Below are 72,089 nucleotides of genomic sequence, written 5' to 3' on the forward strand. Positions count from 1 at the left end.
TGATGTCTTCTTGATCAAGGTATGTCCAAAAAAGACAATGTGTTAATTAACAAAATGGTGAATAAAATACAGGGATGAAAAAATGAACACATAAGAAAAAGAAAAATAATCAACAGTCTTCAATGTTTTGTTTTTCAATAAGGTTCATCTCTCACTTATTTCAATGTCTTTTCTTATATACTTTTCTCTTCCATGCATTTTCTTTCCATATCATAGTACATGTATAAAAACATCAAAAGCAAGAATCTTATATTTCTACGTTGACACTTTCATAATTCAAAATTTTGCCAATTGTCATCATGTATTTCCTGGCATAGGTGAAAATAACAATGTGTAATGTTCTTCCAATTTCTTACATGAGGTTACAACTGAGGAAAAAGCTGCATTCAGAAAACAATAGAATATGTGGCTTACGATTTTTAAATTGACTAATAAATACGCTACACAGTAAACAGTGAGTGATAGCAAATACAAAATCAATGTGAATTTCCATTTGTATAAATGGAGTATGTTCCCCCAACCATTTTTGTATAGACTTTATTTTTCAGAGCAGTGTTAGGTTCATAACAAAATTGAGCAGAAAATATGGAGAATTCACATATGCTTTCTACCCCCACAAATGCACAGCCTCCCCCACTATTAACATCACACACCAGAGTGGTACATTTCTTTCAATTTACTTTTCTATTTGTTAGTGAAAAGGGACAACTCTCAGGTGTGGAATCCGTTGACACACTGTGTAAAAAACATCCCATTTTTAGCTCAGTTTCCAGCCTCGCTGAGTTCCATTATTCCAGAAGATAAATGATACTCTGAGTGCTGCTAAATTCATGAAGCTAAATGAGTTACTGAGGCCACATTGTGTTCAAGGCATGGCACAGAAGGGATGCTAAAAGTAACAACTCAGAAAAGGTGTCAATAGAAGCCCTGTTTGGTTTGTAGATGTAAATTGGCAAATTCCTCACTAGAGATTACACTGGGGATGTTGTGCAGCCATCACTGAGACTTCTCATTTTTCTGCTATTGGCAGTTGCTTCTACCTGTGGGTGGACAAAATTCCAGATGTAATTATTCAACACTCAAGCCCTGCTTCCTCAACCCACTTCCTAGCGGGACTATGAAAATTGAAGCTCTACAGAGAAATTAAAAAAGAAGTTGTCATATCATCTTAAGAAGAAATAAACTCGTTTTTAAACAAAACAAATCCCAGTATACAAGAACAAAAAAATAAAGAGCGGAGACTTAGGAGCAGACAGTCATCTGAACCTGATGGTAATTAGAAATAATACATTCTTGGATAGCCTGAGTTTTTTCAGGCTGTTATAAGATTCTAAACATGCTTTGTCTGTGAAGTCAAATGGTGGAGCTTTCTAATGGCAAGTACAGTATGAATACCTACTCTGAACATTAAATATAGGCTGTAGTTGCTTGCAAAGCCCATGAGTCAGTAGGATGTCTATCCTGTTTGGTCACCCAGGTCTTGAATATTAAATAGAAAAGCCTTAAAAACCTGGGTTCCATAAGCTTTTATTATATTGGAGACAGATGTATTTTTTAATGAATCAGGACTGTGAGTATTGATTCTTTCATGGAGTTCTGGGAACATTAACAGAAAAGAGATTCTCATGATATCATGTCAGTCAACATAATGTGTGCATATAATCCACATGGGCCATGTATATTTTATAAAATTATCGACAAGAAAAAGGATCCCTTAAGCCTTTAGTCTTTAAATGATATTTCTCCACCATCCTCTTAGCTAGTTGTTTTGAGGCTTTGCTAAGTGGTTGCTAGTTCATGTATCCACTTAGTTTTTACAGCAGCATCTTCTCGCTTGAAGAACTGTCCTAAAGCTGCAGTTGGTCCTTAATGAGATTTCCCGATACTTTGCCTCTGCACCCCTTTTCACCATACCTTAGTCCCACAAACCTTTTACTAAAAAACATTATTTTAGAATCACTTAAGCATTCACAGGACTCCTGCTTTGCAGAAAAATAGGCAATGAAGTAGAAAAGCTGATGCCATCAACAACTGATTAAAACACATGAATGGAGCTTTCAATTTTAAGGTGAACAATATAGAGTCAAAAATAAGCTGTTATTTCTATTTTATGTCCTGATACTACTTTATCATCACTCAGTATTTATTGTCAGTGGTATTTAATTCATTTTTAGCACTAACTTATTTCTATCATTTTTATCTTAATCATTTTTAACTTTTGGATAAATAATGTCACATATATCAACCCTAACACACAAAAATATACTCAAAATATTTATTATATAACTAAATGAGGAAAAGATTTCCACTTCGAATCTGGAATTTTCTTTGTACAAATAAAGTTTTAAATAAAATAAGTGTGGAAAAGCATAACCAAATCCATATGTATACATACCATAAAGTACTTGGGTGCTACTATTTCTTTACATATTAGATTTATTTTCTCCAGTGTTTACAAGACAGTAACAAGACTTATATTGACATAATGTTGCCACACACACACACACACACACACACACACACAAACCTGTGGATGAAAATGGGAGCTTTTTCTTCCATTGCTGTGCTCTGACAGAGAAAGGAATTGGCGGTTTCGATCTCTGTGCTACACACTTGAAGGCAGACGGTTACTTAGTGCTCATTACATGTGGTTTGAATGGCTAAGACTAGATATGTTCAAAGCATAGATATCAGTGTCTTAAAAGCCACTCATGGAATAGACAACAGCTTCTTTTCTAAGCCACTTAATTTTTTGTCTCGAAATTAATATTTCATGATCCCTTGGAGCACTTGACATGGCCTTTATGGTTTGGAGATGTATAGCAACCACCATACGAACTAATATTAAACCATAGAGAGCAGGTGGTACAACTAAATACTTTAGCACATAGCTGAAGTAATTAACTGTAGTAGACAGATTTAATGCTATGATGGTTTATTTTAACCAAGGACAAAGGTAGAGAGAGGCAAGGCAGGAGAAGAAATGGATGCAGTGGGAAAGTAAAAAAATTAAATAATGTCAGTGTGGTCTATGTCAGGAACCATGGCTCCCTGTTTCTTTCTGAACTATCATGTTCAAAGCTGTTGATTTAGGCTCCTGCTGGTAAACATCCTTTTTTATGACCTCAACTCATCCATATTTCACATAAGAGACTTCATAAGAGACAGATTTATAATTTTCTGTCACTGAATTCAAGATTACCAATTATTTCTTTATTGAAATTTTTGCATCCTTTAGTAGAATAGGTATTCATAGCCTTATAGACTTTTTTTTCCCCTCAGTCACTCAATTTAGATTTAAGGAGCCTAATAGTTTTCCCCTGCAGCAACTCAAAAACATACTTCAAATTCACAGTGCCTCAATCAAATATAATTATTTCCAGAAACAAGACAAAAGTTTGAGTCTTTATATGCTTTAATAAGTCTATATTCTTGGATTATGTAATAACTTTTACATGAATAGAAAATAAAAATTTTCAAGGACAGATTATATGAAAATATTTAAGATCCCTTCATAGATTAATTGAACATTTGGATTTAAATTTTTTTCTCTGTATACAAGCCAAGATTTAAAATTTTCTGAACCATATCAACAACTCATTTTCAGAAGACTAATTATGTTGAAGGTAGTAAAGATAGCTGAAACTTTCAACTCAAGTATTATATAATGGAACTAAACCAATGAGGGCAGAAAATTTTTAGATGTGTGTAATCTTTTGAGCTTAAGGTCAGTGCCTACAAAAAGATGAATGACATAGATCTTCTACAGGTACGATGCTGTCTTGTTGATAAAGTTCTATCTCCAGTACAATTCAAAGGTGTGTGGAATTTGTGGGGGTGTTATAAAAATATGATCAGTAAAATTTTCTAAATTATTGTCTGATAAATGGTTAAGATCTTGAGAAAAACTATCTAAAATGTGTCTTAGATTCTGGCATTTCTTAGAAGGCTAAGAGTGATCCGATTCCACCTGAAAGGATGAGAGTGGTGATACCAAAGAAGAGACTGAGGGTCATCCCACACTCAGGCTTTTGGAAACTGGAAAAAGGATCCCCCAGTAAAAGCAAACACAGCACCTTTCTTGCCAGAGCGGATGGCCTGAGGAGCAGAGCGGAGGCTGGATTTTATCCCACTGTCATTCAGGTGCCATCAACACCCCTTGCACTCCTACATAATTAGGTCCTTGATTAGGTCCTAAGCAGTTCAACAGTGAGGGCTAATACAGACAGTGAGACCCAGATACCTCATTTTTCCAGAAATTTCACCTAAAACATTGCCTGTGAATACCTCAACCATACTTTCATCACTCTGTATTGGGTCCCTGTTCAATAAGGGCTTGCAGAATAAGTAAATAAAATAAAAGTAAGTATCTATTATATAAAAGCTGAAGAGCCCTGGGTTATTTAGGTCAAATACTATGTGTCTAGTTAAATATTGCTGATATAAACTATATATGCAGGTTTATAGTTTATATAAACTTCATTACTTAAAACAACCCTTTGAGATATATTCCAATATTTTTATCCAAATTTTCACTTTAAGAAACAACAGTTCAGAGAAATTAAGTGGCTTGCATAAAATTACACATCAAGTTAGGCAACAATACAAGTAGAACTCACTTTCTGAACACCAAAAAAGGAGAGGGAGAGAAAGTACTATTGAGATTCACATGAGACAATCAGAAAATTGTTTCATGGGATATTAAGCAGATTTTATGGAATAACTGTTTTTAGCTTTTGCTAAATATTGATGGAAGTAGAGTCCATGGCAAATATGGAGAGGTCATTTACAGTTGTGTTAATACTCTTTTTCTAGTTTCCTTTACCTTTCGGACATTTTTCAAAACATACTGCAACTCATTAATTTTATCATGTTTCTCAGTTTGCTTTGTTTGTGAAAGTGTGTGTTTGTGGGGCTGTATGTATAATTTAATATTAGATACAGGAATAACTAAACTCATTGAAGGAGTTCAAAATAGGATATAAGAAAAAAAATTAAAAGAGATCTTTTTAGTGAAAATTGCTAATAAAAGTTATTGTAGGAAAGTTTATAAATATCATGTTTTCTGATCATTCTCATAGATATATGTTTTTATAGGCTACTCCTAAAAAAATGAAAAATAAAAAATAATGGAGTCACATGTAAATAACTTCTCTTTAAGTCATCTTTGTTCTCTTGTTTTTGTCCAGAAGTTTAAAAATTAAAACAAAAATCTCAGATTAGGTTAGGTGGCCATTAAAACTACATATTTTCTTAAGATGCAATGAAAAATATGTTAATTATTTTTGGGATTTTAGGGGTAATAAAAAATAATGTAAATATTCTTTTTTATCAGTGATCTAAATGCACTATGTGTAATGTTGAACAAGTCACATTGCAAATGAGTTGATATTGTGCTATTCTGAGTTTTTGTTTATCCTCAAGGGCATATTGCTTTTATATTTTAAAAACATAAATGTAACAAACTACTCTATCAGAGACGGTTTTTATAGAGTCAAATTTAGTGATGTAAACTCCAAGTTTCTATAATGTCAAAAACACAGTATAACTTGAAGATAACAAAACAGAAAAACAAGGCAAGTGGGAAAAAAGTGCACTTATGTAAAATACTTTGGCTTATGTTATCCTAAAGAGGGCAAAAAAACAATTGGCAGATTGTAACATTCACGCATTGTTTATAAAAATACTAACAGCAAATTCTGGGAGGGTTCACAAAACCTGTCCTTGTCCATTTATTTTTCATCAGTACTTCTGTCTTCTATCCTCTAAACAATAATATGAAAAGAAGAGATATAGAATCAGTGAAGTTTTCAAGACTCAATTTGATAAAAATAAAATCAAGTAAACTTTCTTATATTTTCCAATAGTGAACCACACCAAATTGTAGCCCATTTAAAGCATTTATTTTATCCCTTGATAGTGTAGGATACCTTTAATGAAACAATTTGCAATTACTTTTAAAGTGAAAAAATTTTCCATCTCAATTTGCACCTGTTTTCATGACTTACTAATATGCAGCAATTTTTAAGTAGTGCTGAAGTGAGACACATAATAATGTAAAATGAACAATGAAAAGAGAAATCATGATAGTGAGAGTTCCAGATATCAATAGATTAAGAACTCCTTGGTTTCTATCACTATATTTTCAGTTTCCTTTTCAAAAAGAAATCTTTTACTTTCCTTCTTTCTTTTCTTCGTAAGATTTAAGAAATCCTCCCAAGATTTCACAAGCTCCTTTAGGTGGTTTTCCATAATTATGGCTGCTGGCTATTACTTTAGGTGACTGTGAAGTCTTCTTCAGAGAAGTCATTGAAACTATGCTCATAGTTATCATACTGCATTTACACTGAAGAGGGAGCATATATATTATATATATATGATTAATTTTTACATTCAATTAAATATTTGCAATTTAGTCAAATAATTTACATGAGGATGATCTTGTGAAGAACATTATACACATTTATACAGCATGCATTACTTTACCAGGGATAAAATACTACCATTTGCCTGATATGCACATGTGAAAGCGGAACCTAGGAATGAAGCATTGACAGTAAACATCCATATGTTTTAGTAAACACACACACTTTCCATATTAAGAAAATGTGTGAATTCTTTAAATGATACTGAAGAATTAAAATAGTGACTCTTTTTGTATTTCTAAAAGGAAAAAAACAGTAGGTATCATGCTTTGAGATTGTAGCAAAATAATGACAAAAATAGAACCAACAAATACCTATTTGGATTTTATTTATATGTATCCCTTTCACACTAAGCCAACGTTTTAGGCCTTATTTTTCTCATATTTTACAGAAGGCTGGCCTTAGATGGACAGACAAGTTAGTAATTTTCAGGTGAAAACTGACCTAGTAGGACTTAAGATCTAGTCTTAAATAACTAGTCAACACAATAAAGCTAATGTTTACCTAATATTTACCAATTTGAGGCACTAGGCACTTTTCTTACTGCTGTTGATCTATTGATTAATATAATCTACCTTATTTGGTTGATTTCATTATGGTCTTTATTTTACAGATAAAGAGACTGAGACATAGAGCAATTAAATAACTTGCCAAATGTCACACAGCTAGTAAAGGCAGCAGAAACTTAAACATAGCCATTCTAACTATAAAAGTGTGTCAAAACAACACGTTGGCTTAGATGCAATTTTGTTAGCTTAAATGGTGGGTAATTTATCTGATTTCGAAAATTCTCAAACCATTAGAAATATTTGGCAGTGTGACAGGCTTCTTTATGCTCCGCCTCCCTCGCTGTAGTGGCACACCGGGATTCCCGGTGGCAATCAGAGTGGTAGCTTCCTTCCCCTCTTTCAATTCGGGACCTCATTGTCATGAGACCCTTCTCATTATCAGCACTTCGTGATATCGTGATTTTGGGGAAATGAAATACTTGGCCCTTCATTAACTTTTTTCTTTTAGGGTAGTTGTCCTCAGGTAAGGTAAATACTTTTAGGCTATCTGTTAGGTTGTCTCTTCAATAGAGAAAAAATAGGTAACAAGTGGCATATGAAACATTACTATAAAAAGCAACAAAGGTACCTGATATGAAAATGTCATAAGCAATGAGCTGTGGTTAAAGTAAGAAAAAAGGAACTATGTAAATTTAGCTGCTTCCAGTGTTCTTCTAGACCTGTTGTATTCCTAGGGTAGGCATTAGGGTGGGGTCAGGACTCAGGCAAAGTTTCAGGAACATAGAAGCCAGGGCTCAAGAGGTGCCCTTGCTGACCAACTATGAGCTGCATTAGAATACAGACCATTTTCTAAACCTTCACCAGATAAGACAGTCTCAAGGAACATTATGAAACCAACCAATTTAGGTATTGCTGAAACTCATTTTTCCTAAGTGTGACTACCTTTATCACAGCTGTAGGAACTCAGTCTCCTAAGACTCTTGTATGTTTTCTTCACTGAAGCAAAGGCCGGAAAAAAGAAAATGGCGTTTTCTATACAAGTGGCTAAGCGTCTTAAAACATTCCATCAAAGCTCAGACTCTGTGTCGCTGGGTTGATTTCATCTACAACTTCCAGTTCATGATTCTTGGATGCATTTTACAACTAGCCTCCCAACAACTAGCATTGGTTCCAGATACAATCACTTTTGAAAACCCAAAAACTTCATTTTCCACTGAAATTCTATAATACCTAGAGCACTTTTAAGACTCCTTAAAATAGGATAACTTTTTATTAGCTGTCCAGTTTCACCACCAAAGAGAATTGTTTTACCAATGAATAAATAAGCCCCCATATAAGAACTGCTTTATATGGCATGTTGACAACTCTTGATATAGGCTCTTCACTCATGCATAAATATTAATACTGTATATTATTGAAAACTTTGTTCACATTTTCAGGCTTTTTAGTTAATGAGACCAGTGTTCAGGCATACCATTGGCATTTTCTATTACTATCACATTATTATTCATACTGACCTCAGTAAGCCATTTGGGGGGAGAGGAGGTGTGAGGGGTATGTGACTGTCAAGGGCACAGAATAAGAGAAATAGGAGAAAGCCATGGTCCAATTTTCTTTTGAGAGTATTTAGCAGTACTGTGGGAATTGGAGAAATCTTGAGCCTGGCATTAGTAAGAGTTAAGACACCGAAATGCCACTGGGTTTCTTCCCTTACCTCTTCCCTCCTAGTTCCACTTTAAAATTCATTGTTATGTTGTATGTACCTAGGAAATATGAAAGTATTGTGCAAATGACAATAGTAATCAGTCTTACACACAAGGACCTAGGGGGAAAAAAACCTCTGTTCTCATTGTCATTTTTTTTCTTCCATATGCTTTACCAGTTCACCCTATCTTTCTTGGGATATTTTATTTTCAATTTAGCCCTAAATTTCTTCAGACATTTATTCATTGTTCTTTTATTCTTGGAGTAAAATTTGGTTCCCAGATTATCATCACAGTTCCTTTAGTGCTTGGAATTAGGCTTTTTTTTTTTTTCAGACAAGATTTCTGACAATCAAAATTTCTTGCTATTGGATAGTTGTGGGGTTTTTTGGTTTGATTGTTGTTGTTTTCTTGTTTTTTGTTTTACAGAGACAGAGAGAGAGTTAGAGAGAGGGACAGATAGAGACAGACAGGCAGGAATAAAGAGAGATGAGAAGCATCAATCATCAGTTTTTTGTTGTGACACCTTAGTTGTTCATGGAGTGCTTTCTCATATGTGCCTTGACCGTGAGGCTACAGCAGACCGAGTAACCCCTTGCTCGAGCCAGCGACCTTGGGTCCAAGCTGGTGAGCTTTGCTCAAAACAGATGAGCCTGCGCTCAAACTGGCGACCTCAGAGTCTCGAACCTGGGTCCTCCGCATCCCAGTTCAACGCTGTATCCACTGCGCCATTGCCCGGTCAGCTATTGGATAGTTTTTAACAAAATAAGTTAGTAGACATCAGATAATTGCCAGATCTGTCAAAATTGATTTGTCTTATGCTTAAAAAAAGGAAAAATAACCATTTGGGTCAGTCTGAAGAGAATATACCGGCAAATTCATATAGCCTTAATCATTTATATCGCCAGAAGGGTGTAGATTTTACTCCTTTAAATAGATACATTCTTTTTTTAAAAAAATAGATACATTCTTGATGCAAAGCCTCAACTCTAGCTACAAATACATTTATTCATAGTAAAGGAGTTTCTGCATTTAGTTTTATATAATGGAAAGTTACTCTAAGAAATTTTTTCTTCATCAGATAAATTCTTCATTCATTCTTTGCATCCCAAAGTGATGCTTTTAACCACAAAATACAATCTTTTAAACTCACTAAATTATTCTGTTAGCATTTGACCAGAATAATTTTAACATTACTTATTTTTCCAATAATTGTGCTATAAATATTGACTAATATTATCATCTTCAAATTGATGTGTTTGCAAAGCACTTTAAATAGTGCCTGACTTTTAATGAAGTCCATATATTCCATCATTAATATTATCTCACCAAATCACCACAATAGTTGAAAATATGACTTCCATTTACAGACAAAAAGATTGAAGCTATGAAGTTAGACAACTTGTCAATAATCAAACAACTAGTAATTAGCACAGACAGAACTTAGTTGCAGAACTTCTGACTCTAAATAAAGCATATTGAAGATTCCCAAATGTTGAATATCTTTTTTGTTTACTTGTATTTGTTTATCTGGTAACTTGCAGAAGAAAAATATGTGAAACTCATCACTAAAGTGTTTTATGATAAAAAGACACAAACATTTGTGTGTCTACAGTTAAACCGTTAAACTATTTGATCATAGCAAAGACTGCATAATCTGCATACCTTACCTGGTCATTTCTTCTAGAGGCAAATTGTTCAGTGATCACAATAAAGTGTCACTACCTAAGCAAATTGAAGGATGAAGGAGGGGAATTATGTAGACAGATGTTTTAGCAATGGGGGGTAAAGATAATTCATATTCAAATCATAGTACATTGGGATTCAATGCTTTTGGGATATTATAACCTAAAAATACTGTTAGATCAAATATATACTCTGCAAGCTTAGTAAAACATCCCATAAGAAACTAAAATTAAAATTAAAACTAAACTAAAAATTAATTTATAATTAAAAGCAAGGATAGCAGCAATTAACATCCTAGCCAATGCAAGACAACATTTCTGGTTCATCTATAACAAACTGTTCTTCCCTAAAACTGAAGAGATATTTTCAAGCCTTGTCAATACTTTTAAATATAAAACTGAATTAGTCTTTAATAAGCTCCAGCAAATTAATATTTTTGGTATACAAATACCAGATGTTATTATCATACATTCTTAGTAAAACAGAACAGAACAGAAAACTCCCAGTTACAAAAAATAATGAGAGGTCTATGAAATAAGCCTGATCTTTTCTTAAGAATGAAAAAGACCACCTGTGTACATTTCTATCAGTTTGAAGCTCTTCAGAAGGTCTCTCTTTTAAAGCCACCAATGTGCCAGAGAAAATCCTTCAAGAATCACTGTGGTAGAAAATATTTATGCTTATCTTGAAGAAAGTGAAATTATACTTTTTTAAAAACAATAGAAATTGTTTTATTCCTCAGAACTGTTGTGCACTGTATGATGAACACGAGGAGATAATATAGCTTTCTAACTTTGAAAAACTGTATCTTGTACCCTAACTTCTCTCTCCCAATTTTGCATTCCTTATTTGTTAAAATATCCTCATTCATATGACTATTAATATATCCAACTGCTTTTTTTCTTCTACTTGAGCGAACACTCTTATCTGCAAATGTATCTCAGAATTTTTCAATATCAAGTTAGCTCAAGTCCTGCTGTCCCCAGGTCCCTGTGATAGCTGCATGATTGGACCTTCCATTTCTATTTGTGTTTCCCTACTCTCTCTGTCTACAGAGCTCTCTTTCCAAAATGAAAATCAAGACTTTGCTTTGATGTTGTCACTACCTCTCACACCTTCCCAAGACATAGAAACCCAACTTCCTTCACATCAGCCTCATCTCCTAACCCTCCTCTCCTCTCTCCCTCAGGGTAGGTAGTCATACAGCCTACTTGCTGTTCCTAGAAGCCAGAAATGTTCCTACCTCAGTACCTTTGCATGTAGAATTTTCTCTGCCTACAATCCTTTCCCCAGCAATATTTACATGGCTTGTATCTTTGCTGCATTTGTGTCTTATTGTTATGTCACTTCCTCAGAGATCTCTTTCATAAAAAGCCTATCAAAAATGTATACTTTCTTTCTCCCTTTACCCTGCTTCATGTATTTCTGCCTAGCCTTTATCAACACAAAAGGTTATATTATATATTTAACTGTTTAAATATCAATTGACTATCTCTCCCACTATAATGTAAGTTATATGAGGCAGGGACATTTTATTTTATTTGTCTCTGCAACTCCAGTTTCTGAAATAGTTCCTCATACACAGAGCATGTGTATTTCAGAACAAATGTCTATAGTTATGTCTATACTTAGATCATTGTTGGAATCAATTTAAGAAAGTGTCCTACTGCCACATTGAGGCAGCAAATTACTGGTAAGTTTCTCTAGAATTTGTATTCATTTGTGGTATGCTTGAGGTTTTCATAAGTTCCCAGAGACTCAGTAACCATATTTCAAATGAAGATGAAAGCAGAGTAGATTTCAGTTTCTCCCATTCACAGCTAGCTGGACATTTAACATTCTAGATTTAGTCTTTTGTTTGGAAAAAAAAAAGAGAGAAATGTTTAAGCTCTTCAAACTTTAACAACCCTCTGCATTTTTTTTCATATGACACTTTGACTTGCTAGCTAGAAGAATTTCAAATTGGAAATGAATTATATTTTAAATGAGCTAAATATATTTCAATAGGAAAAAATAGTAAAAGACATATCCTGGGAATATCATGCAAATTTAGTCCAATAAGAACTTCTTCAACTTTTCAAATTAGAAAAGGTTGGATTTTTTAAAAGATCTATAACTACAATTTAATTATACTGAAAAGAGCCAAATAGGATGTAATTGGAAGCATGATGCATAAAAAATATTTTATATTTTTATATCAGTAATGAAAATAATATTAATTACAAAACAATTTGACTGGTAATGATACAAGCACTTTATAATGACTCTATTAAAATCTGAGGCAGGCAGCATTGTCTATTGCATAGCTTCCTACCTGGTCTATCTGCTACCACCCTTGATTCTTAAAAATCTTTCAGTAAAGCTGACCAATGATGCTTTGAAGACTAAGTCATGCCATATCACTTTACTGTTCAAAATTCTCTGATGGCTTCCCACCTATGTTAGAATGAAGCACTTACCATGTCCTACAAGGTCCTACAAAAGGGCATTAAGACTTGACTCTCATGTTGCTCCTTAAACCATTTACACAGGTTCCTTCTTCTGGGGTTGTTCACTGGATATCCCCTCTCCTGGGATACACCCCCAGATTTTTGCGTGACTGCTCACTTTTCCTCCTTCAGGTCTTTGCTCAAATGTCATCTTTTTAGTGACAACTTTTCTACCATACAACTTAAAATTGTAGTCCTCCATCCAACAGTCTATTTTCCTCAAGTTTCTTCCATAATGATACTTATCACCAAAAAACATTTTATACCCAATTACCCACTAACTTGTTTCCAGCCTTTACTCACTAAAATAGAATATAAACTCTACTGGGCCCTTTTCCTTCTTTCTTTTCTTAAATTTTTTGGTTTAGTTTATTCACACCTGTAATCCTAGTCATTAGAACAATACCTAGTATATAAAATCCAATAAATATTTGATTTAAAAATAAATACATCCGCCCTGGCCGGTTGGCTCAGCGGTAGAGCGTCAGCCTGGCGTGCGGGGGACCCGGGTTCGATTCCCGGCCAGGGCACATAGGAGAAGCGCCCATTTGCTTCTCCACCCCCCCCCCTCCTTCCTCTCTGTCTCTCTCTTCCCCTCCCGCAGCCAAGGCTCCATTGGAGCAAAGATGGCCCGGGCGCTGGGGATGGCTCCTTGGCCTCTGCCACAGGCGCTAGAGTGGCTCTGGTCGTGGCAAAGCGACTCCCCGGAGGGGCAGAGTATCGCCCCCTGGTGGGCAGAGTGTCGCCCCTGGTGGGCGTGCCGGGTGGATCCCGGTCGGGCGCATGCGGGAGTCTGTCTGACTGTCTCTCCCCGTTTCCAGCTTCAGAAAAATACAAAAAAAACAACAACAACAACAACAAAAATTAAATAAATACATCCAATAGTAATGAAATACCATTACTACTACTTTGGATAGATAAAATCCAAAACATTGACATGATAACACCAAATGTTGATATAAATGTGAAACAACAATTGTCATTTATTGTTTGTGAGAATGCAAATGACATATCTACTTTGGAAGACAGTTTGGCACTTTCTTATAAAGCTAACCACAACCATACCATATGATCCATCAGTTCTGCTTTTACTCAATGAGTTGAAAACACGTCCACACAAAACCTACACATGAATGGACTTAGCAGCTTTTGTCATATCCCTAAAATCTAGAAGCAACCAAGATATTCTTCAATAGGTGAATGAAGAAACCAGCTGCAGTATATCCATACAATGGGATATCATTCAGTGATTAAAAGAAGTGAGTTATCAGGTCACAAAAAGTCATGTGGCAACCTTAAATATATGTTGCTAGTCAAAGAAACAAGTCTGAAAAGGCTGCATGCTATTTTATTCCAGCTATTTGACATTCTGGAGAAGGAAAAACTATGGATCAGTGGCTTTGGGATAGGGAAGGCAGGATGAATAAGTGAAGCACAGGGAATTTTTAAGACAGTGAAACTATCCTGTGTGATACTTATCGGTAAATACATGATATCATGCATTTGTCAGAACTCATAGAACTGTGTAACGCAAAAAGTGAATTCTTGTGTAGACTATGAATTTTAGTTACCAATAATGTTTAAAATAACAAACATACCACCCTAATGCAAGATACTATAATAAGAGACACTGGGTTAATAGGTAAGTATATTAAACTTTCCAATCCTCACAAAATCATTCTCACGTCGTTGTTGTTCTTATCTCCATTTTGAAGATGGAAAACTGACTTACCCAAGATATGTGACTATTGTCCAAGCTCATACAACTAATTGTTAGGAGCTGTAGGCGTGGAACCCAGAATGGATCATCCTCACAAAAAGCGCACTCTCAACTTTGTTCTCACCAAAGATGTTAAATATACAAAGGAAACACAGTGAGGGAAGCATAGCTATAATATGGCATGCAAGCCTAAGTAGTTTCTATCACGGATGCAGAGGTGCCCCTTGCCTTGTGGTCAGAGAAGAGAGGCATCTGTATGTTGTAGTGTGCTGAGAAAGTAATTACTGTTCAAGAAGAACATCTGATAGTTTGAGGGTTCTGTTTGTTGTCATTGGTTATTATATTTGCTATTGCCTTTGAAAACAATTTGATCACTGACATACATAGACTTTTTGTGATAAACATGAATATATCCTGCAATATTGCATAGGTCTCAATATGGTTAGATTCAGAGACACATCATTTTCTATTTCACTTTATAATCTTTTTTTTTTTTCTGTATTTTTCTGAAGTTGGAAACAGGGAGGCAGTCAGACAGACTCCTGCATGCACCCGACCAGGATCCGCCCAACCGGGGTCCACCTGGCATGCCCACCAGGGGGCGATGCTCTGCCCATCTGGGGCATTGCTCTGTTGCAACCAGGGCCATTCTAGTGCCTGAGGCAGAGACCATAGAGCCATCCTCAGCGCCCGGGCAAACTTTGCTCCAATGGAGCCTTGGCTGTGGGAGGGGAAGAGAGAGACAGAGAGGAAGGAGAGGGGGAGGGATGGAGAAGCAGATGGGTGCTTCTCCTGTGTGCCCTGGCTGGGAATCAAACCCAGGACTCCTGCACGCCAGGCCAACGCTCTACCACTGAGCCAACTGGCCAGGGAAATTTATAATCTATTTTTGAGGCTACCATGTGTGTGCTATAGAGGAAAGAATGGATTGTCTAATTGTTGTAAAAGATTTTTAAATATACCTGCAATGGCATTTACATAAAACTAGAGATATGGCAAGACAACTCACTGAGTGTGAAATAGCTAATTCTAGCAACTGATGAGCACCCCCAGGCACATCCACAAGACTTTATGGTTTTCTTTTCTAAAGAAGTTTCTAGATATTCTTTTATAATGACAGTCGTTCTCAAGGTCTGGATCTTCAGAATGACTTTTCTCCACAGTGTCCAAACTAGATAGCTCACTCCATTTCTGCCTTTGGGAGTAATAAAACAACCTTAATATTCACCTTCTTTCCAGATTATACAGTCTACAGTAGAATATCATCAAACTTTCCTTTTTTATAGCTGCATAGTATCCCATTGTGTATATGTACCACTGCCTTTTAATCCACTTGTCCACTGACAGACACATGGGCTGTTTACAGATCTTGACTATTATAAACAATGCTGCCATAAACATGGGAGTGCATTTCTTCTTTTGAATCAATGATTTGGTATTCTTGGGATATATTCCTAAAAGTGGGATGGCTGGGTCAAAAGGCAGATCCATTTTTAATTTTTTTAGGAATCTCCATACTGTTTTCCACAGTGGCTGCACCAGCAGTGCAGGAGGGTTCCCTCTTCTCAACATCCTCGCCAGCACTTATTATATGTTGTTTTGTTAATGAATGCCATTCTGACTGGTGTGAGTTGGTATCTCATTGTGGTTTTAATTTGCATTTTTGTAATGATTAGTGATGTTGAACATTTTTTCATCTGCCTATTGGCCATCTGTATGTCCTCTTTGGAGAAGTGTCTATTCATTTCTTTTGCCCATTTTAGATTGGATTGTTTATCTTCCTGGTGTTGAGTTTTACAAGTTCTTTATAAATATTGGTTATTGACCCCATATCAGATGTATTGTCAAATATATTCTCCCATTGTGTGGTTTGTCTTTTTATTTTGTTCATATTGTTTTTAGCTGTGCAAAAGCTTTTTAGTTTGATATAGTCCCATTTGTTCATCCTGTCCTTTATTTCACTTGCCCATGGAGATAAATCAGCAAATATATTGCTGTGGGAGAAGCTGGAGAGCTTACTGCCTATGTTTTCTTCTAAGATGATTATGATTTCATGATTTAAATCTTACTTTTTGTGACAACATGGATGGACCTGGAAACTATTATGCTAAGTGAAATAAGCCAGGCAGAGAAAGAAAAATATCATATGACCTCATTCATTTGAGGAATCCAAGGAACAATGTGAACTGAGGAATGGAATAGAGACAGAGGCAGGATCAAAGGATCCAGAGGGAAAGCGAACAGGGTAAAGGGGATGAGAGGATGGGAGCAGAGAAGGGATAGAAACTGATGAAATTATATATATATATAACACAGTGTTGTAGAGAACAGGAAAGCGAATCCTGGAGGGAAGGAGGGAGGGCATTGGAGAGGGGGGGCAAGGACGATGTTGAGGGGAACACGGGGGTGAGGGGGATGTATTCAGTGGGACATTTGAATCTATGTAAACACAATAAATTAAAATTAATTAAGAAAAATAAATATAAGGTCTACCGGAAAGTTCTGTTCGTTTCTATTACAACAAATTTCAACACGTAAGCACATGTTTATTTGGCGCATGTGTGCCTCTCTATTTTTATCACTTAATGTATACATACTGACATAGCAAATTAACTAAAACAAAGTTGATTCACGTTAGTCTTATGTGTGAAGCGATAAGATAGTGTACCCATGGCTACTGATAAAGTTCATTTATGCCACTGTAATTTTTACAAATTTCAACAAGGAAGAAATGCTACAGAAGCATGTCTGTCACATCCCCCATATTCCTGGACTTAGCACCCTCCGACTATCACTTGTTTTTGTCCTTACAAAATTTTTTGAAGGGTAAAAAATTCAAAAATGGAGAAGATATCAAACAAGCACTAGTTCAATTTTTCACATCAAAAGATAAAACATTTTTCAAAAACGGGATATACAAATTGCCCTCACGCTGGCAAGAAATCATTAATAATAATGGCAATTATATTATTTAATAAAGTTTATTGATGGTAAGAAAAAGTTGTATTTTGTTTTATTCCAAAATCGGACAGAACTTTCTGGTAGACCTTATATTTTAACATACACTAAAAAAATGAATATCATCAAAACTTTTTTCCAAAGTAAAATATCCATCCAAATAACCTTGAATGTGTTTTAAGAAAACTCACAGTAGATAAGATAATTATGTATTGTCAAAAAGTATGACTCACCAGGTACAACAGAACTCCGTAAAATAATTCTATAAAAATATTAACACTTATCATGTTGCACTAATGAAACATAATGTAAGAGATATAAAAATAAATAAGTGGGAAAATAGTCATTACATGCAAAATATACAACCAAATGAACTAAAAGGGTAAAATATATATTAAACACAATAAATACATGCATTTTCTGTATTTAACATAGGAATATATCTCACCGTATAAAAATTATTCTTGCCAAATACTTGTTCAAGACATAACAGATAAAACAAAAGTATTTTTTTGTCCTTTTGTAGTGTCACAATGTTATCCTAGGAACAGGTTTCTACTGTATCCCCTTTATAAAAGCCAAAGCCTTTAAGGTACAGACCTTAGTAAGAAATAGCAGGAAAAACCTTTCACTCATATAGAAATGGAGAAAATTGCTAAAGAAAGGGAAAAAAAGTCTCCTTGACAGATAAGCAATAGCTATGCTTACACAGTAATTTATGGTAATATCAGAAAGCTTTTGATAAAATTTTACGTATATTGCAAGATAGAACAGTGGAGAAGATAAAGGACACAAGGAGATAAGGGGAAATTAAACCATTTATAAGAAAGGAAAGTGTTTTGTAAAAAGAAATAGCAATTGGTCTTGATAGTCATAACAATTTATCCAATTTGTGTGTTTGTTAGGCACTTGCTGTCTATAAAAGTGGCAACCTAACATCTCCCCAATTGCTATAAAAAGTCGTTTCTGAGAACAATAATAATGGGAAATTTACAAAACCATTGTAACACAACATTCGGTAACGTTTGTGAGCTAAATGTCTGTCATTTGAATAGTTTAGACGTTTTAAACTCTTATCTTTATTTTATTTGATAGCAAATCAATTTTCCAATAAAATAATTTTGCCTTTGAGGTATTATAATGAAAAAGCAATTTAAAGTATATTTCTAATAAACACCAAAAAGTATTTTCACGCTAGACATGCAGTAAACAAATGAAGAACTAGTCACATGAGTTGTTACTTTTTTCCTTTTTATCTGAAAATAATGAGCCTTAATTTACATTTTTCTGCATCAACCCCTGAAGCCCTTATTAAGGTCAAAGTTTGAATATAATATATTTGCTTTTCTACAGAGTTTTATATTTTGAATAAAAAGTACTATTTGTTGCTCTCATTTTACTTTCTATATTAAAATATATAAGGTGGCATCAAGGAAGAGGTATTTAATATTCTTCAATGGCCATTTTTAATAAAGTGACTCTGCCTTCCTCTGAACTTTACTGTATCTTTTGCTCCTCCTTGTTCATTTGATTTCTCAACTCCGTTTCTGACCACAACCATTATGGATATCTTCCTTTTAGGAAACATAAAAATTTCTGTCATTCAGTAAAAGCACATTATGAGGAAGAACTCTGTTTTTAAAGAACACTAACAGGAAACTGTGGAAGAAGAAATACCAGTCTAGTCTCTGTTCTCCCTAACAAATTTCTCCTGAGGCAAAGCTTTAATGAGGACTTCTGGAAACTTCTTAAACAATATATGTCATTGACCGGAATGGCTGGCCCTTTCAAGCTGACTGATGCTACTCAATAAAGATACTATCAGAATATGAAGTAACTGGTTTAAGTTTCTAAAGTATTTTGAGGAAATATTTTGTGAGAGTGGGAAGCATATTTTAATGCCATTCATATGTATTCCTGAGAATGAAAGCTGATCTTCAAGGGCATTGAAAACATTACAGACTGATTTCACTGCAGTTTCGGTGGCTACGAGGGAGACTGGGAGAACCAGGAGTTTGGTGGGGGTTCAAGAACACTGAGGTGAACAATGTTGACCCACTGGAAAATCACTAAGTGCTGGAACCAACTCTAAAAGGCTCATGTTTTTAACCTCTACAGTCATTGCAGCTCTCTTGAAAATTTACACTGTCATTTTATTTAGAGCAGATGTTTCTTAAGGCAAACATTTTTACTTCATAGTATACAAATCTTACGTAAAATTGCAAGCATAATGTGGAGTTTTGGTCATGCTGTAGAAATCTACATTATTTTCTATAATGGATTATGAGCAAGAGGAAAATTCTGATATTGATCTAAGGCTGAAGGATAAAGGGTAATCGAAACAAGGCTTCTGCAGATGCTTTTATGAAACTTGTTTTAAAGGAAAAGGCAAAGATTGAAACTGTGGATTAAACCAACTAAATTAAATCATCTTGTATTCAACATACATTCCACACATCAGAATGAAATGACCAGAAGCTAGTGTGAGCCTTAAAAAGGGTATTGAGTTGCTGGGACAATTCCACTGTCTGGGTAATACCAAAAAATAATAATAATAAAATAAAATAAAGTTTTACTTTTTTCCGAAATAAAACTTGTATTAGTTTCTTGTGTACACCCAATGAAAAAAATATATAAAACTGCATTTCATTTTTCTAGTTAGTTCTTCTTATAGTTTTCTTGTAAATCAATTCTGAGAATAGTTACTTAAATATATGTCACTGCTTGGCAATTGCTAAAGGACTTGAGAAAGAAGTGTCTGAAATTCACCAGTTAGTATAAAAATATAATGTACAATTAAAGGAGAAAGTAAATTGTCTCCAGAAAGTCACACCAAAAAAATATAAATAGAAAGAAAACAGAGGTATTACAATTTCATAAAAGTGAATGTCAGCATCTTTAATTCTCTATGTAATAGTTAATCCAATTACAAATATTTACTTCTCTATTTGTTTTTCTAATTAGCAGAATTTAATAAATAGAGTATTGTATAAATCTTTGGAAGTTGAAATGCATTTAAGTAAAAGCTATAGTTCTGAGAATTCACTGTTCATTATGCATGGTTTGTAACAATGCACATTTCAAAAAGGAAGTCATTAAAGTAATGTGGCTGTTATGTTTTCACAGGCCTTTGTGAGAGTTTAACCAATACAACAGCATAATCTCTCTGGACTTTAAAAACACAAGACCATGACAAGGACATGAGATTGATGGAATTTGTAATCATATACTTTTTACTTATGTAATAAATTCATCATTTCAAGGACATTAGTCAAAATGACCCTGCTGTGTGAATTCATTTGCTATTTTGTATTGATGTCTGCAGAAAAATTTTATATCCTTAATAATCTGCTGTCGGTGCTTCAGTGCATTATTTACTATTATAATTCTGGTCACAAATGAGGGTTAAAAAATCTCTAATCTTTACAAATGTATCATGTGACACCACTGATATAGCTCTTATTGCAGAAAAAATTTATGACAAATTTTCTTTTTTTTTCTTTTTTAGTGAATTTATTGGGGTGACGCTGGTTAACAAAATTATACACGTTTCAGGTGCACAATTCTCCAATACATATCTGTACACCGTATTGTGTGTGTTCACCACACCAAGTCAGGTCTCCATCCATCACCACTTATCCATCCTATACATTCCTCCACCTCCCCCACCCCTTTTCGCAATCACAGCATTGTTGTCTGTGTCCATAAATTTTTTCTCTTTTTTTCCTTTTTTGCTCAATCCCTCTACCATCCTCACCCACCCCTACCCAACAGCTGTCAGCCTGCTTTCTATGAGTCTATATAACAAATATTCTGTATGACAGAAGACCATGATTTCATATTAAATTTTGATGTAGAGACATATTTTTCTGTTTCTACTTCTGAATATTTTGGATATAGTAACAATGGGTATTGCTTCTTCTTTCATTACAGCAATAAAATCTCAAAATCAATTTTATATTTATGGGCCCAGAACATTCATAAATATTTCTTAAGCAGAACTAAAAAACGCAGCAAAAAATGTTCAGAATTCAGCTCACTTCTCCTCACCTTGCTAATCAAAACAGACAAAACAGTCAACTTGTTAGACATAATGAGATTCAGAAAGAGGAAGCCACAAAAGAGCCTAGACATTGAGCGTTGCCATGAAGGTACATAAAAGCTCAAGCAAAAGTTTCTCAAGCGTAAGTGTCAGGATAATGGTAGGTCCCTTTGACAGTCATTTAAAAGAAACAATAAAGCCTATTATAGTAACTTTATGGAGTTATAAAAGCGCTTCAGTTTTCAGGGAACCACAGACTTGTAAAATGTTTCTGACATTCCATCAAAAACTGGTATTATGACATTGTCATAATACATAATCATATAGTCAAGGAATGATTGGAAGTAAATCCATAATAGCAGATTTAAAAAAAATAAATTTCACATTGCATTCCAGACATGTTCTATCTCCCTTTTTCCCTTAGTTATATGATCAAGAGAAAGATAGATACAGAAGTACATTGTTTGTCCTGATCTCTTTTGCAGACTATCTCATTGAAAAGATGAGAATTCTGTTTGGTCCATATATTTTTTTAGGTTTCAGATTGTTTCACAAATTACCCTGTATAAGGATCTAAACTATCTAATATTATATTGAACACCTCTCCAAATTTACTACCCAAGAGAATATGTCCCTTTAAATTGCTGAATTCCTCACAGGATATCAAGGACTGCATGGAGTCTTTAAGATTCTTGAGGATCTACGGGACTTAAGTCTTCATCCATTGCCTTCTCTGCATGTCACTGGAGACTATTTAGGGAATAGGCCTTTAATCATAAGATTACCTGAAACCAGACACAAGCTTAGCATATGGAGTAGCCACCCGTCACATAAATATGCCTCTTTATCACCACCCCCAAGAAAAGAAACACGTGGCTTTATTTTTATTTAACTTATTTATTCTTTTAATTAATAATTTTAAAATCCTTGCCCATTGCTTAAGCCTTTGGGTACATGTGAATAAAAAAAAAAACATTTCTGAGAATAAATAATGTATTTTAATTTGTGTCTATTAGGATTTTCAAAAAAAGTCCATCAAAATGACTTACTTTATCCTCAAAAATCTCAATTGAAAATCTATTAGCAAAATAATTCTATTAAATCGTATGATATTTCTAACATCAATTAATTACATTTATATCCATCTCTATAGTGTAATGACTTTGTAATATTAATTTGGATTTTAATTTAGGAAGAGAATGTGTAAGTTTGCCTCCAGTTTTAGGGTTTAATGGTTTTTCCAATTTAGATTGTGTCCACATATTGAGACAACCTCCATTTTTCTAGTTAAAACACTGGTCTTTTCACATCTTATCTTATGTGATTTTTTTTTCTGAGTTCAACTTAATTTGCTTTGGGGAAGTAAAATTAACTCAGTTATAATAGGCAATTGGGCTAGAAATTACAACAGAATAATGTTTTATTTTGGCCAGGTACTATTCAATTTTGGCATATGACCTGTACATTATTTTCACAAATATTAGAAATTGAAGTTTCCTATAGCTGAAGATAGAGAAATACAATAACCTAATTTTTAAATAGAGTATATCTTACTTGACATTAATTAACAAAACCATCTAAGATGTCTATACTGAGTCAGCACTATGTTGATTTGTTTCCAAGTCAACTGGCTTTACATAAGTTCACTTCAACCAAGAAAGTAAACTGGTTCCAAAATTACCAGAGTCTGAATCTCATCTGCTTTCCAGAGAAGTCACATATCTTTCTGTGATTCTTATTTCTTCGTTTAAAAGACAAAGATTGATGATACATTCAAGTAATAGATGTAAAGTGCTTAGAACAAGAGTCTCACACAAGTAATCAATAAATGTTTGCTGCAATTCTAATTATTATCTTTCAACCTAATATTGTTATTCAAGCTTTTCACTTTTAACATATTATAATCTTTTCCTGAAATGATCTCTTCTTTCTGTCTTATCTTTGTAAATTTAATACTTCCATCAATGGCTAAGCTGAGCATCAGGTGATCTTTCTCTTCTTGGGACACATATTAACTCTATCTCAAATCACAGTGGAAAATGTGTTATCTAAACATTTCTTATATCCACAGCAAAAAAGGTAAATACATTTTGCTTTAAGAAGGCAACACTTTCTTTATTTCTTATGCCTATATTTGACATGTAATACATACTCTACAAACATATCACAATTACTGTACACAGATTCCAAAGAATTAACAAGTGCCTGTTTGTTGCATTTTGATTTTTTTCTGTTCGAGTTGGACAACCATATTATTTCAACAGAGGTATTGTTCTTTTTGTTTAGTTTTTGTTTTGTTTTGTTTGTTTAGCTTATAAAATAACTCCTGTTTCATTAATGGTGATTCCATATGTACCTTTAGGTTATAAAAGACATTCTTACATACTAAAACACTTTAGATTGAGTCCAACAAAGTCCAGGATTATATAGAGTTTTCAAAACAGGCTATATGTCTTGATGTTGTATTTCAGAATATAATACAGATTCTTGGATATATCTGTCAGGCTCATTCCATTTTTCTGAAAAGAAAAGAGATATGTCCACTATGACTGACACAGGTAAGGGTTACAACCATTGGTCATAGTGTTTATATACATGCAAATCTCATTTACAACAACAGGAGTTTCAAGTATTTAAGATTGATATGTAAATTTAATTTGATTTCATTAAATGAAATCAAACTTGGTTGAAGAGAAGGTAGTTAAATGATTAGATGCTTATAAGGTGGCTTATAAAATAATTTTGATTGTCTCATATTAGTAAAAATATCTGCTTATATATTTAAATAAAACTCCCTAAAATCTGATTGTATTGCTTATTTTGTTTTGTTACTTTGCTCAAAACATAGCTCTTGTCTAGTTATCATTCCTTCCTTCTCAAGATAAACCAGAGTTCTTTCGTTCTTTCACTATGTCATATAAGATTCAATAAATTCTGATTTGCATTTTATATTCAGCTCTTTTTTAGAAGGACATCACATTCAAAAACAATTATAGTATTAATCTTTTTAGCACTGACAGTGGAAAGCCAAGTTCAAGTTCATTCTGACTGAAGCTTAACAATGGAAGGTCATCTAATATTCCTCTTTGTCAGTAATAATGATTTTGTGGGGGGTGAATTCTTCAGTTCACTTTTATTAATCGACTTGTGCTCATTTAAGCATTTGCTTTTGTTAGATATTTCATACTATTTATCTTTTTTTCTCCTTTCATTAAGAAATGATTATCTTGTTATTTTTGCCACAGAAAGAAGGTGATTTTGGGTGTTATTGACCACAGTTATATTTTTGTTGTTATTTTATTACTGTAAAAATATTACATGAGAAAATTATTTTCATAGAATTTTGGGAATGTATTCTTTCACTTTGTTTTTGTTGTTTAAGCAATTAAAATGACTAAAAATGTTAAGTACTTATATACAAGTATATATGTGTCAGTCCATGTGTGTATATAAATGACATATAAATATTTTTACATATAATGTCATGGGTAAAGATAAATCAAGCTCTTAAATAAGTGTTCTGTGAATTAATCATTGTTATATAGTTTATCCTCTATATTCTCTACAATTTTTACTCTACTTTCAAAGATTGTCACAATTACAGTAAATTATATTGTATATTGCTGAAATTATACAGTTACAAAAATTACATTTTCATAATTAATAAAGTTTTCTGACTATGAAATAAACAAATTTACAAAAATGTCATAAAAATTTAGTGTAAATTAATAAAGTGACTATACCATATTGCACATAATATGGTCAAGAAATAGAAAGTAAAGATACATTTTTTAGAGAAAGTAATATAAATGTTCAAACTATTAAATTTTGCTTTATGTAAGCAAAATAATTTATGTGTAGAGTAGATATTTTAATGAATTGTGTGATTTTTAGGTCATCAAACCTTTTAAATCTTATTTTATTTAAATCACAAATTTAAGATATTTGAGATATCTAGACAAGAGCTATTAGCCAATAATTATTTTTAAATTTTAAATTTTCAACAAATTTGATTTACATCAAAAATTTATCTCAAAAAGCATAAAGGTAACACTGAATTTAGAAGTACAACCATATCACAAAAACAAAAAGGATAAATATCATTTCTGTATTTTTAAATTAATAGATCTTTGACTACGTGAACCTTCTAGTTAACTCAGACAGCTATTATGTACACATCTTGTTTCAAGGATAAAATGGTTACTCAACAAAGTTGTTAAACTAAATTAAAGGAGGGAAATTCCCTCCTTTAATAAATAAGTCATTTATTATGATCATGAAATTCCATTATTCCATCAGAATGACCTGGTTAAATGAAACCAAATAATTGTTTGATTTGACAGTCTTTTTTATTCTGTATACTATAGTATGTGTGCTTGTAGACACATATTCAGGAATTTATAGAAATAGTATCTTAAAGAAATAAAATGGAAATAAAATTCACAATGTAATGGAGAAATTTCCAGGTAAATTTAGTGTAAAATGTCTGCTAAAGTTAAGAACTGTAACTTACTTAGAAAGTTAAGAAGGAAAGAAGAAAATTTAAAAATTGATTAAACAAATAAATAAATATTTATTTTTTTAAAAAGTGTGTCAATACCAATGATGTTATAAATATAACTTTTCTTGATAAAGAATTCCAATTTTCACACCAATATAAGATAAGATAAATTCTTCTTTTATCCTTCCCCCTTTGGTCTAAATCCTTTATTCTATACATTTTATAAGAGAAATAATAAAATTTTCAGTTACTATTTTGATATATTTCTGCATAATAAAATGAAATTTTTATTTGCTAAAACTGAATTCTAAGAATTATCTGCATTACTATATATACATTTTTATATTGATAATGTGCTAAAAATGAACCTCTGTGATAAAATGAAACTAATATTTTTTATTTCTTAGAATCAATTTGATAGTAGGAAAATATCAGCAATTAACTCACAGTGCATAAATTACATTTTAATGTTAATAGTACCCACAAAGTGTCTACTGAAACCAAAATAACTACATGAAAATACATATATGTATAATTATCTAACAATAGCCATTCATCCAAATATTAAGAAACATTTTGATATCTTTTGACTAAAAAATATTCAAATGTTCGTTGTCTGCTCAACCAAACAACTGAATAACTTGACTAAATTTTCCAGCAGGATGTTTGGTCATTGTAGACACAATCAATGAATTACTGTATTTGTAGAACACCTGGATAAGTTCTAGGATGTTATATACATGCATAAAGATAATGAAGTTCTATAATATTTTGTTAATATATGTGACTTGAAGAAATTTAAGTCTGGGGGATATTAATTTTTTTCTAATTTCCAGAAGAAAAAGTATAAGTACATTTTTGTGTAAATTGTCTTTTTTCCTTCCATGTATATAGCCACTGAAAGAGACCAGAAAATGTCTTCTAGTGGAAAAATAGACCAATAGGAGGATACACTGGCAAGCAATAGAAGATAAAGTTGACAGGTCATAAACAGAAAAGACCTCAGTGGCAAAACATGTGTAAGAGCAGCTAGTCATGGAGTATATGGGGATTTTACAAACTTGGAGAATATGAACGGTATTGAAACCAGACCGCATCTAGCACCCAGATCTAAAATCCACACATGTATTTTTCCTGGTGTCTTGGAATTTCAATATTCTAGACATAACTTTTGCAATGCTGCTTTGAAAAAGTGCACAGGTAAAGCAGAGTATGAGTTTCATTCACTAAATCAATCAGAAAGCTTTTTGCTTAGTAACTACTATTATGAGTTTAAGAATACATCATTTCAGATGCATATTCTTAGGTAGATAAAAAATAAAGAGGCCCTAGCCTGTTGGCTCAGTGGTAGAGCGTTGGCCTGGCGTGCAGAAGTCCCGGGTTCGATTCCCGGCCAGGGCACATAGGAGAAGTGCCCATCAGCTTCTCAATCCCGCCCCCTCTCCTTCCTCTCTGTCTCCCTCTTCCCCTCCCGCAGCCAAGGCTCCATTGAAGCAAAGTTGGCCCAGGTGCTGGGGATGGCTCTGTGGCCTCTGCCTCAGGCTCTAGAATGGCTCTGGTTGCAACAGAGAAACACCCCAGATGGGCAGAGCATCGCCCCCTGGTCAGGTGCATGCGGGAGTCTGTTTGACTGCCTCCTGGTTTCCAGCTTCAGAAAAATACAAAAATAAATAAATAAATAAATAAATAAATAAATAAATAAATAAATAAATGTTTGATTAAGATCATAGAATCAAAAACTATCTTAATGCAACTCTAGCTATGGCTAATCACTTTATAATGTTTATTCACATGACGGTTTACACAGAAAAATAGCCAAAGAAAAACTCATCAGTTATGTCTTCAAGAGGATTTAAGAAAGTAGACTCATTATAAAGAGGGGAGAGAGAGAGAGAGAAGGGGGGAGGAGCAGGAAGCATCAACTCCCATATGTGCCTTGACCAGGCAAGCCCAAGGTTTTGAACCGGCAACCTCAGCGTTTCCAGGTTGACACTTTATCCACTGCGCCACCACAGGTCAGGCTTTAAGAAAGTAGACTCAGAAATAAATTTGTATAGACAGACTAGGCTTGTAATTCTTTTTTTTCCAAGGAAGAGTGTTGGGATTAAATAGGTCACTACCCATGTCATTTCTTTCACTCTGTGGAAAGAGCTGAACAATAAAAGCCATCTTTCAAAAACCAGTTTCTACAAATCTTTCCACCGTCAACTAACCACCAAGCATTCTTCCAAAAGTACTGCCATTTATTTGTACTTAACCAAAGTCTGTTATAAATTTATCTCATAAGCAAGACCTTTAATTATAGGTAAATATAGGTAAATATAAAGAAACACAATGAAAATATAAAATAAAATATGATACAACAAAGTTCTACTAGGTTATCCATAACTCTCAGCAACTTTCTTTTAAAAAAAATTAGGATTTTCCCTTACTGACTTAAATTCATATTTTTGTATTTAAGACACCTAGGGAAATTAGTAGGACAACTGAATACTTTAAATAACCCACCAAGCAGAAAATATATGGGGCCCTATTTCATAAAGGTGCCAGAAAAAAAATTTTGAGAAGTGTGGTTTATAACAGTGCTCAATAGTATTAAAATAAATAAATTAGTTATAAAAATAATAATACTGGACATATTGAACTGATTTTAGTTTTAAATGTTTTCAGTCAGAGACTTCTCTAACATTCAACTAAATTTCATAGACTTTGCTTTTTGTTTCATTTGCCTTTCATACCCCAAGGCCAATGCTTAAAATAACTCCAGACTCAGGTTCCCTATATCATCCTCATTTGTGTTCCCCCAGACATTTCTTCTATCCTTTATTTTACCTACATCCCTCATCCATCAAAAGAACTATCCATCCCGTTTTCATTTGCAGTACATTCTCACTATGCTACCCTTGAAATCTATTCTATGAGACCATGTTCAATGTGAAAGTGTTATAATTAAATCCTTCTGGTTCATTTAGTAATAAACCCATCTGGATTTGATCCAACATGTACTAGTTTTATACCAAATCTGACCTATTCTGGCTAGAATTACACTAAGTGTCTATTCTATATTCTTTCTTATTTAAATTGAGAGCAGTCATCCAAGTATTTTAAGCAACAAACTCTGAAAACTAAGCTTACATAAAGATAATTTAATTCAAGAACACATTATTAGGAGTGACTTTGCTAGAGGAAAGCCAGGGACAAAGACAAATAACTTAGATTTGGGTCTCCTGTTTATTAGAATAGTAGCTCTCAAATTATTTTAACTTGCACCCATTTCAACATGGAAAAAGTCCCTGAAATTCACTTACCTTGCCTGTTCTTAATTTCCATTTCTTCATGATAGCAAGGAAATGTCACTCATTGTACAACAAATTTTATGGAGGAGATTAGGGTTAGGTAATATGAATGATTCATAGATACTTTACAATACCTATCTAAGAGTCAAGTCTTTATAAGATTAGAGAACATAAAATTAGTGGTAAAATTATGCTTTTCTACCCACTGTAGAGTTAAATAAAGAATACACAACACAGTGAATCATAATGAGGCCACACTGGAAGTCATTTGTAAATAAAACAGCTTTAGTTGGATAGTTGATTGGAATGCTGTCCCAAAACACAAAGGTTGCAGGTTCGATTCCCAGTCAGGGAAATTGCAGAAACAGATCAATCTTTCTTTCTCTCTCTCTCCTTCCTTAAAAAAAATCAATAAAAATTTTTTTAAAAAAGAAACAAAACTAGTGTATCCTGAACAGGTAGTGGTACAATGGATAGAGCTTCAGTCTGGGACGTGAAGGACCCAGGTTTGAAACCCCAAGGTCACTGGCTTGAGTGCGGGCTCATTTGACTTGAACATGGGCTCACCAGCCTGAGTGCAGAGTTGTTGGCTTGAGTATGGGATCATAGACATGACCCCAAGGTCACTGGCTTGAGCCCAAGGTCGCTGGCTTGAGCCCAAGGTTGCTGGCTTGTGCAAGGGGTCACTTGCTCTGCTATAGCTCCTGGTCAAGACACATATGAGAAAGCAATCAATGAACAACCAAGAAGCTGCCACAAAGAATTAATGCTTCTCATCTCTCTTTCTTTTTGTCTGTCCCTATCTGTCCCTCTTTGTGACTCTCTGTCTCAAAAACACAAAACAAAACAAAACAAACTTATTTACTAAAAAAAGGCAAAATATTGAAAATCATCACCAACAAAAGAAAGGCTTCACAGTGTTCAATCCAGCAGCCTTCTTGAAGATGGTGAAATGCCATTCATTACTAGAGGTTTGACATAATCACCAAGCCCTGTGTGGCAGCCAAAGCATTTAGCAGGGAAAAAAAGAAATTCAGCAAATCTAGAATTACACAAATTTTGACTAATAAACACTAAATCGTTGTAACCCTCAGTAAAGTACATAGTATTTTAGTGTTAACTAGACTTTAATTGTAATGTACTTGTCCTTGTTTCAAAAGAACAAAAAAAGAAATGAACATCATCACTGCTGCAGTTCATAGCCCATCAATGGGCCAAAGAACTTAATTTTTTTGTTTTGTTTTGTTTTTGTTTTTTGGGGTTTTTTTTTTTTTTTGTATTTTTCTGAAGCTAGAAATGGGGAGAGACAGTCAGACAGACTCCCGCATGCGCCCGACCGGGATCCACCCGGCACGCCCACCAGGGGGTGACGCTCTGCCCACCAGGGGTCGATGCTCTGCCCCTCCCGGGCGTCGCTCTGTTGCGACCAGAGCCACTCTAGCGCCTGGGGCAGAGGCCAAGGAGCCATCCCCAGTGCCCGGGCCATCTTTGCTCCAATGGAGCCTCAGCTGCGGGAGGGGAAGAGAGAGAGAGAGAGGAAGGAGAGGGGGAGGGGTGGAGAAGCAGATGGGCGCTTCTCCTGTGTGCCCTGGCCAGGAATCGAACCCAAGACTTCTGCACGCCAGGCCGACGCTTTACCACTGAGCCAACCGGCCAGGGCCAGAACTTAATTTTTTTTTAAATCTGCTCAAGTCTTGAGCTCCTAAAACATTAAGTGTATGTTTGATATGCTAACCTAAAGATTCATCAATAATAATATTATAGATCATTTGCATGACAACTCTATAACCAAATAACCAGATTTTAGCTGCCAAATACACATTTGTGCTTAGGATGTCACTGTTTCAAGCTGCACCCCTTTAATTGACTAACGCTAGTAAGAAGGTTACATCATAGATACATAGAAGGTACCTGTTCAGTAAAAGCCAACCAATGTCATTTGAATCCTGATAAAGATTTTCCTATTGTTTGAGTATACAAAACAGTGACAGAATTATTTTGTAACAAATGACAAGAGAGCACTGGCATTCCAAACTCAAAAGAGCCTGATTGTCACTTAGGTTGTGAGCAGCAATTTAATTTCTACAAAAACTACTTCTTCTGTCCATTAAATTAATGATCTTAATTTAAATTTTATTAGTTTTACAGTGTATAGTGACTTGAACTTGTAAAATAGTTTTTCTTATACATAGTTATACATAGAGCTGAAAAGCTACTTATTTTTATATTTAAACTTGTTTAAGTAATACTATAAGAAGCATAATTAAGTCAAAGCTTAGGGCCATTAAGAAGTATTGGTCTTGAACAGGGCCTATACAATAGGGCCCTAGTTTTTGGTGCAGAGAAGCAGTTATTTCATCCAGCCACAGTTTGTCGCAGCTTATCCTCAAAAGAACAAACCCATAAAATGAATGGAGCAGGCTGAACCTAGTGAGAAAATGGGCATGGAGATTAGGAAACATTTCTCTACTCAGCTGTGAGGGGTTATTGTAGGGAACTGCTGAACAAAAAACTTCACTATTCCCTTTGAAGATTTCCAGAATATTATCTCCGAGGAAACCCAGGCAACTGGCACCTCCTAATTCTTCTAAAACGTTGTGTAAAAGCCCTAAAACATCTTTCTCAAACTTCCAGAAAGATTGCATGTTGCCGGTTCTCACTTGTCCTCACTTCAAATCAAATACCAAGCCCAGTTTACGTGTACACACTTGCATCAGAACTCGCCTCATCACTTCCATTGTTTAACCATTGCCAAAAACTATGAGGTCTCCTTTAGGAACCTGAAGGTAATTCCTACAACATTTCTTCCATGTGAACTCTTCTTCCATTTCAATGCATTTTATACACTGTTCAATACTCCCACTAAAAAGTTTAGATTAGTTTAGTCCCCTACTCCAAAATCTATGAATGTTTCACATTGCTATTAAATTCAGCATGCACTGGAATAGGCCCAAAATTCAAAGACTTTTATAATTTGGCTTCAATCTCTCTCCTAAGTATATTTGTCAATAATCCTCAATAAGCATAGGTTTAAACTAAATGGGTCCACTTACACGAGGACTTTTCTTTTTTTTCCAATAAATACGGTCGGCCCTTTGTATTTAGGGGCTTGGAAGCTGAAAAATCAACCAACCTCAGAGTCAAAACAATATTTTTGCATTCCCAAAAGCACTTTCACAACTGCAGATTCCCAACTGCGAATCTGAAAATACTATTTTCTATCACAGCTAGTTGAATCCTGGGATGTGACTAGTTGACTGTACTTAAGTCTTTGGAGAGTCAGAAGTTATATGTGAATTTTCTACTGCAAAGGAGTCTGCGCATTAACCCCGTGTTGTTCAAGAGTCCACTGTGCTTCCTAAACTTCAACAGTAAGTTAATAAGTGTTCATCAAAGGTGGATTTAACAGCGGGTGCACCTGGTGTGCACCCCGGCCCCAACTTCTGAAGGGCCTTGCAAAACCCCAACTTTACATTTTTTTCTAATGACACCAAGTTTAGTTTCATATGTGCAATTTTAACATTAATAGTACATAATATTTTTTATTTATTTAAAAATATGGTTAACATGTATTTTTATTTTCCATGTCTCTTTTTTTTTAAGGGGCCCAATATTTTCTTCTGTGCCTGGGGCCTCAACTGACCTTAATCCGCTGCTGGTGTTCATACCTATGACTTTCCCTCCTCTGTGAATTCGTACAAGCCGTTCAGTTAAAACGAAATATTCTCTTCTCCGACTCTGAGACTTTGAAATGAATCCACAGGTGTTTAATTGGAGTGGGCTCTCTGCAATGGTACCTGTAAAAGAGCAAGAAACAAGGCTTTTGAGGTAGAGGTTAATGTTGAACTTGGATAAAATGGTGAAGTTAGCTAATTCTACTGAGAACTCAGAAGCTTAGAAAGCCTTCCAGAGATTTCTACAGTCTAGGTAGAGAAGCCAGGAAAGCCTTTGGAGCTCTCTATTGACCAGTCATTAAATGCAGGCTGCCCTAGAAAGGGGACATAACTTTTGCAGCTTTCTTCAACAGGTGGGGGGGGGGGGAGGAGGAATATAGCTAGCTGTGAACAATAAGAAACCCAAATCACACATATCCTAAAAGCAGACCTTTACAGCACAACATATTCATTTCAGCTGACTTCTTGTGCCACTGAGACATACTTACTTCATATAACAGGTCACCCTACCTAGAAAAATATTCCAGAATTCCAGTTGGTCTCGTTTCTTGGGGTACTCAGAAGAGGAAGGTAAGCCAGACAAAGTAGAAACCAAGACTGTCTTGTACTTGTCCTTCCTAGTCTAACCAGCTCTCTGCTGGTTTAAATAGTTTATCAGGCAGGATGAATGAAATCCTAATGCCTAATTTCTCAGACCATGGCTGCTCCACTTTTTCCCTTTAGCATAAAATTTTGTAAGGAAGTACCAAAAATGTCCCAGTGTAGCACCTGGGTTCCTACTCTATTCTTCTTTACTCCTGTTGTATAATAGCGGCTTTACCTTCTCCTGATTATAAGGATCAGTTAACCTGTAAAGGTCACAGTAGCTCTCCTTGCCTGTTGGTCTCTTGGCAAAAAGAATCTGATGTGACTGGGTAAGAGCGTGATGTCAGATGGGTACTAGATTCATTGGGGTGAATCCTTCATAAGTTATATAAATGTCTAATCACAGGGTTATAGACTTGAAACTAATATAATATTGTAATCAACTGTAATTTTAAAAAATCAAAAAAGAAAAAAATTAAGGAAACTCATGAGATATCCCCTGGGGTAAGTGTTTCCCCTCTAACAACAAGAATTACTAGACATACAGAGCTTTGAAATTACAGATGTGGAAAGCATGAATTTCCCAAGTATGTGATTGAGAAAGATGAGAAGTGAGACTACTTCTATTTCCACCCCTTGTTTCCCAGACTTATGTATTCCACCTATTGGGAACATTATACTCTATAAAGTTCATGTATTTAATTAAATATTGTATTCCATGTTGTATACCAGTATCATCAGCAAATTGGCAGTATATGATATGACCACTGTGCCCTATGTCAGTGTGCCCATTGTTACACCTTCATTGTTGTAGCTTCTTTGATCCAGGAAAATGTTAGGCAGGATTCTATATTGGTCGCAAAACATTCTCAGGTAATGGTGCCAGCTGGGGTTCTGCAAACTTGAAGTGGAAACCCGTACCAGGAATATATTATGATTTCAGGTACTGTCAATCACAGTCCCTTCTGGAATAAAAATTTTGTGCAGTCAACTTGCCATTAAGTTGATGGTTGAACCCCTCAAGTATTGGTGCCTTATCAGGGACTCATCATTGGTTTCTGTTACAAACATGCTAAATTCTAAATAACATTAGCTGGATCATTTTTGGAAAGTAGGTCCACATATATTGGAGCTCCACCCTTTCCATGCTAGCTGCTTTGTTTATGAGTTCATTTTGGCAGTACTTGGGAGGCTGATTGATCTCAACTGAACAATGCTGCATATTTGGTTCTTTAGTGGCTTTCCCATAGTGGATGCTCTCTGACGGAAATTATATAATGTGTAATGCAAAATATCACCACACTTTGTGTCCATCCACATATGTCTAGTCACATGCCCCTTCTCTAAACCTCTTTATTCTGAATATTATTTTCTTTCTCTTTTCCAGCCACCTAACCAATGAGTTGAGTGAGCTATATGATACTGTCCACGAGCCCATGTATATTAACTGTTTCTACTTCTATTTCCACATAAAGTGCTTAACTAGATGCAATGACCAAAACTGTACTTAATGGGAGAATTTCCTCTTAATACACTCTGTTGGGACCATCCATGAGTGGAGCTCTAATGTGCTTGTACCCATATTTCAAGTCAACCGAACTGTGAAACTCTTTCAGCCATTTTTCTCTTCCATCACTTCATCCTAAGGGGCATTTCTTGACGTGACTATAGGAGTGAACTAAGGAAAGGGTAACAATACAACTCTGGTAGATAACATGAGGTTCTGGGCAGCCTGTCAAGATTCTTATATCCCATGTCTCTACTCAAACTGCAACCCAGATGAATCACTTTCATCTTCGAATGGTCTGTCACTGGGCCTGCCCAACCTTATATCTCTGGTGCCAGGAACATTTAATGGTCAAATTCCCCATGTCTATCAGAACTCAGTAGCACACATGGAGCTATTTATTTGAATAGTGTAGCACTCTATGCTGCAGATGGCATGACTGGCTCTAGATTAGTGTATGTCTATAATGTGATTCTATTTTGGAGTTTTACCCACCACAGATAGTTATAATACCAGAGGACAGGCCAGATTGGATAGCCCAAGCAGCCCGGCTGTTTGAATTTCAGCACGCATTGCACAGAGCATATTTCTTAAAAGTTGGCAGCCTTCCATGTCACTCAGTAAGTGTATAGGAGCAGTAATTCTGAATGTGGAATATGCTGCCTCCAGAACCTGAAGAAGCCTACTAGACACCATATTTCCTCCTTAATGGTAAGAGTATAAGATGCAATCATTTGTATTTTGTTTAAAAGGGATGTCCTAGGCCCGACCTGTGGTGGTGCAGTGGATAAAGCGTCGACCTGGAAATGCTGAGGTCGCCGGTTCGAAACCCTGGGCTTGCCTTGTCAAGGCACATATGGGAGTTGATGCTTCCTGCTCCTCCCCCCTTCTCTCTCTCTCTCTCCCTCTCTCTCTCTCCTTTCTAAAATTAATAAGAAATAATAAAAAAAAATAAAAGGGATGTCCTAGCATCCACTGGAACCCTAAAAATGTCACCAATGAGTTAGTTCCCTGAATCTTTGTAAGTTTATGTCCTATCCTTCATACAGCACATACTTACTAAAACCTTCAATGTACTTACCAGTCTTTGCTCAATTAATTTGATTAATATGATGTCATAAATTAGTACTCCCGTGAGATATAATGTGACATGAATAGATGGTCTAGGTTCTTTCTGATTATATTTTGATAGAGAGCACAAGATATGGGACAAGACAGTAAATAAATACTCTTGTCCAAGATATAAGAATTCAATTGGCTTCTGGTCCTTATTCTTGATGGAGATGGAAAAGAGAACATGCTCCCATTCAATGGTAATATACCATGTGCTTGAGGGCATATTAATCTTTCTAGTAAAGATAGCACATTTGCATAACAGCTTCAATTGGTGTTACTACTTGGTTGAGTCTGATGAAGTCTGTTCTCATCTTCTAGGCTCCATCTGTGTTTCCATAGAAACTAGGCTGGTGAATTAAATGGAAGATTTTATGAGAACCATCATCCATACATCCTTGAAGTCTTTAATAGTGGCACTAATATCTACAGTTCTTTCCAGAATGCAGTATTGGTTTTTGATTTGCATTTTTTTGTTTTGTTTTGTTTTTGTGACACAGACAGAAAGGGACAGATAGGGACAGACAGACAGGAAGGGAGAGAGATGAGAAGCATCAATTCTTTGTTGTGGCACCTTAGTTGGTCATTGATTGCTTTCGGATATGTGCCTTGACCGTGGGGCTACAGCAGACCGAGTAACCCCTTGCTCAAGCCAGCAACCTTGGATTCAAGCTGGTGAGCTCTGCTCAAACCAGATGAACCCACGCTCAAGCTGGCCACCTCAGAGTTTCGAACCTGGGTGCTCTGCATCCCAGTCTAATGCTCTATCCACTACGCCACCACCTAGTTAGGCTTTAATCAACTGTATTGACTTGGATTTTGAGGGAGCTGTTTCAGTGGCTTTTATTCAAAAAGGGTGAGGGAATCAATGTGAGGATTCAGCCAGCTACCACATATAGTTCTTCCTGGACCTCATACCCTCTAACAGATACCCTGAATATTAAGACCAACCAAAACCTGTATCCAACAGTCCTCAAAATGTCTGAATGATCTTCTTTTCCCAGTGTGCAATGGCATTGGTACTTTAGGTAGTGGTGAGAACTGGGATATTCATTATTATATATACTTGCTGTAGTATTATTGTAGGGTCTTTCTTCCTGGGATCATCTTCAGTCAATGAGTCCAGATCTGAAATTGGGCTCAGTTATAGACATTGAGCAAGGGATATGATTTATTTGTGACAGCTGCCCTTGTCCTCTTGGTTATCAGTTTTAAAAGAAATATGTATAGAGTAGTTTAGATGGATGCCCATTTACCTAGAAACAACAGGTTCTATTAATCTTCTTTATTACTTTCAGTGAATCAAGATCTCACCACATCCTGGTTAGCACTCTAATCTTGTTTGCTTCACATCCTATCTTGCTTTTAAAGTACCCATCATTTTAAGATCATAGCATCCCCATTTTAGTCAGAGTATATAGTTCTTTTCCCCAAGTAGCAAACTCAGCAATTATCTGGTATTTATTATTGTGATTTGATCCTATAAATTGGTCTCGTGGCCAGGAGGAAAGTTGGGTTTAGATTCAGAGGATAAGTATGGTGTTTTGCAAAGCAGAGATTTCTGCATTGTCCTCAACCAGTAGCCTTCAGGTGGGAGCAGTCGACCAGTTCTATAGACCGAGAGAGTTCAGAGAACCTAAGGATTCAAGAATCTTATAACAGAAATTCAAATGTCCTTAGCCCATTTCTTACCTTGGCATAACAAATTTGCTAATATAAGTAATTTAACTTCCTCTGGAAATTTCTTACTCTTATAATTAAACTCTGGCCTGACTCTCAGTGCCTTCAGCCTTCCAACCACAGCTGAGAGTCTTTTTTGTGCTGTGCAGGGAGGCTGTCCAACTTTCACACTTAGCTTATAAATGGTGATTACTCTCTGCCTTCCATTGGCTAACTTCAATGTATAGATTTCCCTTAGCAACAGCAAACTAATGCCATGGACTTACAATTACAATTTCCCTCAAATCTCTCAAACACCTGAGATATTGCTCCCACTAGTGCATCTCCTTTCAAGAATACCCTAACCCAAGTCTAATTCAACACAGATGAGAGTTTTGACAATTTCTCTGTTATAGCATAGCCAGAGCTATCCATACACCAATTCTGAAAATTCCATTTCATTGTTCACTTTCTAACGTCACTCCCAGTATGAACTGATTCAAATTGGGTTCTTCAGGAAACAGAAGCTGAGGTTCTGAGATTCATGCCCAAAGGTTTATTGGATGGTGCTACTGAGAACAACTGTGAGGGAGGAGAAAGGGAAGCAGCATTAAGCAGAAAGAAGAAATTGAAATGTGATATAATTGTAGGTGTGGTTTCAGCTGATCCCCTTGGAAGCTCTGAAACTGAGATGAGATGACTTCATTCCAGACAAGGATTCTATATCTTTGTAATGCCACATTACCTAGTCCCTGGTTGTGGGCTCCCCTGGGAAAAGGTATGAACTTGGGAATGGCATGTCTTTTAGTCAAAAGCAATTACTGCAAAAGAACATGACTATAAGCTATCACCACCCACTACTCATAGAAAAAATGAGTATTGTGGAGAGCAAGGGAGCATCCCAGAAGAGAGTTATGCACACATGTTTGTGTCTTTACACAATGCCAAATTGATTAGGAAGACTTCCCCCATAAGCCAACAGAGTCACACATAGGTTACTCATAGAGAGGGGGAGCTAGAAGGCAGCAGAGCAAGTGTCCCATGGGAAGTCTCAGTCACTAACTGTGTCCTCAGTTACAGACATGGCTGTTGCTCTCAAGCCAAGTGACTGCAGTGGTGGCATTTGTCTGGTGGAGTGGATATTTGGTAGGGCTCAGAGTGTGACTCATGGAACATCCAGGCGTGAACATTGGGTGGTTGGAGCTCTGGGATTCCTTTTTTCGTATTGTGTTCACCACCCCAAATTAAGTCTCCCTCATCACAGAGCTCTGAGTTCTTATAGCCCACAATAGGTGGAGTTCTACTCATTTCAGTGCCCAGATAGAGTCTTTATCCAGTGTCCAGACTTTTGGTTGGGGCATTTTGGGACCCTCCTAAGGGTGCTCGCTTACATCCCATTACCTCAGTCTTCACATAGCACTTGACATAAGTGCCATGGCTGACAGTGACTCTATATCAAATTGTCAAAGGTGTCCAAAAAAGTTCTCTCTACTCTTGCTTTATATGAGTATCTTGATCATAAAACATGATTTGGGTGATACAACACAGCATTCACTATACCATCTCTGAAACCCTGCCTCAAATTACATCTTTGTCCTTCCATGATGAAAATATTCTCATTTTTTTCTCTGAACTCACATTGGACTTTAATATAAATTTTATGACATTTTCTGTCTTCTACTATATCAATAATTCTAATTTTACCTTTTATTCTTAAAATTCTTTGGTTGCAGAATTGGAATCTATTTTGTCTGTGAGTTCCTAAGTCTATGTATATATGTAATTTCTCATCATATAGTCAATATTTATTTATTTATTTATTTATTTTGCATTTTTCTGAAGCTGGAAACGGAGAGACAGTCAGACAGACTCCCACATGCGCCCGACCGGGATCCACCCAGCACGCCCACCAGGGGCGACGCTCTGCCCACCAGGGGGTGATGTTCTGCCCATCCTGGGCATTGCCATGTTGCAACCAGAGCCACTCTAGCGCCTGAGGCAGAGGCCACAGAGCCATCCCCAGCGCCCGGGCCATCTTTGCTCCAATGGAGCCTTGGCTGCGGGAGGGGAAGAGAGAGACAGAGAGGAAGGCGCGGCAGAGGGGTGGAGAAGCAAATGGGCGCTTCTCCTGTGTGCCCTGGCCGGGAATCGAACCCGGGTCCTCCGCACGCTAGGCCGACGCTCTACCGCTGAGCCAACCGGCCAGGGCAACATTTATTTTATCTTACAAACTTTATTTATCTTAAAATCTCAGTGTATAAATCATTTCTTCAAAAAAAGTTTACTTAACATCCCAGACTCAGAAAGGTTTTCAGTATTCATAACATCTTGAAATGTTTTAATTATAATTGTAATTAATTTTTCACAGCAGTATTTGCTGGTAGGAAAAATAAATATGAAGGCAAAATCTATGTCTCCTTGTTTATTATTTTATCTACAGAAATTAGTATAGCGCCTGGTACATAGCTGTTCACTAACTATATAGTCATTGAATGAAACAATGAATGAATTAATGAATGGGGAGGAGAATCTCCTCTAGGATATTTCACTTGGTAGAGAATAAAAATGAACAGTCATTCCTGGATTGGTCCGTGAGCTTGCTTTCCCCTAAGATCGTGCCAGGATGAGCAGCATCAAGGGGCTGCTTTGATGAAGAAATAAAAAGATGAAAGTATTTTAAGCATTTTGATTGCAGGCCAGAGCTGAATGAAAGACTCCAGAGAAGCTGGTCGTCTTGAGCTTCTGAAGTTAAAGATAAGATAAAGAGGCACTTCTCTAGAATGCGAGAGGAAAACAATACTGTTGAAGTCAAACTTTTCCTTGTTTTCCATTTGACTACATTTCCCCACCAATGATCATAGGACTGACTGCATTTGAGCCATCTCAAAACATTTATGGCTAAGCGATCTCAATGTGCCTTCAAAAAATAAGACCATGAGGAGTTATGGCCCTTTAGTCTTTTTTTTTTTAAGTTCCCTAACCTGATTGCACTGTAGGCAGTAAAGATCACAAGAACTTTTTTTCCAGTCCCATCATGATCATGGGTGACCTGTGTGTGTATATATTAATATATGTTATATATCTAACTTGTATACATATATCTATGTATATATAATATTTATTCAGAAACATATCTATTCCATGTATCAATATACCAATGTCTGTTATTTCATTTTAATATCTTTAACTTATTTTAAAGAATGGACTTTGGTGTCAGTATATCTAGGATTAAATCCTGTGTAAACCACCTATAAAATTATCTGTCTTTGAAAACTCACTGGGGCTGGTTTTCTTATTCATAAAACTAACATTAATAAGAAAAGTTACTTCAAAGCTATTGTATGAAACAAATTAAGGAATCAGTACAAAAGCATTTTGTAGGCGAGATGTCACTAACCCTATGATTAGCTCTGGTAATGACAGGTCATGCTCCATAAAGGACTTTGTCAAGGCATTTATTGATAAGGTTACAATTTTTTGTAAATACTTTATTTCAGGCAAGCAAAAACACCATCATAATCTAAATAAGTATTTTAAAGAATAAAAGTGCTTTAGAAAGAAGCACAGGCACTCACTTAATGACTGCCCAGTAATTAACTGGTTGATGTTTATGGCAATTAGGCCAGAAATTTGGAGGATGTTTTTAGTTGTTATAAAGCCAGATCATCACCCAATATCAGTTTCAATACCTTCTTTTTACATTGTGTATTAAGATTTAAGAAAATGGAACTATACATCCAGACCTAATCTAAGTTTCTCACAGCCAAATTTAATCCTTACTTTTATGTCATTGCTTAATAAAGGAATTCTTAGAACCCACAGGTTCAATTAACTTTCTGCTAAAGGAATCTTCTTAGTAAATTTGCAACTAAAGGGAGCTCTTGTCTTTCTGCCTGGTGTGTCTGAGTGTACAGTGCAGGCAGGGCTCAGCAAAGTTTGCTTCTAGCCCTAACTCTTCTAAATGGCCCTGTGAGTTTGGAAATACCTGGGTATGCCTGTATTCTCACCTATGAAAGAAGAAATCTACTTCAACTAACATTTCTTATTCAGCTACTACAATCAAGAAACTATTCAGGGGATAGACAGTAATTCCAGGATGCCTTTGACAGAACCTAGTGCTAGTGTTCTATTTTTGGAATCTTGAGGATGCTTCCTTTTATGCTCAATCCATTTTTTGCACATTTATTCTCATTTCATTCACTCCTTTGTAATAAATGTGTGCATATTTTTTCTCCCACTCAAGTAAAAGTTCCTTTGAATACAGGGACTCTTAATTTTTTTTTATTTTTTATCTCCTATTTGTACCCTTAGTATTTAACAAAACAGTTACAAATAGTCTGCCCTAGATAAAACCTAAGTATATAAAAATATTAATAGCTATTATCACAGGAGGGATCAGGCAAATGTCATATGAAAATTTTAAAGAATTTACTCTGCATAACTAACATTTAATAAGTTTCTACTGTGTTATCTCGTTATCTCAGAAGGCAACCTCATAAGACAACTAAGCATTCCCGTGTTTTAACTAAGGAATTCAGACTCAGAGTAACCTAATTGTAGTCCTCCAGCCTGCTGGGAACCACCAGTGTCGTGTGAAAAAATCACTCAAGACACAAACTGTTGTCAAGAGAAGAGGGAGAAGCAGTCAAGAGAGACTAACCTCCTGAATCCCCTGCTCCCAGAGCTTTTTATTGATCAGAAGCAGAAAGGTAACAGGATTACAAGGGAGGGAGATCAGGTGATAAAGGGATTAACAAACACAAAGGGAGGGGCAATCTATAAACCTCTAAGCTAATTTTCCTGAAGCCCATTCACATGTATTTCTTTGTGTTTGCACAAAGGTCACTCAGTCACACAATTTCTTAGTGTTTGCATCTAAGAAACCTATTTATCACCAATCACACTTGGCTTTTTAACTAAAGTTTCTTAATTCAGGTTAGAGAGGGTCCAAGATTGGATGGATGATTCCCTGCACCTAATAATTTATAAATCAGTCCTAGAAATCTAACAAAAGCCTGCTCAATTCAAAATCTTATAATATTTCCACATAATTATGTTTGCCAGGGTATCATGATAAAGAATATATTCTAGAGAGAAGAATTGGAAAAGATTTCCTAAAACTAGTAATGTTTAAGATAGGTCTTGATAATAGATAAGATTTTAAAATAGAGATAAAACAATTATGTCCAGCAAAGGGAATAGTACAGGCCAGAAACTGGGGAACTTGGAGTAGGATTTGGAAAATAATAATTCAAGTCAGCTATAGGTTCTAGGGAATAAAAAGTAATCAAAAAACATTATAAGCCTGACCTGTGGTGGTGCAGTGTATAAAAGGACAACCTGGAATGCTGAGGTTGCCAGTTTGAAACCCTGGGCTTGCCTGATCAAGGGACATATGGGAGTTGATGCTTCCTGCTACTCGGCCCCCCTTCTCTCTCTTGCTCTGTCTCTCCTCTCTAAAATGAATAAATAAATTTAAAAAATAATTAAAAAAAACATTGTGATAGTAATACAATACAAAATTATATACTTGTTATTTTAAAACATGTATATCACATTATGCTAGTTCCCTGCTTAAAATGCTCTAAGGACTTTCCATTTTATTCAGAATAAATCCAAGACCCCATTTACATGATTTCCATGGCTGCCTCACTGAACTCAGTAACTACCATTCTTTTTCTCTCTTATCCACTTAATTCCATCCATCTTAGCTTTCTTGGTACTTGTTCAACCCACCTAGACCTCACTTCAGGGTATCTACGCTGCTATTTCAGGAGTATAAAAGTTTTTTCCATAGATAGTTCTATTGCTTGATCCCTTGATGTATTCCAATTTCAGTTCAACTGTCTTTTCCAAAGTTGACTTGTCTAACCATGCTATCTGAATTGACAGTCCTCCTTATTCTCTAACTATTTATTTGGTCTAGTTTTCTCTTTATTCTTTGTCTCTACACACCATTAAAATAACTGTGAAGATCATCAAAAGCAAGGAACATCTGAAAAAATGTCATAGCCAACAGTTCCCTAAGGAGACATGACAGCTAAACATAATGGGGAATCTTGAATAGGATCTTAGAACATTAGGTAAAAATTAAGGAAATCTGAATAAACTATAAATTTATTTATAGTGTGTGTGTGTGTGTGTCTACTGTTTGTTTGATTACTGTTCTCCATTGAAACTCTCATTCACTGCTTTATTATCAATCTTAGAACAATGCCTGGTTCATAATAGATATTTAATAAGTATATATCTAATTAATTAATCAGTTTTGTCATTTATGCCTTACACAAGTCCTATGATGTGCTCCACAATCTCAAATAAGATTTTCTAGGTTCTACAAAGAGCAAGAGTTACAACCAAGAATTAGACTCACTTCATTCCAATTCCAAAGTTTGTTTATTTAGCCAGAATTTAGCACTGAAAAGGGAAATCAGAATACTGAATTTGTACTTAATGTAGGTTCAATAGGGAACGACAGACGGTTTGGAGCAGAGAGAGTAGCAAAGTGGATCTTCAAAGTAAAGAATGGATTTGAAAATGATGACAATGATACAGATGAAAATAAATGAGACAAGTTAGTGGCCGTGGGAATGCAAAGTAACAGATGAGTGTAAGTGATATTATGGTCTAGAAATATACAGAACTGACAAGTGGCTAGTAAGCAAGGAGAAAAAACAAAGATTCTACTGAAATTATGAATCTGGATGACTAAAAGGTGCTAATATCATCAATTATGATGAGGAATAATAATTCCTCTCTGACTTTTTTACATATCCACATATTTTTTTTGTCATTTGCAATAAATAAAATAGAATTATAGAAATATAAAGAAGCCTTAGAAAAAGTTTTAAAAAATTACACAAACTATAAGTTATTTTCAAAATAATTTTTATTTATAAGGTTTCTAAGTGCAAAGCTAAAACAATAGAATGTAGCATGCCATCTTAGTATATGCTTTGTTTTATCTGACAAAGCATTATGAAAGGTTTTCATTTTCTTATGTCTCAGGTATAAAACTTTGATAATAATTTTAAAAATCATTGTAAAAAGCATATTGAGACCTCTGCTCTCCACATCAGTCTTGGAATTATTAAATGATGATTATTACTGTTAGTTAATATCTCTGAGACTGACATACATACAACCTACAGAACTCATGAAAGATGTTACCCTGGAGCAAAGTCACTTTTTTATGATCAATAATCTGTCATTAGCAGAATGTTTATTTTATGTATCTACAGACTTTTTTATCACCTGAATTCTGGTTTATAAATATTAACCTATTGATCTTTACTGCTCTGTCATCCGCTATGAGATTTCCTGATAAACATCATCTACTTCTTTTTTTATTTTGTAGGTGAAGGACAAAGCAATAAAGCAAACCTCTAGATAGCTGATGACTGGACATGGTTATAAAAAGATTCAGAACCCAAGGTTGTCTACCCACATAAATTCCTCATATTATCCTAAAAGCTTATATTTCAGCTTATCTATAAAATCCAAGTTGATAATATGCTCCTTTAAATAAAAATGTGAAATGGGTACAATAACATAACATACATATTTTACGCAGCATTATAACTTGTAACTTACATATGCTTTAAAAATTATCAAATTGCATGCTGAAAATGTACTTGATTTGCTTCACAAAGATCTAATACCATTTATTTTGTTTTATATTTTCCATTTCAAGTTTTAGCAGCAATTTATTAAGCAAGATTTTCCAGATTCTGCCCTGACACACATCTTTCTTTTTGGGGGGGAGTTTTTTACTTTGGATAGCAATCTGATTTAATTTAGGCAGTAAATATCAGCTCTTTAAATGACCAAAATAATATACTCTTAATAATAATAAAATAATACATTTATAGGAATCTGAAAGATTCATTACTTTCCTGAAACATTTCTTTACTCAGAGTATGAGTATTTTCTGATAGAAAGCTTTATTTATTTAGTCTATTATTTTTCTAATTTATTTTACTAAAGTAAACCTGTCACATGACTGAGGCATGACATCAGCATTTGAGTTCTATGTAATGAAAATTTAGAGCACAAAAGAACTTTAATTATTCATATTTCCTGATATATACTGAAAAATGGGTGCACATATGTGTGTTCCTTTGATAGGGTACAAATTAGCAGTGAGCTTTTGAAAATCACCCCTTTGTAACTTCAACAAAAGTGTTTTTACCAGCTTATCTTTAGCAAAACAGACTTTTAAATCAAAGTTCTATTTCATCTATTTCTTTCTTTATTACTGAAATGAATAAAGTAATTTTGTATGGAAACTTAAAGACTTATCAAAATTAGAAGCAGTAAGTATAACAATAAAACCATTTGTTAGAAGCTTCATATATTATTATATTATACTATTATGACTAGAGCAATACAGATGTCTTTTTATGGGGAGTTACATGTATTCCTTAAGCTGCAAACCCAGATATGTCACATCTGTCCAAAGCAGAGGACCAAAACTTATGTTCAGTTGAGCTCAATGAAATTTGTTTATGCAAAGGAACTTTAGAACCAGGAACCAACAATCACTATTTCACCACTTGCAGCACACACACTCACGAAAGACTCTCAGTAACAGGTTTGACCAACCCACACTCACTTCCATGTGGTCATTTATCCTCCCTATGTCTTTGAAAGTAAAATACTGTGAAGGCGGCATATGAGATTTTGGTGACAAATTACTTTTCTCAAAGGAATCAGAGACTATGGCCATCTGCAATGAAATAGATGAGCCACAGCTGGATTTCATAATAATCAATCCTGATTGTGGCACTTCTGGATTGATTGTGAGGACCTGCTGTGACAAACAGTGCTGACCAGTTCAGTCACATTCACAGCCACTTATTTCTCATGTTTAGATACAGATTCTACCTCATGTCATCAGAGGAAATGGAAGAGATGGAAATCATCCAACACTCTTGGTCAATTGTAGAAACCGGAAAATTCAGAAAATCTTTAAACTAGATTTGAAGACCTAAACTATCGGCAAGATATGCCAATACCGAGATGGAGTCCATATTTTATCATTAAAATAGTAGACTACATTTACTAGGGACCTTTGTCATTGCTTCCTCAACCTACAAATGCATCCTAAAGAAAACTGCTTTCCTAACAATCCCTGCTACGTGGACAGTAAAGCTCAGTTAGCGGTGAAGAATTAGGCTTAAAAGTTACATAATTTCTAAAACTGGGTAAGTTGTTATAAGCTAAACATTAATGACAGAAAAGGAAAGGTAACAATGGCAAATTATGATGAATACACTCTGTGTGCTAGACACTGTGCTGAATATTTATCTTTCACTATTCCATCACTGTTAACCCTGCGGATAGATGCTACTATTATCCTTGTATAACTGAAGAAAAATCTGAAATTTGGAGAGATTAATTAAATTCCTCTTATCACATAGGTATAAAATAAAGACAGAACCAAAGCTTAATTCTTTTGGACTATACTTAATGATTCAGTTATAGAATGGGAATCTATATATGTGGGGAGGGTATATACACACAACATACACACATACATGTAGCCCTGAGATAGTGGTTTTCTGTCCTTATAGCTTCTGATTTGCTGTTGCAACAAGTCTAAATGTTCATTGATATCTGTCCTTGGGCTCTCATGAACCGCCATGTGTTTCTAGCTTGGTGTACAGTACCCAGTACTTTGTTTAAAGCTATGGAGAAAATGAAAGCAAAGGTAATATTTGTCTTTATTTCTTTGGATATTTGATTCAATGACTGATAATTCACACTGAGTTTAGAGATTTGACTTTAGCATGTGGTTTTCTGAATATAAGACATGTAACTACTGACAGTGATTAAGTGTGGAATTTGGATTTTTTTCAGCAATATCATACTCTAATTTATAAAGAACACCCAAATCAGAAAAAACTTATTTATTATTAATAATCTACATGATATGTGAATATATATGTGTTTCTTCTTCCTTCTAGGGTCACTTTCATATTGTGAGAGTTTAAATCTGTTCCAAATTATTACAACTCATTAATGGCTTCAGCCCATTATAATGTTTTGATCATGGAAACCAAGTCCCAATTTGGGGACAGCAGAGTTAGTCCTTTTACACTCTTTAGCAACTAGTTAGTGTTACTCTAAGGATGAGGCATTGGGAAATTTTAACCTACAGCCTTCTCTTCTCAACGCCTGAATACAATTTGAAAAGATGAAGATCTGGATGATTCAGATAGCACAAAATTTCTGAGGAACACTGCTTTCTTATGTAGGAGTGACATTCAAAGGGAAACAAAAACTCTGTATTATTTTATAGCTTAATGTTATTTACATATTTCAGTGCCCCAGATTTGATTTTACCAGGCTTTGTTTGAGGATGAGAGTTTTAATTCTATTGTCAAAAAATTGGGCCTGACCTGTGGCGGCGCAGTGGATAAAGTGTCGACCTGGAAGCTCTGAGGTCTTCAGTTTGAAGCCCTGGGCTTGCCTGGTCGGGGCACGTGTGGGAGTTGATGCTTCCTGCTCCTCCTTTCTGTCTGTCTGTCTGTCTCTCTATCTCTCTCTAAAATGAATAAATAATAAATATTAAAAAAAAATTGGTCAAATTCAAATTTCAATTGTTTAAAGGCAAGATTCTTTAAGAACTCCATCACTAGCCCCGTGGCTCATTTGGGTCAGGGACTCATACTTTCTGGGCATCCATCAGCGTCCGTTTGTTCCATGTTGCACAAGCAGACAGTACAGTCAAGGTGTCTCCTCCAGAGAGTTGACTGCTGCTATGTTTGGTAGTGGTTAACTGTCTAAGCAAGTCTAGGATACTGAAGATAGATCATGAAAGAGAAATAGTTCCTTAGCATGTTCTATTACTTTCGTGATGCTTCACCATCATTCTCCCTAAAATGTTTTCTTTTTATTTTTAAAGAAGAAGGGAAAAGGAAAAGGTTATTTTTTGCAGAAATCTAGAGACTCTTTTATTGTCTTTTATATTGTTTATCAATTCTATTGTTTCACACAAATTGTTGAGATTTGCTGATAATCTTTTCTCAAATATCTTAAACTCATTCCACTGTATTTTTCTCTTGAAATAATGCTCTCATTATAATGAAATTTCAAATATATTAGCAGATTTTGCCTTTGATCATTCTTCATGTTCAGTAATTATTAATTCTATATGTTGTATTCATGTAAGTATAAGATATAAACATTTTTTAAATATATGTGTATATTTTACATAATTACATTATTTTTAGCATATAAATTTTCAGGATTAATGATCCAATTGCTTTTGTTTGAGTTGTGGGGCTTGTGTGACACCAAAAAGAAAAGAAAGCCTACCTTTTAAAGTGATATGAATTATACATTTATTATATGTGTTGTGGAATATTAAGTATAACATTTCCTTTTTCTTTAGAGTTTTGTCTGAGGTTCCAAAAGCTAAGATCTACAGATGCTAGAACATGTATGTTGAGCATGTTAAAAGGTTGTGAAACTAGTTTAGCAACTCTACCTTGAGGGTATATACAAACAAGTCAGGAGATTGAGAGAAAAAGGATTTCTTTGAAGGTAGTTGTACGTGTGTAGATGAGATCAAATGAAGGAATTTCTTGAAAGCTATTCAGAATGCCTGACATATGTCTCCTGGAGTCTGAGAGTGAGCATGGGGAGAAGTCCAAAGGAAAGCTGTTGGCTAAGCAGAGCAGATAGAGGAACAGTGCCCTGAGAGGGAGCCTGCTCCTCTCCCACTCCCACCAGAAAAGGTGAGCGAAGGACGGTGAAGGGCAAGAAAATAAGAATTCTCTCCTCTGGGCCAAGAGTAGCTGGTCTCAAGTCAGTTTGAGAATGATTTCAGGAGAAAGTAGACTTGTGCACTGAATGGAAAACCAGATGGCTGACTTTAGGCATTCAGTCAGAACCAAAGAATAGTCCAACAGGAGAGATTTCTAAAGACGCCACAAAACTTCTTTCTAAAACTAGTAGTCAATATTAGGGTAACTGCCACACCAAGAGAACACCGGTTGCAGCACCTTCAACTCATACTTCTATCATTCCTCCCCTCATTCCGACTTGGGGAAGAGCAGGAGTGGGATGAATGGGACGCTGAGCTATGGAAAGAGTGAGGACGCCATCATGGCTTCTTCATCGCAGTTCATTCAGCTGAGTCAGCCCCAAACTGGGGCTTCTGGGCTTTAAATTAGAGCAGAAGGTGACATCTTGATAATAAATGAAACAAGATTGTGTTATGTAAAGAGAGTGATCTGGAATGTAAGAAAATGTGCCCTAGAATTTATACTGGGGCAGGGAAGAACAATTCAAAAGAGTATGTTGGAAAACAATAAAATTTTATGCTACTTAAAACCCTACAAAATCCAGCTCCTTCAGTATACATATACATTGAAATGTCTATTTAAGATTAAAACAAAGTATGCTAGTTAAAAAGCAAATAAACAGACAAATATAATATATACACAAATATATATATACGCATATTTAAGAAAATAAGTCTACTGAAGTAACACTGCATATTCATGTCAAATGTTTTCAGAAATATAAAATGTCTGCTTGTGATAAATATGATCAGTGTAATAAAAATAAGATAGAATAAGAAAGCTAGAGAGTGATGAAGGCAGAGTGCTATTATGCTATGAGGGAGAGCATCTATAACAAAACACCATTTGAGTATACATCTGCCAAACTGATAGCATCTGTGTTTACATTGGGAGAGGATCATCCAGGCAGAGGCTGCAACATGTAAAAGGCCTGAGACCTGAACCTGCTGGTTGTTTTCAAGGACCAATTAGAAGGCCAAGGGCCTGGAATGGCTGGAAACAGAAGAGGGTGGTAAGAGGTGTGGTCAGAGAAGTACCAGGTAAAAGAGGGCCTCACTGGCAATGGAAGGGCTTTACATTCTACTCTGGAAGAAGGGGAGGATACTGGAGGGTTCTAAGCCAGCAGTTTTCAACCAGTGTGCCACAAGGTATTTTATCACATGCAATACTCGACTATTTAGACTGGGACACTGACCACCTTTCGCTTAGATTGTCAAATTAAAAAAAAAATGACAAAAGTCAATATACCAATAGCTATCTGGTATGAATGAATCATAATTATTTTTATATTTTTGTCAGATAGGTAAAAAAAATGCAGCTTTTGGTGTGCCACAGAATTTTAGTAATTAGTTTATGTGTGCCTTGAGATGAACAAGGTGAAAACACTGTTCTGAGCAGAGAAGTAGCACAATCTGATATCCATCCCTAAAGGCTCACTTTCTCATGTTTTGTTTCCTTAATTACTGTGTATGTTTTGAGGTTGGGCAGGGTAGGCACCATACAATTGACTGTATTTCACTACACTCTGTTGCTTAACACTAGGTCTGCTTCACTCATTCACTTTACCTTCTTGGTCCCTGATGGCACTTGAATTTGTAGCCCTTATTCCAAACTCTTATAATTTCTGCCTTTTACCGCACAATAAGAAAACACTCTTAAAACATAAGCCCTTCAAGCCTTGGTCGATTGGCTCAGTGGTAGAGCATCAGCCTGGCATGTGAAAGTCACAGGTTCGATTCCCAGCCAGGTCACACAAGAGAAATGCCCATCTGCTTCTCCACCTTTCCCCCTCTCCTTTCTCTCTATCTCTCTTTTCTCCTCGCAGAGCCAAGGCTCCATTGGAGCAAAGTTGGCCCAGGTGCTGAGGATAGCTTCAAGGCCTCTACCTCAGGTGCTAGAATGGCTCCGGTTGCAACAGTGCAATGCCCCAGATGGGCAGAGCATCGCCCCCCAGTGTGCTTGCTGGTTAGATCCCTGTTGGGCACATGTGGGAGTCTGTCTCTCTGCCTCCCTGCTTCTCACTTCAGAAAACATAAAAATAAATAAATAAATAAATAAATAAATAAATAAATAAATAAATAAAATACAAGAAAGAAAAAAAACAGAAGCCCTTCATGTTTCAGGTTTTCTGTTGATGGGCCAGGTGTCCCAGACATTGACATATTCACATTCTGAATTGTAAAGCCATTCTAAAACTTGTAGTGTTCTGGCACTTGCTTCAGCATTAACAATAGCTTGGGCCTAAAAACCCAGATACACCAGAGGTCTTGAGCTTGTTGCCATTTGGAAATCAGGTTGGTTCTAGAGATAGTACCAACTTCTTTTGAAGAAGAACCAGGCAGAACAGGAATAAGACAAAGTCACCTTAGGGAATGAGGAGGGCAGCCACAATGCATCATAAAATGTTCCAAAATGCATTGTTACAAATATAGAATAAGTTGAAAATTCACTTCCAAGACAGACTTGAAGAGGTAAAGAAATATTCAAGGAATAGTCTATAAACATGTTTAAAAGTAGAAAAAAAATAGTTCCCATTTGTTTGTATAATGGCATGTGTATGAACTAAATTTGAGGGGAAAGTTGGACCTCAGATTTCCTTTTCTCAAACTGCCCTTTCCCTCCAGCTGCCTCCCTGGGTACGAAGCATGGCAGGTATTTGGAGAACCATCACTCCCGAACAGAGTACCTATTACGAACTTAATTTATTAACATTGCATGCAAGATCAAATGTTATATTTTGACATTGTTTACCCTCTTAAAAATTACCAGAACTGGCTCAACAATAGTCTAGAATTGAACTAATAGAGTTTATAACATTTCCCAAGCAAATTTAATTATTATTTGTTCTGTTTAATATGCATTACCCATTAGATTTACTAAGCATGTACTATGTCAAGCACTCTGGGCTCTGGATATTGAGGTTTGAGTATGGCAAGAATAGTAACTATTCTGTCCTTGATGAATGCATGTTCTAGTAGAGTAGCTAGAACTATTAATAGGAAAATGGTGATGTAGTCCATTAAGTGTTATAACTGAGGAAGAAATAAAGTGTGAATACATTGAGGACACTATCTTGCTGAAGGAAGAAGATCACGTGCAGAAGTGAGCACCTCACTTTTTACCTGTCACTTGACATTTTAACTCCTACTAGAATCCAGGAAAAATAAATTCATGTATCACTAATCCTATAAGGTTATAAAAGCAAGATAGTAGATGGGCTTCAACAACAACTTAAAGATATAGAACTATAGGGGATAGCAATGGGAATCCACTGGGAATGTTTAAGTAGGGAAGATGCTTATAAGTAAATAAATACATTCTTCATTTATAGGTCTAGACTAGGTCTCTATTCTGAGCATGTGATTCATATATCAAACAGCCCACATTCTTTATGTCTCCACTTGAAGGGATCATGGGTCTCGCAAACATAACATATTCAGAATTCTTTGTTGCCTTCCAATCTGATTCTTCTCAAAATCTTTTTCATCAAAGACAGTGAATGACATAACAATCTATTCACTGCTAAAGCCAGAAATATAGAAGTAATTCTTGAGTCTTTTTTGTATCCCTATCTTCTCCCTTTATTTTCCTACTTCCAGGTTTTAGTTTGGATCTGTCCATTGCTATTTTTTTCCATATACCACCCTAGTCCCAGCCACCTTCGTGCTGTATCTTTCCTATGGCAATGACCTACTCCTTGCTTTCCCTCTGTCCACTTACTTGTGCCTTGCTCCAGGCCATCTTCTACAGCAGCCAGGGTGATCTTAAAATGGAAACTATCCCATGCTGAGGCACCATGCAAACCTCTCCAGTCTTCATATTATACTTAGAATAAAGTCAGAATCCTCACCGTGGCTTTAAGTCCCAGAATGTTCTAGCTCTCTCTGGCCCATTGTCCTTCACTCCAAGTTTCACCCAAGCTCTCTTTTTGTACTAAAAGGTGTCAAATATTTTCCCCATACCAGCCAAGGTGCGGCACATGATGTTCCCCCTCCCTGCAATGTTCTTTTCCCCATCCCTCGTATGGTGATTATTTTTTCTTACTCCTCTGTTTTCTTCTTAAATCTGAAATCTCCCTTGAATACTCTGGTCCTCTACTTATTTATATCGTAGTACCTAATTCACATCCTTCATAAAACATATTGTATCCTGTAACTACATAGATGATAGATAGATGATAGATGATAGAGATAGATAGATGATAGATAGATAGATAAATAGATAGATAGATGATAGATAGATAGATGATAGATAGATAGATAGATAGATAGATAGATAGATAGATAGATAGATAGATAGATGATAGATAGATAGATAGATAATCAATAGACCAAATGACTATCATTTACATGTTTAATGTTTGTCTCCACCATTAGACCATTATACTGCAACCACCAGATGGGGTCTATTGTGACCAATGTATCCTTAACATTAAAATGCTCAATCAGGCCTGACCTGTGGTGGCACAGTAGATGATGTGTCTACCTGGTATGCTGAGGTCACCAGTTTGAAACCCTGGGCTTGCCTTGTCAAGGCACATATGAGAAACAATTACTATGAGTTGATGCGCTCTGGTCGCCCATTCCTTCCTCTCTCTCTCCTCTCTCTAAAAAAAAAGAAAATGTTCAATCAGTTTTTGTTGTATGAATGAAATATCTTCCTCTTTTTCCATCACTTTTCTTTGAATTTGTATAACTACTTTGTATAGTTCCTAAGTTGTTTTACATAAGATCCCTAAAAATTCCCTCAGCTGAACACTTTCTACCACGTGTGAACAAGAATGGAAGAAATAACATTCCATCCACCTTTTCACTGCAAAGCACTAAGAAGACAATATTGCAGGATATTTTCTAATGCTACAATGTGTTTTTTAACTCCCACTGACTACTGAATTTCTCATATTCTTTTTTTAAAAAGACTTTATTTATTCATTTTAGAGAGGAGAGAGAGAGAGAGAGAGGGAGGGAGAGAGAGAAAAGGTGGAAAGAGCAGGAAGCATCAACTCTCATATGTGCCTTGACCAGGCAAGCCTGGGGTTTCGAACCGGCAACCTCAGCGTTCTACGTTGATGCTTTATCCACTGCACCACCACAGTTCAGGCTCATATTCCTATATAGGACCAGTTTCTAGATTTATTAGAATTTCTATTTTAATGAATATCCATTTATTACCCTCTGTCACTAAAACGAAGCAGATGGTTAAGTTTGTTCTCTATTGTTTGTGTCTTGAGCAAAATTTTAAAAAACAAAAATTGTACTCAAACCCTCATTTCAATATATGAAGCAGTGTAGGTAACTTTTCACTGCAAGAGCACATAAACATTTTTCTTGTGTTATTTCACTCCCAGTTTCTAGCCAAGACATTTAAGAAGACTGCTCTTAAAATCCTTGCAGAATTTCAAGTCTCAAAGAAGAAAGTCCCAAAATCTTTTCAGAAATCTTGTTGGGCACTATTCCCAGCCTAATTTTGCAGACGAAGATGTTTGGGCAGTCCTGGTATGCTGGGGATAAGCAGTTGAGGATTTCTATCTGAATCAAACCCAAACTCCAACCCTAATTAAAATATCACAACATTGTTAACTCCTTGACTGTTAGGCATTGGTTTAGTTGAACTAATTCCATTTCTGGAATACAACCTTTCATTTATGTCTCTGCTCATTGCTTGTAATTTTATTTTAGCTTTCCCATTGCTTTACAAAAGATAGACTATTGTCCCACTTCTTGTTGCTATGCAGACATCTCTGGAGTTACATTAAAAAAAAACAAAATTACTAAAGACAAATAAGACAGATATGGTGACAGGAGCCTCTGGAGCTTTCTGTTTTATTCATTTCTCTTCCTCTGGTGAGTAAGAATGGCGTGTGTTGCCCTGGCCGGTTGGCTCAGTGGTAGAGTGTCAGCCTGGTGTACAGGAGTCCCGGGTTCAATTCCCAGCCAGAGCACACAGGAGAAGTGCCCATCTGCTTCTCCACTCCTCCCCCTCTCCTTCCTCTCTGTCTCTCTCTTCCCCTCCCGCAGCCAAGGCTCCATTGGAGCAAAGTTGGCCTGGGCGCTGGGGATGGCTCTGTGGCCTCTGCCTCAGGTGCTAGAATGGCTCTGGATGCAACAGAGCAACATCCCAGATGGGTAGAGCATCGCCCCCTGGTGGGCATGCCAGGTGGATCCCAGTCAGGCGCATGCAGGAGTCTGTCTGACTGCCTCCCCATTTCGAACTTCAGAAAAATACAAAAAAAAAAAAAAAAGAATGGCGTGTGTGTGCACGCGCACACCATCATAGCACTATAAGATTAGAGCAAACATTAAATGGGTTTATATATCAAAACTATCAGTTGGTAAGAATATGTCCTAAATTCTTTGATATCCCATCAAAAAACCAGCTAAGGACACATGTTCTCTGTCCCTCCTCCTAAGACCACTTTACCTGTGTGTCCACCTCTTTTAAGCCCTTAAATTTCAACTTGCATTACCTGTTGTTAGTATGGCTGCTAGTCCCTCATTACTATATCACTTGGTGTTCTGGAGCCTAGTATGAAGTTAAATGTAAAGTGACAAGTACAAATTGGATATGGTCTTCTTGCCATAACAGAATAGTGTCATTGTCCTGTAAAATTAGAACATCTATGCTCTTCTACTCCAGAGGATTCACAGCATGAATTCTGTTCAACAGCTAAAGGCAATTCAGGAGAGATTGGGAAGCACTCCTCAGAAGTAGCTGGAAGTAGGGAGTTCCCAGATACCCCACATAAATACTTTCCCCAAATCATGAACATACCATTTATTAAATTGAACAATTATTTATTGGACATTTCCTAAATGCTAGACCTAAAACATTTGGAAAAGTCAAAAGTGCCTCTTATGAAGCTCATATTTTGGGTGGGAAGACAAATACCAAGCACCCGCATACATACAGCAGATATTAGCTCTGAGACAAATGCTGTAGAGAGAAGTACAGGGCTGGGCGAGGGAACAGTGAATGCAAAGACCCTGAAGAGGGTGCGTGCCTTATGTGTCAGAGGCATAGCAAGAAGGCCAGAGAGGCTCAAGTGGATAGTACATGGGAGAATGTGTAGGATGTGATGGCAGAGGGGCCAGGAGTAGCAGGAAGGGAGGCCAGGCCAAGTCTTGTAGAGACTCTGGCAGTTATGGTTTCTTCTGACTGAGATAAGAAGCCATTGGCCATATATTAGTTTCCTAAGGCTGCCTTTAACAAATTGCCACAAACTAAATAACTTAAAACAGCAGATATTTAGTCTCTCCTAGTTCTGTAGGTCAAAAGTCCAAAATCAAGGTGTCAGCAAGGCCATGCTTCCCCCGAAGACTCAAGCAGTCTCTTTCCTTGCCTCTTCCTGCTTTTGGTGGCTCTAGGCATCCCTTAGTTTGGGACTGCACCACTTCCATCTCGCCTCCCTATTCACATGGCTTCTCTGTGTTACTATGTCTTTTCCTCTCTGTCTCTTGTCATTGGATTAGAGGCTATGCAGACAATCTAGGGCAGGCATGGCCAACATACAGCCCGCGGGCCGGATCCAGCCCGAGTAATGAGTTTATGCTGCGCACAATTAAATTTTTAATATTCTCCGCTATTTTAAAATCTCAGCTACTCAGAAGCGAAAGCGCCTTTGATGATTGGAAATCGAGATATTTAAGAAGACAGTGATATGTGGAAAAGAATTCCACGTGTGACTAATATAGGGTTAACTTCCAATAAATGGTCAAATGGATTCGAAATTCTTCTCTATTTTTTAAAAAAATTCCATTATAAAGATTTACAACTTTTATACTCGTCTGTACTCTATATGAACTGTTTGACGTTTAGCAGCGATGTGAAACCCACATTCTTTTAGGCGGAGTTTGCCAGTGCGCACCCAAGGTCAAACAATTTGTTATGTTTGTGGTCAAGTGTGCTGAATCCAGTGGCATTATAGCATAGACAATAGCTGCAGTTGATAACTGAAAACGTGTCCAGGCTGTTTGTAAAATGAAATAATTGTTTTATTTGTGATATAACCCCTTCAAGTTCATTCTATTAATTAAATATTGTTTCGATTGATTGCAATACAGTTTGGATATTTAAACAGTATGTAATTATATTTTATTAAAATATATTTTTATTAAAATAATATTGTATATTAAATTTTTTCACTCACATTTATTCATAAACAAATTACATAATAAAATTTTGTTTACTTAAACGAATTGTTTTTGTATTTAACATTTTTTAATTTTAATATTTTGTCCAACCAGTGAAAAGAGTTTTCTTTCTAATCTGGCCCAGGGGCAAAAACTGTTGGCCACACCTGATCTAGGGTGATCTTATCTCGAGATCCTTCACTTAATTATATCTACAAAGACCCCCCTTTTTTTTATTAAATATGGTCACATTCACAGGTGCTAGACATTAGCGTGTAGACATATGTTTTGGGGTGGCCGCCATTTAGTTATTACAGAGTTTTAAGCAACGAAGTGACAAGATCTGCCTTCTGTGTTAGCAGGTTTATTCTATATAGTTCCTGTGTGAACGGAGACAGCAGGAACACAGGAGGACTACAGAACAGCATCCAAAAGAACATGGAACACAAACAACAATTCAGGTGACTACGTAGCCTGTACCTGATGTAGTAATGGAGCTAGTGAGAAGTGGTTGAATTCTAGATATATTTTAAAGGTAGAGATGAAAGAATTTACAGAAGATTTTATGTGAAATGTAAAAGAGTAGAATCACAGCTGAAATCAGCTTTTGGGTCTGAATAGCTATGAGTACTTTTGATGTATACAGCAGAAATGCCTCCTTTCCTAGAAAGCTTTTATATTCCAGGGTCAAGGTCATTAACTAGCTGCTCTTCCTCTAACATCAGGTCTCAGGTTAAATGTCATTTCCTTCTGGCAGCCTTCTTAGACTTCAATAGATTGCATTAACATTTCTCTATGATCTATACCCTGAGGCTGTTCTTATCATACCCCTTTTTTGTCAGTTGGCTTTGTTTGCTTTTGCAAACCATCCCAAAAGTGAGTGTATTAATAAACAAATAGCAAAAAGAAAAAAAAAAAAGGAAACCATGTATTTAGCTCATGGTTTTGTAGATTGACAAGTGGCTTAATTTGGCTTTTCTTCTGGTCTGGGTCATGGACCACTGATCTTGGCTGTACGTGGTCACGCATCTTCAACTAGCTGGTGAGCCCTAATGGCCTCAGGTGAAATGGCTGAAATGAGTGGAGACTGTTTCCATGGGATCTCTCATTCTCCACAAGCTGGCCTGGCCTCAGCTTGTTTACCTTGCAGTCAAAGGGATCTAGGAGTGTGAGAGCAGAAGGTAGTGCCTAGGCTCAGAACTAGCACAGTTTCATTTCCATCAAATTCTACTGGTCAAAGCAAATCACAAAACCAGCCCAGAATCAATGAAATAGGAAATAGGACATACTTGTCTATTAGAGAAGCTACTAAGTATTGTAATTTTTGCAATCTGCAGCATCACCTAATATAATTGCTTATTTTGATGTCTCTCTTTCCTGTGAGCTACCTCACAAACAAGGAAAGAAACTTCTCTTTGTTCATGATTATAGGCCCACACAGTAGACACTGAATATATGTAAGTTTAAAAAATGAATGAATGGATGGATGAATGAGTGAATGAATGAATGAATGAATGAATTGATAGACAAATCAAAGTGTCTTTTTTGTGTGACAGATACAGAGAGAAGGACAGATAGAGACAGACAGACAGAAAGGAAGAGAGATGAGAAGCATCAGTTTTTCGTTACGGAACCTTAGTTGTTCATTGATTGCTTTCCCCTATGTGTCTTGACTGAGGGACTACAGCAGAGCGAGTGACCCCTTGCTCAATCAAGCCAGCAACCTTAAGCTTAAGCCAGCAATCTTGGGCTTCAAACCAGTGACCATGAGGTCATGTCTATGACCCCACACTCAAGCCAGCGACCTTGGGGTTTTGTACCTGGGTCCTCTGCATCCCAATCTGATGCTCTATCCACTGCGCCACCACCTGGTCAAGCAATAGACAAATCAAAATGTAACTGAATCCTAATGTCACAATCACTTATTTGGCATCCATTCTCTTGAGTTATATATACATCAGAATCTTTGTACACTCAGTACCTATAACCTGTATTTGCAAGTGGGGTAAATTATTGCCTACATCCAAATTCATGTGGGCATAAGTGGTTTAAAATAAGCATTATTTCTTAAATTTTTTAAGCATTAGAAATATTAGAGATAACTTTTTAAGGGAGTTAAATACTCTTTTGCTTTATATTAACCTGGAATAATGAGTTATTTTCATTTTCTTTAAAATAGTTGTGTTTGTATATACAAGTTAACAATACACTTGCTTCTTGCATTGTAGCCGGTATTGTGTAGACTCAATTTTATTTAAGGTTCAGAGTTCAGGTAAATCTCTTCTTTGCATAAGTCAGTTAGGTCTCTTTTCAAATGTTTTGCAGAAACCACATTTTTTCAAAAATATTCTTTTCCTCCTTACTGATGTCCATCTTAGAATCTGAAAGGGGAAGAACTCATTAATGGTGATATGCATTTATTATTAAACAATGCCATTGTTTGGGAAACTGAGTGTTTTACAAATGAAATACAGTGGCAAGTTGTTACTCTTTTTTTGCAGTGGAAACATTTAAGTGTCTTGGTGATAGAGATAAGGATTGAATTAGAAATCCCTGTGCCCGATCGTTTTCACTAATGACTTCATTCCTAAAGCTTCACTCATTTTTCTCTGCTACTCCTTGTACCATGAAGAATTTATACTACCTACCAGTAAGCTCCTTTTAGACTCTTACATCTTTCAAACCCTGCTTAATGTGAACTTTGTTCGGCACTGAGCCTGAATGTCTTCCAGATCCTTATTGATCTAAGTACTTCAACATGTTGTTTGTGCTGCTTATCTGTGTTGCAGTTAGTCTATTAAGTCTACTGGACTATTCAATTCTGTTTGGTAGTGTGCCTATGTTTTGTACTGAGTACACCAGAGGTATGGAAACAAAGTAGTAATCTGAGAAGCAATTCAGTGACAGCAACTCCTGGAGCACCTTTAGCTCACCAGGAATCTTTTCTTTTTCCAAGAACAGGAACATCTGGGAAGCAGAGACCCAGCCAGGAGCTAGCTATCTAGGAGTTCTATGGATATATGCAGAGTAAGAGCTCAGTTCTTTTGAAATTGAAGGGAAGGTATAAGAAACAATAAGAAAAAGTTGGTTCCACATTAGATAAACATTACTGACTGTTAGAAACCTGTGTGTTTGGGGCAGACACTGAGGGGTGTTAGGGGCGGGAACCCAAGCCTATGATAGTCAAATGATGACAGAGGCCGAGTTGGGCAGGGAAAGCCTCCGAGGATTCCTGAAATGGGCAGAAATGGACAGGCCTTAAAAGCCCCAGTGTGCTTAGTCACTGTTGGAGGCCTGGGAGGTGAATGGCAAAGGTGTCGAGAGCCAGTGGCTGCCAGCTCACTTCACTCCTTACTGTAAAACCACAAGGTTTCTCTTGAAGGGAGACCCAGGTGGCACACCGCTTTAGCTGCCACAGAACTTTAAGTAGTTTTAAAATAAATATTAGGAAAAAAGCTGAATATATAACTAAGCTGCATGTCCATGTCCATGTCCACAGGGAAAAAGTAGGGGAGGGCCGCAATCAAAGGATAATTTAGAAGAATCCTAATGTATTCAGTCATTTTATTAATCAGCATAACTTTTTAATCATTTGTGGTTTGGGTGCCCTTTTCGGAGGTTTTACATGACATTGTGTTTATGGGAAATTGACAGTTATTAATTGTTTTTAAGCTTGAACCAGTTCTTATTAGAATTCAAATATATTTCTCACTACTGGGTCCAATATCTATCTAACCATTTATCTTACAGTGAATTTTACTGTAAGTGTAATATTTACAAGAAGCAATTTGTCATTCCTGGGTTAAGTATGGAAACTTCAATATTTTCTGGGTAAATATGTCAAAATAGCTAAGATTAAAGTAATAGAAAAAATAAGCTGATAATACAGCATTTTATATATGAGAGGCAGGAGGTTTGACATCTGATTTGATTGTTATTATTATTTTTATAAATATGATTTTCCAATTACTAACCATCATTAGTATTAATGGCATTGATGCTGGTAATCTGTCTCACTAAGGATTTCAAAATGCTGTATTTTTTTATATGCTAAATGAGTTTCAGGGTTCCAGCAGTAATTCCTACCTTGATTTGCTACATCCCAAAATCTCCAAACACAATTAATTTTAATTCATATGTGAATATGCCATACAGCTCTTTAGGTTGGAATGGGGTGTCAGACTCGACTCTCACAAACAATTCTGGAATATTTCACCTCCCTAAAGACTTAAATCTCTAATCTAATTCGCAATACATCCCCTTTCCTCACTGAGGACAGCACTCTTTCATTTGAACATTGTCCTGTGTATGTGTTCATGGAGCTGGAGAGCTTCATGAGCATGTGCACGAGGCATACAGAGGCGGAGGAGGGACAAAGGTCCAAGGTGAGGTTCATAGATCTGTCCAGCTGGTGCCCTGTGCCTGCTCCTCAATTCTTCCTCATGTTCCAGTCACATCTCTCCATTTCCCAGTCATTGTCTACTCTGTGCTCAAAACATACTCGAATGACTGTCCGAGGTGGTTCTCCGTCTCATGCCACCCTGCCTCTAGACTTGTGTTCACTCAAATCCGGAACATACCGGCTGCCTTCTCCTTCACCCCTTACTGCCCCGACAGCTCCCACTGCCTTCAAGAGTTACATCACACATTGCCCAGTTAGTCAAGTTTTCCTTAATTAGCCCGACTATACTTTACCTTCATTGCCTTCTTCCCTTTGTACATTTTTTTGTACAGATGTCCAGTGTTACAATCAATTTGTTTTCATATCTGTTTCCATCGTCTCCACTAGAAATTAGAGCAAGGACCGCCTATTTTCATATATGTAGCCCAGGTTTTTGTAACAAAACAGTCAATGCATTTTTGTTGGAGCGAACCAATGAACAAATGAACAAACAAACAAACAAATGAATGAGTGAATGAATGAATTCTTGTTCTTTATCCCAGTGCATCAGGGCCAGCACCTCCACATTACTCTGAATGCCTACGGCAGGCTCTTTTACATACTGGCAGGGAGAGGTGACACAAGCACGTGCATAGCCCCGTCCCTGTTAGGCCTGTTAGGACTTCATCCCCACATGCTGTTGTACACCAAATGAGCTTTCTCTGCGCCTTTATTAAAATCTGGCCTTTCTTTGGCATTGCTGATCTTCAGTTAGTTAGTAGAAGAAAGTATCTCCGATGGAATGATTAAAACTACTATGAATCCATGTGTTATTCTAAGTATAAACTTGTTAATTTGTTAATTCTGCCAGTAGTATGTGGATCAAAAAGAGAATGGGAAGCCAGTAAAACATAGAAATGAACCCCTAATGGTGGCATTTCAGGAAATAGGGAAGAACAGATGGGAAAATATTTCTGGGCTGGGAGCTTCTGGGTGCCCTTCACATTGTACCACACAAGCCATTTCCTATTTCTGTACAGAAGGTTGGATCTGTGCTGCAACTCTCTAGCTCTCCTGAGAATAATATTTCTATTTCTGGCTTTTATAAAAAGGTAGAAGCACCAGTCCTTTTGGTTGTCAGGGGCCTGGAAGGAGCCCTCCTCATACGATGGCCAGAAAAAGCCAAGAACAGAGATAGAAGTTGCCTTTTTCTACATCCAATAGATACTGAAATAATAGTTTCCAAGTTCAGAGAGAGACAATTAAGCTCAATGGAAACAGATTTTTAATAATTATAAAATGACTTACGCTGATTTAGTGTTTACCTAGGTGCTGAATTCTTTCCTTTATCCCTTATAAAAAAGTCATTTTATTATCTCCATTTTATAAACAAGTTAAATAACCTGCTCCTGGTCACAAAGCTGATAATTGTCCTAGTCAACACCAATGACCAGAAAGTTGTGACTCAAATCCTAAAAATACCATCTGGATGTGACCCCCTGTTAGAAGGAAAGGAGAACTTAATAATTAAGCTTATATCTCAGTTTACAACCTAACGCTACTGCTACTCTTACTGTGATCCTATATATGGCAAGATATTCACATTATAGTTATTCTGTTTCCTTTTATTTCATAAAAGTAAAGAAGAAATTAAACTGACACAGAAAATATTAAATGTGTTGCCATTATTTCTAATCTTTTCCTCAAACATTTATAAGACATTTAAAATATGTAAAAAAAAAAAAAACCTTCAAAATATTTGGGCAATCTTTTAAAGGATATTATATGGTTCCCAACTCCAAAGAATTTACAACCTAAAAAGTAATTTTAAGAACTCTTTAACATTCCAACTGCGACCTGTGGACATGGTGCACCTGAATTGATATCAAAAGCTACCCACTCAGAGAACAGACTATTGGATATCACAAACATCAAATAACTATTGTCTTCACCCTTTTATTTTCAAGCAATTGTTTCCTAAACACTGTTGTAGTCACTAAGTCTGCACACTTCAGAAATTCCAGATCTTTACTAAGTCACATGGGAATGTGTGTTGGCATTTTCCTTGAGATTTCTTTTAAAGTATCACTTCTGTCCATCACGTCAGAGTTCCTGTAAGTATAGTGTGTTTAAATTCTTTATCTTTACTGACAAGATGTGGATTCCCAACAGCAGCAAAAATCTAACTGTTCTCGTTACTACTCTCTACAAATATGGCTCACACGTTTATGGTAAAAGTTTTAATGTCATTTGTTGAACTGTATTTAAATGATGTCATTTGGTCCACACCAAGTTAATACTGGTTTTCCCAAGGCTATGATTAATACATTCAACCAGCTGTTTTGACTGATTTTTCCTCTAAATTGACCTAATTGTCTAGCTGTTTGGTCATCTGCAAGCACCTCTACACAGAGAGAGAGCAGGCTTCATGTTAACTTGCTGAAGGAGGGTTATTCTTTTCTTCTAAGATCTGCCACAGACTTATTGAGTGATTGTTGGCATGAGTTACAATCATATCGCCCTGTCCTCTTTCTCATTTTTAAAATGAGAATACAAATATATGATATAAAGTTCTGCAGAAGCTAACTGGAAAAGCAAATAATAATTGTATATTTAAAGATACATCTATATTTTATAGAAAGAGGAGCTTCTTCTATTTTGAAATGCCAGCAAGAAACAATATAAAGAAAAAAAAAGCCAACTAACAACTTAAAGAGATTTTTTAAAAGCTCCTTTTAGTTGTACACTTGAGTTCTTTCAGCTAACTAATCACTGATAAATATTTAGATTTTTTTTTACTTTTCAGTATACCAAAAAGTTAACAGGGGTTAATTTTCTTTCAAAATTAATATTCTACTTAACAGATTGGCTGGTTTCCCTCACTAACATGTATGGCAATCAAGTCAAGCTCTGATTTCATTCAAAATTAGGATTTTATCCAAATTTGTTTACCCGTCTACTAATAAAAAGATTTTCAGTATACCATATACAATCCTGATGATAAAACAGAGTCAGAAATGTCATAAAAATCAGATCAGATAGAGCATCAGCTAATCTGGGTATATTTCCCTATGATTAACCAATTCTTAATGACAACATTTCTTATCTTACAACTGTGACATGAAGAGGGAGCTGTAGCTCTTCTGAGACACAGTTCTGCAAGAACCAGCTTATCCACACTCCCCGATCTCGTGTCTGTTTCTCTTTCTCTTTCCCTCCCTTGCGCTATCCCTCATTCATTCACTCTCCCATCTTTTTGCCATTGTGCCAGCTCAATTTAAATGTATCTGCTCTGTAGCTGTTCAAGTGGAGATAATCCATGCAAATCAGGAGCGGAGGCTTTCAAAGCTTGGTTCACAGAGAGGACTCAGCTTGAGGAGGTCACTCGTTCACAAGCCGCTCCTCCCATTATATTTTTCCCCTCGTTGCAGAGCTGCTGTATGTATACAGTGACTGAAAGGACTCAATTTACTGCAACTGCTGCCTGGGTTGACTTACAACTTTTTTTTTTTTTTTTGTAAAGGAACTTACCTCCATCTGTCTTTTCAAGGTAGGACGCCTGATTCTTCTAAAGACGCATGTAATGCCTCCACTGTCTGCTCATTATCAAATGTCACTTGAATGCTTTATTTTGTTGCTGGCATTAGGCACAAATGCTGTGATTTCAGGTGTCTCACGCTTTTGTTACTTAACGGTATAGGTACAATTGTTTAAGTGCCGGGTATTGTACGTAATGTTTATTTTTTCTGCAGCCAGCTCCAGTGTTACAATGCCAGAAAGATTATAGTGTCCACTCGCTAATCGAGAAATACAGTCCCCAATCAAGTTTTTCCTCTTAAAAAAATAATAATTTCTCAGTATGTTTTAACTTATCGTGTCCTCTACCCAATAATAGCCAAGTGTAAAATACAGACGTGATTTTTTTTTTAACCTGGAACCTTCCTGCACTGTTTTCTGTGAAAAAGAACTAACTGTTGAAACGTTTTTTAACAACAGCAAGAAAAGGATAGATATTTTACTTCCTTCTTCTACAAAGTAAGAAACTGAAGGCCTTATTGCTAAATGGTCTGTTTAATAGATTTATTCTTCACAGTTTATAAATTGTTACTAGGTTGGGCAGAAGTACTAAAATTAGTTAGAATTCAGTTACTGTCATAATACATGCTATTATTTATTGCTTTGAGATTGATTAAACTTTACATTATAAAAAAAGTTTAGTAAGCAAAACAAAAAAAAGCTTATGTTTGTATCACAGTGTTTGATATTGTTTTCAAATTTGCACATGCTGATTTGAGGGCAATTCCTGGCTTTACATTACTTTATATGTGTTTTTTTTGAAGTTACTTGTAGTAATATTTTAATCATTCCTTAGTCATTTAAATTTATTAACATACTAAATGTCATAAAATTACAGACTCAATAAATATCTTTTAGTGCAAATATAATTATAATATTCCAGTTACAATTTCAATTTCAATAAATGTAATGTCTTCCAAAACACCCCTTCTTAATATAATTTTACATTTATTACCTGATTTTTCTAAGAAGGTTTGACATATGACTATGACAAGACTCTTTAATCTCTTGTACAGTATAGAATTGAACATAAACAGTAAACAAAGTTGACAGTCCTGAAAAGAAGAAAAAATTATCCTCTGGTCTACTGAATAGTTTTGATGACATAAATCTCAGATTTCATCTTCTGGGCAGATACTTGTAGTTAGTGGAGTTTGAGGGGGAAAATTTATTATCCACATAAAATATTTCAGTGCCAAAAATGTGCAGTTCTTTTTCTTTTTGATACAGAGTTTTTTACTGTAAAAAAAAAAAAAGGCACTCTGATATTTTAGTACAGTACAAGGTATGAAGCCCTGTCATTGTTAGCAGAAAGAAGACATCTACACGAGTATTACTGTGCAGAGGGCAATCCTTCTGGCTCTGGCATTTGTTAAGTTACTGTACATAGAATTTAACAGACAAATATGTTCTGCTTCGTGGCATTTTAGTGAACCTATTGGTATGCAGGCTACTCTGCCAGGATAGCAACAGAGGAAGAAAAAAAAGATATATGTTTCATAGCAGTGGGTAATAAAAGCCCTTCACAGTGAGAGAAGAGGAATTTGACTTATTTCTTATACAGTAATTAGAATTTCTTAAAACTCTTTGAAATGCTGACTAGAAAAGTAAACTGAGGCTTCGCAGCAAGGGCTAATTCAATGTATCTGTTTGAATCCTGCAGTTGCCCATGAATATCTTTTTCCCAGACACTGTCACTGGAGGATTCTCCTCACATCTTCAGCATTACAGAGGAAGAAAAGGATTCATTGCTAATAATAGAGGGTGATTCTTTTCCTATTTAAAATGAGTTTGAGAAGAGCACCCAACACAGGAAAACCTTAACAGACAGAAAGGTGTGTGGGATTGCCCGCCTGTGTGAACTTGAGACTAGTGTGAAACTAAAGGATGCCCTTTCAGAACAAAGGAACGCCATGCAATACTGTCAGCAGTCAAGCTGAGGATAGATACAAAAAGTGGCCAGGGAGATCTTTTGGGGACAGAGGAAGTGCAAACAACTAGGCATTCGCTTTTCAACCAAATTACCAGTATTTGATAGGTCTGATGGCATTCCTCCACGGAATCCTTATCCATCATTTCAGAGGTAGTTCAAAAGCAAATATTTATTATAGACTTTCACATTTGTTTGCAAACTTCCTAGGAAACTCTCCCAAGACCTAAATTGTATGGCTTAAGTTATGTTCGTTGTACTATGCATCCTAAATTAAATGGCCACAGTCTTCAACTCCCCTGGGTTTCTTTCGCTTCTCTGTAAAATTGCTGTTCCTCTAGTAACTCACTTAAGCAACTCTTCAAGATAAACTACAGTTTACTCCATTTTCACGCACTTTGCAGCAGGCCCTCTAGAACTGGTAAACCTTGCAGCTGTATATACTTTCAGGTTGCTATTCCCACCTGACTCTTGACTGCTGGTTTTACTGAGTACAGTGATAAAGATGAATTATCATCTTAAAAGGATGCTTTAGAGGATGTTAATAAGTTCTCTGTAACTTCAGAAGTGCTCAGTGGGGTCAGATAAACGTGCAAGGATGCTGGAGGGGAGGTGATGTGCTTCATCAGCAGACATTCAATGCCTCTATCATCTGTAGACATGCAAAATTTCTCAGGAAGGGTTGTATCATATCGGATATGCTTTCAAAATCTTGAACCTCTTTGCTGTGTATGGACTGATCATAATATTAAGTGAAACCTCAGCAGACTAATTGCTTTATCTGTGTTCATTTAATCTGCATAACACTATGAGGTCCATGGGAGCATCGTTCCTTTTTCATAATGACATCGAGGATAGAGGGGTTCAGGAACTTAGTCAAGGCCACGCGATTGGGATCTGAATCCATTTATTTTGATACTGGTTTCAAAACATCACACAACAATGTCTTTCTGGCTAATTAGCTCAGATAACTAAATATTATAATAACACCACCCCCTAAAGCAAAAACATTCCTATTTATCCATTTATAGTCTTGATACAAATATCTGATTCTGCTTCCTCAACTGTTTTCATAGCTCTTCATTTCTATCTGTATTACTATTACAGCAGAGTTGTGTGTTTTTTTTAAGTTGTTCCATTTAATGCATCTAGGAATGGTTACTCTTGCAGAACATTTGTCTTTTACCTCAAGGAGTTAAAACTAAATCAGATCTGTAATTTACTGCCTTGTCTACTGACAGCCTTTGAAGCACTGCCCCCACCCTCCACACACCTTTCTTCTTTTTTTTTTTCTTCTGTCTAAAGAACAAGATTGACATCTCTTTATATGTTTGGAATTTTTCAGTGGCGTAAAGTGCTTGGTAATGATGGAAATTAACCTGAGGCTTTATCTGACTACCTTGCCTTGCAACTCCCTTGAAGTTCTGGCAACAATTAAAATTTTCATGCAAACAAGTGTTCCTATCAGAAATATATATATATATATTCTTTTGTCATATCTTTTTTCTAAATCTCCTGGGTTGTGACAGGAAGCCTTTTCCTTGCCTTTTTTTCCATTGGGTTCATCTGAATGAAATTTCCCCAGTTGAAATAAACCAGCACATTGGAAAAGCAGATAAAGAAAACAGATAGTGAAAATGCACCTGTAAGCAGTGAGACTGAAACACTGAGCATAGCTATCTGTCCCTGTGTCAGAAGGTGTTATCTCCTTACGTAGAAATGAGCAAGAATAGGTCTACATAGAGAAACATTGGTGCCTTTACTTCTGTCTGTTTATTTGGGATAGCTTCAACTGTCTCAAGCTGTTTTTTCCTCCCAGTCTGAAAAGATGAGCTACTATGCATGTAACTCACAGGAATCTGATTCAAAGACTGTGTTCATCTGACCTTTGAATATCAAATATGTAATGCAAACAAAAATCTGAACAGCATTTAACACATAATCAAGTGGCAGAAATGTGGGGGACATGGGTCAGTAGCAATTGAGCAAGCTACACATTTCTTGAGTAATGAAAAACAATTTTGATGTCATTCTGTGATACTAGCATTCTTTGTCGATCTTATTTGAAGCATCAAGCAGATAGACTGCCCTATATAACCAGAACCCCTATCTGCTGGCAAACAGAAAGCCCAAGAACCTATCTTTAAAGTTATTTTAATATACCAGTTGTGCCCAGATTAGCTAAGTTAGACATCGGTCATTGATGCAGGCAAGGTTGGGAATTCATTTAAATTGGAGTTTACCCTTCCATCATCTCTTGCTGAGTGAGTTCTTTAGCCTGTGAGACATTCCTTTCAGATTTGACTTCTCCATTACTTTGTTGATATTCCTACCTTGAAATAAATAAAAGGGGGAAGGAAGAGAGCAAGGAATGGTGGTTATGCGCTGTGTTGATACAAACATTGAAAGGAGTTAAGACTGACCTAAAAACATTTGAAAAATGTGTCCCTCGTTGCTAAATTCTTCAACTGCATAACTGCATTTCCTAACTGAAATGTCAGTTTCATGAAATGAAAAAATGAAAAAGATTTTTCTCACTGTGGAAAGCTTGTAATAGGAGCAAAAAATATTCAAATAACTTAATTCCTCAAATGTATTAGCACTTGGTTCATACTGGACAATTGTCAACACATTTGAGCTCAGAAATAAAACTTCACTAGCTAATAAGTCCCACAGTTTGGAAAGTAAAGCCAAAATTTGTAAAAAGGCTTAAACCAGGATTAGAAAGTCTGTTTGCTTATTTGTTTTTATGGCTATTGATATGTGTTATTCTCTTCCAAAAGTGCCCTTCCCACAGTCACTGAGACCTCTTCCTTATATTTTCACAGAACCTACAGTTAATTCCACACAACTCCATCACTAACTGTTCTTTTCTCATATTTGCCTAGTTATTTTATGGGTCAAATTGTTGTATGCCAATTAACTTGTAAACTATTTATGGGTTAAAGTCAGTAATACTTACTTTGTGTCCTTCACAGACATTGGCCCAGGATGAAGTCCAGAGACTATTCTTGATTAATATTTGAATGATTAAGTGATTTTTAAAAATCTAGTTAGTTTCGCTTATATCATATACTTATACTGCAGACACCGGGCCTAGGCTCGGACAGCATATGAAAATATACACGTGTTCAATTTTAAAACTGGCAACAGAAGAGATTAATCCAGGAGGTAAAATTATGTGTGTGTGGATATATATATATATATGATTTCTCATTTTGGAAGTTAAAGGGAGAGGCAGCTGTTAAAAGAACCAAGGTGAATAAAAACAGGAGAGAAATAAGACACCAAGAAAATAAAGCCATTTAGAAGATGATGGAAGAATTCGGAAGAGAGATATCTTGAGAGATGAGGAGAAAAGGGTTTAGAAGACTTTCAAGATTTCAGATTTTGGCATTTCTTCTTAACCACAGTTTACAGTTCTTTTAACTTCTGTTGTTAAGTCTTCATACCCTATAAACGGACTAGAAATAGTAATTAATCTCAGGAGAAACTATTTTTTAGCCTGCAACTTTGGTTGCTTGGGAATAAATACACTAAGTGGGGTTGGGGTCCTAAGTATAAAAGCAAAGAGGATATAAGGTGTCTTTTAAAGCAAACTATAGTCCATCCAATAAGAAATCCCACAGAGAGAGCTTGCAATCATAAATCAAATTCTAAAAAGGGTTTGGCACATCCAGTTTGACCCCAGCAGATAACACCTAAGCAGGGTGGAGGTGCAGCCTGTCAGAGGCATAGGTTTCAGAGCAGCTTCGAAGGTAGACTGTCAGCCAACACACTCCTGCAAAAACCTAAGATGTGTGGAATAAGATGCAGGCTTCAGGAGCAGTGCAGCCAGGTGGGAAACAGGAAAAGCAGTTTAGGGTTCATCAACCTGGGCAGAAAGCAGGGCTGTTCATCTATTCCCTTCTGGGTGCCAGGGCCCAGGAGAAACAAAAGTCTCCCAGTTTCTTTGAAGATTTAGGATAAAGACAATAAACATATGGCTGCCCCTCCCCAGTGAGGCTCCTGAGTACCCCGGCCTCATGCTAGAGAAATTGTGTGGTCTCAATCTTTTATTTTTTTGGCCCTTCACTGTGTAGATGATAAAGACTACTTGTGAAATCCTTCTGGCTAGCGTGTAAAAATCCATTGCATACCGGCTACTTGGATTTTGTTAGATTAGGAGAGAGACAGAGCAGCCTGCAGGTGACTGTGAATGTATATTTCCAATTGATGAAAACTATATAGGGCTATGGATTAAAGTCTGCATCCATGATTGGAAAACAAGAATCAAAGGCATTTAAAGTCATGTGAACTGAACATATGGAGGATGCATAATGGAACAGCACTAGCTTCAGACAGACAAACCTGAGTTGGAATCCCAGCAATAGGGACACATATTTTTCCATCT

The sequence above is a fragment of the Saccopteryx leptura genome, chromosome 3, assembly GCF_036850995.1.
Source record: "Saccopteryx leptura isolate mSacLep1 chromosome 3, mSacLep1_pri_phased_curated, whole genome shotgun sequence".
NCBI lineage: Eukaryota > Metazoa > Chordata > Mammalia > Chiroptera > Emballonuridae > Saccopteryx > Saccopteryx leptura.